Source organism: Microcaecilia unicolor, chromosome 12 (genome assembly GCF_901765095.1).
Source record: "Microcaecilia unicolor chromosome 12, aMicUni1.1, whole genome shotgun sequence".
NCBI lineage: Eukaryota > Metazoa > Chordata > Amphibia > Gymnophiona > Siphonopidae > Microcaecilia > Microcaecilia unicolor.
The window spans coordinates 24092646-24164399 of record NC_044042.1 but is presented as its reverse complement, the minus strand read 5'-3'; the positions used below and the strand labels follow the sequence as shown (position 1 = coordinate 24164399).

Below are 71754 nucleotides of genomic sequence, written 5' to 3'. Positions count from 1 at the left end.
CTACATATTTAAGACCTGCTGTTGGTCTCTTGTTGCTAAAAGATGCTGAAAGCAGGGTCCAGGTGCATCAAGCAGAGCGACTTCAAGGCACACCAGTGTGCCATGGCTTACTGACTGGGAAACTCTGTGCCAGAAAAACAGGTTGATGGAGGGGAAGGAAGGTTCCCTTTCTGCAAGGGAATATATGAAGACAGCCAGAGATGCCAAGTTACCCAGTTCCAGGTTGGAGATTTGGGGACAGTTCCTGGCTTTCTGACCACTCCATCTGTTGCAGCACTGATTTCAGTGGGCAGGATCAGGCACTACAAATCCCACACTGCTTTGGGATGCATGTTTAAAAGCAGGACTGTCCCAAAATCTCTAGCCTGGAACTGAGTAATATTAGTATCCCTGGACAGCATGAACCCCAGCTGCTTTTTAAAAGCTGTATTTCACATTACCTTTCTGCAGGGAATTCCTCCTTTGCTTTTTAATCTTGGGTTCAAGCCCCTAGTCCCATCCAATGTGAATGAGGTGAATTGGGTTGCTCAAGCAAGTTTCTAGAACAGAGCTGGCTAATGCCCTTCTTCAAGAGCCACAAATCATTCTGCATTTTCATGATCCTACACCTGTGTATTCATCAAGCATTGCTGGCATGAGTACCAGTTTAATTTGCATAGTTTACACCCCCCCCCCCCCCCCCCACTAAACCTGACTGGTTTGCAGCCTTTGAAGATCACATAGCCAACCCCTGGAGCACTTGTGTGATCTGGCCCAGGGTATAACTGTGGAATTCAAGGGCTCGGTGGCCTGATTTTCCTGATCCTAAAATGGCATAGATGCCTCTTAAGTGTGAAAGCATTACTAAATATGTTGAATTACTTTAGTTCAATGGGAAACAGAGAAATGTTCGGGTGCAAAGCTTGATGTTTATACAGAGAAAAGGAAGCTTGGCACTTTGATGCGAAATCAATGTGACCTATGCACAGGACATATTGGGAGCCAGACCCAGGAAAGAGTGATGTGGGTCTAGATTGCCCGACATTTTCAGAGTTCTGTAACAGCAGACTGTATGATGGGGAGTGATGTGAAGATAAGGAGGGGGGCAAGCAGCAGTACGTTTTAAAAGGAGAAAAGTTCTAGAGTAGGGGTTATTATAAATCCAAAGTTTTAAATTAGGGGTATACTATGAGGAAAGCCCACCCTACCCCAGATGGAGCAGATAATTAGTTCATTTACCATGAACTGTAAAGTCATGCTAAGGCCCAGATACACCAACCAATGTTTCCCATCAGATTGTAAATTTTAGCAAGGCACTAAGGAAACCTAGACTACAATAAGATTTCATCCAGAAAACCAGGCAGATTAAAACAAAATGACTCCTACTTGTACAATGTCTCTGCAAACACTAACATGTACAATAAACTCCATTTCCCCAAGACCCACAGTTGATGTACTCAAAAGACTCAGGCAGCAGTTGGCTTAAACAATTGGCAGACCAGGTGGCTGCCTAGGGCATCGCATCAGTTGTTTGGTGGGGGGGGGGGGGGGGGGCTCAGCAAATAGTGGCTGCAGTCAGAGGAAAATAATAGATCCTGGGGTGATCAATGTTATTGAGCTTAATTAGTCAAGGACTGGGGGTAGGGTTCCTAAGAACCTGAATGATAATTGAACACTTGAGAGAGACACAAAGCTGAAGCGGAAATGTCTAATACCCTGCACCAGCCTTAATGTAGACATTGTCCATTTCAACAGAAAATAGTAGAAGTGAGAAAAAAAATAGATGAACTTTTAGCACAAGAACCACCCAGACTATTCATTATCAAAAACTTAGAATGCACAGGTGGGAGAATAAAACAGGGAAACTGTTGGCCGGTTTGGTCAATGTAAAGCAGACAATTATAAATATCAAAGGTTTAATGGGAATCACCCAAAGAACATGCAAAGCAATAGCACAGCAAATTTTAGATTATTAGAAAGATCTGTATGCTAAGGGTCAATAGACGAGGAGTAATGGCAGGGACCTAAATCTACCAGAGGTTAGACAGCACCACTTACTCATAACCGATTGCATAATGCCTGCTGTACTGAGCATGTTTCTCCCCTGCTTATAGCAGAACACTGGCTTCTTGTGTGGGCAGGACTGAAATTCAAGGTGCTTCTCCTGGTCCTTAAAGGCCTGGCTCCACAGTCTCCTAGTTACCTGGCTGACCTTCTCGTCCTCTATATTCCTTCACGTACCATGTCCTATTCAGCCTTCCACCACCCTCTCGCCTTCATCTTGACATTTCCAAAGACACAATCTTCAGCAATCTGGGCCTGTAACTTTGGAACTCTCTCCCTTTAGGCATCCAGCTGGAATCATCCTTCCCTAGATTCAAAAAATGGGTCAAAACCTGGCCATGTCAGCTGATCTTTGAATAATTCCCCCCTCCTCACTCTAATCTATTTCAGCAACATTCTCTTCTCCCCCACCTTTCCCCCACTGTCTACTCCTTTGCCCTACCAACCCCTCTTTTTGCTTCACTTTTCCTTTGTCTCTCCTTCAGCAGTTCCTGTAATCTGTACCCTTTCTGATAGCTTACAGTTTGGATTGTAAATCACTCAGCAGCAAGCTTGTGCAATTGGTCATATAGTGAGCCTCCGTAAAACAAACAAAAAATCCTTATAATCAAGAGCTTTTGATAGGTGCATAGGACTGAAATCGGTGCTAAATGTCTAGCTTTCATCTTCCTCCCTAACTCTGCCCCCATCCCAGCCTATTTTGTAGGGGCTTAAATTTATAGCTCCTCACCCTAATCAGTTTTGAAGGAGAACAATTTATGCACCCAGTTCCCAAATGTAGGCACTTAAACTTGAAAACGAACTCCTCATTAGTCAACAGAGGGTAGACAATATGGGGATTTTGATGCACAGCTCTAGACTGGTATTTTCCATGGCACAGACTTAAACAAAATTACAGTCACCCCATCAGTTTACAACCCAAAAGAAATGAATTGTGGACAATCCAAAATAAAGCTGAACGTAGTCAGCTAAGACAGTGTCCAGATATATAGCTAAAGGTTGTAAAGTGTGACATTGGGTAAACTCTGGCTGGTGTGTCTGGGGATTTCAGGCTTCTATGAGGCTATTCATTACCAAATCCAGTTTATAAAATAAATATAGTGACTACATGAAAAATAAAACTGTATTGGGCATCCAATGGATAAGTAATATCCCTTTGCTTGGTTCCTGTTATAAATGCCAACTCCATGGGTGTTTAAGTATCAGTACCTTCAATATCGCATCTGCCTCCTGGGTCATCTCTGTGGTAGATGGAAGGAGAGGACAGACTGAAGAGGTGGTATGGAAGGCAGACATGCTATTAGGAATGTCTAAACGCCCACAGCATCCATGGAGTTGGCATCCATGGTACTGAAGTTTGGTTTCTACTGTACAGCTCTGGGGTCAGTGGACTCGTGGCTTGATTCCAAAATAGCCCTTATAGGTTTTTCTAGTTATTGTTCTGTCCTTTTTTTCATAGGGAGTTGGCGGAGCATTAATATATGAATTGGATTGGACATGGATGTCTGGGTTCTGTTCGGAGAGGAGGAGTAGCCCAGTGGTTAGTGCAGTGGACTTTGATCCTGGGGCAATGGGTTTAATTCCCACTGCAGCTCCTTGTGACTCTGGGCAAGTCACTTAACCCTCCATTGCCCCAGGTACAAATAAGTACCTGTATATACTATGTAAACCGCTTTGAATGTAGTTGCAAAAACCACAGAAAGGTGGTATATCAACTCCCATTTCCCTATTTGGACCCTGACTGAACAGATGTAAGCTGGTCTAAGAGTAACAGACCTAGGTGTGGCAGGCTGACGGAAGGAGGTGAAGGTTAATAAGAGAACCAGAAGTAGAAGAATACCCTGGGGAAGGGGAGGGGGAATTATTTAACCATGGGTTTGGACCTCTGGTTCCCAAATCCTTTTCACACAGCAGGATGGAGAGAGCTGAGCAGCTCAGGGCTGAGGAATACAGAAACTGGATACAGGAGCAGGGCATCTACAAGCATCTCCCAACAGAAACATTTTTTTTATAATGCGATGCTAAAATCTGCCCGGTCCTGCAAGGCAGGAAATAAGGGATCAATATTCAGAACGATTTAACCCAGAGGGAGAGGTTAAATCGTGGTGAGCAGGCCATCCCCAGATTTTCATTGGCAATGAACTGCACAGTGCCACTCAAAGTCTGGTGTGATTGGCACAACATTTGCCAGATAATGCTGGTACTGGAGGAGCCAGGAGTTATGTGGGCACCAGTGACATTAAGTGCCAGTGTTGCATAGATAACCAGGCATATTGGACTACACAAAAGGCAATCTTACCTTTGCCCAATTAGCTATGTAGTGTGGAGAGCTTCCTGGCATCACCAAAGACCTACCAGATAGGTCCCAGCCCTGAACATCCCTGTCTAAATTAGCCAGCAGCATTTAAAAGAAATGCTGACCGTTACTGGCTCAATATTACCTGTAAGTTTTGAAAGCTGCAGGTACGACCGAAGTTATTCAACAATACAGCTCCCTGATTAATAAAAGGGACACTGAAATGCATTTCCCCCCCACCACCACTGACTGAATATGGCAGAAGACCATTTTAGTACTGTAGCACAGAAAAGTGCAGAAGTTCTTCTGTTGGCCCTAGAAAGCAATGTAGAGATTCGATATCTGTCAGATTCCTCTGAAACTCAAAAACTAAAATGGTACAGTTGCCAGAATCCAAATTCATACTGTCAGGAAGTTGGTATCCTCGCTATGACAGCAGCAGTCCATTGCAGATATAAAGCTCGTGGGAATGGATGAACTCGGAGTTTCTAATAGGAATCTTCATTTTTTAAGACGCTCTTCTTTGGTTGTTCCTTGTGTCTTGGACATGATTTTCTTTTGGGCGCGTTGCTGGCTTTACCTCCTTTATCAACAAGGGCTTGAACAGAATAGACTTAACCGCTACTGTCGTCACCAACGGCGAGGTTGAAAAACTGGTATCCCAAAGTCAAGCATCACTCGTGGCTTAAAGTGAGGGCAGAATGTTGCATTTCTTCAGTTGCCATCCCACTGGGACAGCCAGTTTCCTCTGTATACACATCCCAGATAAAGACCTTGTACCTAGATCCTGGATCCTGACTCTGCCAGCAAAGCGAAGCTGGATCAGTTCAGTTAGTTGGTGTCCATGCCGAGAGCATATGAAAAAGCAACACTTTGTGAATAGTCACAGTAGGGTTCATAGGTTTTAACAAAAGCGTACTCCGTCACCTCCCCTCCCTCCAAAATCTTGCAGAAGTATTGACTGCGCCAAGGGTTGGTTTTCTCGGTTTAATCTGCAAACTGAATCAAGGCACCTTCAGGATGGTGACCGACATGTCGGAAGCATTAAAACAAACCCAGAGCCTTCGTATTGGACTGGTCTTGGTCTGGATGTATGGAACCAGGGTCTTTTCCAGTCACAACCGTCAGAGTTTGAGTCCTTTGTCCTGTTCAAAGCAACTATGGCAGGCCATTGTCAGCAGCGTTACGATAATCTGGTAAGGAAAGAAGCCGTTCATTAGTGAAGAGAGAAGCAAAGGAAGGGCTTAACTTAGGATGGACTGGGGAATGGTAATGTGTGTCAAAACGCAACAGAGTTATCATGCTGCAACCCAAACCACCAGCCTGCATCAAAAATGCGTAGTGTTACACCAGTATCTAGATTTTGACCAGGGTTGTTATGGAGGTGAAGAGCACAATGATGGACGGGACATGGATACAGAATCTGCCACCTTCAGCACTGAGTAGCAGGGCCGGTCAAACCCGGTAAGCGGGGTAAGTGCCGCAGGGGGGGGGCGCCTGCCTTCAAGGGCGCCGCTGCGGCACTGCGCCGCCATACTGTGCCGCCCTTGGTGCTTTAAATCTTTACATTTACCTCCGTTCCAGCAGCCGCGTCATTTGAAAGCCCTGCCCCGTCTCTAGCCTTCCCTCCCTTCGTGAGTTCGTTCCGCAGTCCCGCCTTCTGACGTCATTTCCTCACGGGCGGGACTGCAGAACGAACTCACGAAGGGAGGGAAGGCTAGAGACGGGGCAGGGCTTTCAAATGACGCGGCTGCTGGAACGGAGGTAAATTACAGAATCGCTGGACAGGGGCAGGGTGGGAGAAGAGAGAAAGGAGATGCAGGGGGGCACCAGAGACCCTAGGACCGGCCCTGCTGAGTAGACGAGTTTGTCCTATCTAGAACTGGAGGGCCTGATATTTTTTAATGATTCAGATGGCCAGGAGAGACCCCTAGCCTGTCCGGGGCTAATCAGGCATATTCAACAGCAATTAACCGTCCAGTTAGCGCCCAAGCTGAAACCGGCTATTTTGAGGGTGTTCCGAGGGGGTGGAGTCAGAACTTGGCTGGTTAAATGCCAATATTCAGAATTTAATCGGCTAAGACAACTGCATACATAGGACGGCATACAAGTCGGTCCTACCTTTACGTGGTTCTTCATAGCCAGTTAAGTGCTGAATATCGCAGCTATGCTTTCGCCGGCCCTGTATACCTGGAAATTCAATGCTGGTGCTCAGACGTGACCTGCCATTGAATTTCTAAGGGCGATGCCAGCAGCGGTCAGTAAAACGCTAATCACTGCTGGCTGAATACGGGGCCTGGACAGTTCAGGGGATAGCACAAGGATGCAGAGTGCATGACTTGTAGGCCTGGACATTGGATCAGAATGTTCCCCATGCCAGCAGTTTAAGTATTCTAAAAGAAAATTGTTCATGAGATTTACAGCCTAAATAAAGGCTTGGGCACTAGGGAGCACAGCTCTCTCCAACCAAGGTCGCTCAGACTCACTGATAAGCTCATTTGAAAAGAAGAAAAAGAAAAATCCCCAAAACATCATGTTTCTGATGCAAAAATCCCTGAAAAAAAACCACCACAGGGATTACATCAGCTAAAATAAATAAAGATGATGAATCAGTGAAGGAGTAGTTTCAGGCCATGGAAAGATTGATGCAAGCATGGGCTAAACAGACAGTTGAAAGAGTTACCCTTCCCAAGTCCTCTGCAATGCGTTAATGCTCATCACATATCAACAAGAATAACATTGGCCAGCCATTATTATTGAAATTCTTTATGTTCTCCTGTGACCCTAGGCTGCAGACATGATAGCAAGAGAGTTACAAGTTACCTCACGTATACTTGCACAAAGCAGCTGAAATTATGTTTTAAAAAAAAAAAAAAAGTCTCAGTGCTAGCCAGTACCTGGTTACTGCTGCTACTTTATGCTAAAGCTTTCATTGAAAAACTCCAGCATGCTGTCACCTTGTTTGAACTACAGGGTGAGAATGTGCAGCTCTGTAGAGTTTTCTTCTGTGGTTCTTGGGGAAAAGTCTGATGCAATACCACTGAAACCTGACAGAGATCCAGCAATTTGAAACTCCGGTCCCTCCCCAGAAAAATCCCCACTACAAATGGGCATCTGGTTCCCGCCACCTCGTTGTTCATTGTACCTTCACTGAATCTTTTCCTCAAAAGAAATTGTGTGAATTGATTTTGCAGATTTTTGACTAAAAACATTCTGTTTTGTGAGCCTCCTTTAAAAATAAGATTGCACTTCTCAGCACCAGGACACCTCCTCTCAGATTTTTGCAGGTAAGGATGGGAGAACAGAAAGCATTCAGCCTTGAGTTATCTATTCTTCCTGTCTCTGGTGGGGCGGGTGTGAGATTGCTTTTGTGAGCAAAAAGCATTGCTGTAAATCACACTATCTTTCATAGCTCCTCACCTGAACTTCCGAACGCTTATCTTTCATCTGTGCTAGACTGTTCAGTTTGTGAATGGTTGAAAGCATGGAAAGGTAGGTTTTCATTTATCTGTATTCTAAAATTTTCATCTTTTTATCTACAGAGAAGCCACGTTACCTAGTTCCAGGCTGGACATTTTGGGACAGTCCCAGATTTCTCACCCCATCCTGGTGCATTATTTATTATTAATAGGATTTATTTACGCCTTTTTGATGAAATCCACCCAAGATCAATCTGAACATAGGGAACAGCTAATATCAACATAAAAAATTGAACAACAGTATATATTATGGCACAGAAGAACAGAAACCCTCACAAACTCATAAATTGTCAGACACCGTGAAGGCAACCAAACAGTCAGAACAAATTATGTCCAAAATACAAACAGTTTATTAAAACATCCAATGACTCGACACGGGCCATGTTTTGGCTGCAAAGACCTCTCAGGAGTCTTCTGTCTGGCTGTTTCAAAAACTCACTAGCTCTTCAAATAAAACAACGAATAATAAAGCATCTTGTACGACTAAAGGTATCTCTAGACAACAAGCTGTCATGAACTTGCCCGTGTCGAGTCATTGGATGTTTTAATAAACTGTTTATAAGTCGAACATCATCTAGTTCTGACTCTTTGGTCACCTTCGTTGCGTCCGACGATTTGACAGTACACAATAAAACATCTTAGTGTCAAATCATTATTCGAACATAATGTCAAAATCTTTTGATTGGATTGAGTAAATCAAGCCTCCAACACTTGTAACTGGTGCAAAATAGTAACATAACATAGTAGATGACGGCAGAAAAAGACCTGCACAGTCCATCTAGTCTGCCCAACAAGATGAACTCATATGTGCTACTTCTTGTGTATACCTTATTTTGATTTGTATCTGCCATTTTCAGGACACAGACCGTAGAAGTCTTGCCCAGAACTAGCCCCACCAACCAAACACCAGCCCCGCCTCCCAATCTCGGCACAGTAACATAGTAGATGACGGCAGAAAAAAATACGGCCTGCATGTTTAATAACTTGGCCTAAAAGATAAGATCATAACACTCCTGTGCTTTTTCATTTACATTGGCTGCCTATAGCAACATGCATCCAGTTCAAGCTGTTGTGTTTGGTTTATAAATTGTTTCATTTTCAATAAGACCTGAAGCATTGATTCAATGAACAGGATCACGCACTACAAATCCCACCCTGCTTTGGGATGTAAAATCAGGATTGGCCAAAAAGTCTGCAACCTGAAACTGAGTAACTTGGCATCTCTGCATCTACTATTTATAATATAGCGTGCGCTCTGTGATTGAATAGCCGGTTTATTTTGGCCGCTAAAAAGTTAGCCAGCTATGCCGATATTCGGCGCTAACCGGTTAACAGTTTAGTGGTCGAAGATAGGCCTATTATTTAAGATGCCTATTTTGACCACTCAGCATAACCGGTTTGGCACTGAATATCCATGCCTAACAGGCTATGTCGCACGACATAGCCACAAACCAGGATATTCAGTGTTTGATAACCGATTATCTCCTGCTGCATATCTTAAATGCTACTTAACTGGCCAGGAGCTGTTCCTGGCTGGTTAAACAGTTTTGAATATCGGAGGGGATTAAGGTTATTTCCATCATCAGCATTCTACTTGGCCAAGGCGGAGGGAGGAGCCTGTGAAACAGGCTAGACTGATTGGCTGAACATCCCCAGGTGCTGAATGGCACATCACATGGGGCATTTCTCACAGACACAGTGCCTTTCAGTAGAATGCCACCAATTTCAAAATGGCAGGCTGAGCCATGAGATGTCTGAAGAGTGCTGCCAGAGATGCAATAAGTACATATTATTCAAGGCCCCTAGCCCTTACTCACCTTTTATTAGCCTCCCCCCTCCAGAGCAGAGGGGACAGGGAAGAAGACCTCCTTAAGTCACCAGGGCACCTGCTCTGAGGCTCTGCCTGGCTCGCACCTCCTGAATTGCCTTTTGGTTCTTAAACTTCACCAGGCCCAAAGTGATCTCAGCATTCCAGCCAGGGTCCTCTTGTGAACAGCGGAAGTCGATCTCGCCCTTGTCCTCGGTGACCACGGTGAAGTAGACGTAGCGTTCTTTCCACTCCACACACTCCACGGCCTTCATGTGGGAGAATCCCAGTTCCTTGCAGCGGGAGCCAGAGCCCTTCACATCAAACAACTTGAGTCCTTTCTCGGTCAGCTGGCAGCGCTTCTTCTTCCAGAGCTGCAGGAGGCCACCACTTCGTTTCTCCAGCAAGCCTTCCTTCAACACTTTCTCGGTAGTCATAGCCCTTCCTTGCTCTCTTATCTCCTCAGTCTGATTCTTCTCAGTCCTGGAGTCTCAGAGCTTCTCACTAGCAGACAAATATTATTCCTTCCATTAATGTCCTAATTTCACAATCACAGTCTACTCTCTCCTTCTTTGTATCTCAGCTTGTTATTCCTTGGTTTTCCAACCCTCTCCTTCTATAGTCTCTGCTCCTCTTCCTTCCTCCCAACTTCTCTGTATGTCCCTCTTTCTTTCTGTGTCTCTTCAGCTCTTTTTCTTTTCCTCTTGTGTTACTTTTTCTTTCAGCTTCTCTCCTTCATTTCTCAGCCCCCTCCCGGATCCTCATTTGTGGTTGTTATTCTGTCCACCGGAGGAGTCTTATTTCCACTGTCAGCTCCCTCCCTGCCGCTGACTGGATCCAGCTGTTCTCCAAGGCTGGGATCCCCTCCCTTTTTTTTCCTCAGCTCAACTTCTTTTGCAAGAGCTGAAACTCTTCCCTAGATAGCTTGCCTTGTTCCCCAGTGCGTGGGCTCTCTGACCTTTAATACTTAAGCAGAGAAGGATCATTGCAATGACTGTCTCTCTCTCTGCCTCTCTGACAGCAGGGTGTGTGTGCTTGCAATGTGTGCTCTCTCCTCCACTGCCGGGGATTTGTTCTTACATGCCTGACTTCGTTTGCTCAGCTTTCTGCTGTTTCCCAGTCCCACTTGCATTCCATGGCCAGGCTAAGTCCCAGTCCATTTAGCTGATGAGCAGCGGCAGCAGCCAATCAGAGCTGGCGCTGTAGCTCGGAGGCAGGACGGAGGCGGCAGCAGAGTTTAATAACCCAAATGGAAACCATTCACAAACTTGCCAAGGGTGTGGTAAATATTCAGCTTGTCTTATAGATATGTTAAGAGCAGTCGATTTTTCATTACTGCTAAGGACTGTATTTATTTATTGGCTTCTTTGGAAGATGAGCCGTCCAGCAGCCGTTTCCAGTTCTGTGGGGAAGCTGTGCCCTTGTGAGTGGGAGTTGAAAGATATTTCTAAAGTGGGCAGATGCTGTGAGTCACCACTGGGAAGTCTGCAGATGGTACCAGTACAGTACAGTGCCGGGCTGGATAGTCTGAAGTTGCCTCCCTAGCTCGGCTGTATAGTTATCCTAGAAATCTTAAAGGAATGGTGACCTGTGCCTGGTTTAAAAAACACCCAAACAATTTTTTAAAAAAGATTTCATTTTCTTCATATTTCTAGCTCATGGTTTGCTAGCCATACAATAACCTGGGAATTGCACCATGCCATGTAATATTTATTCAGACTTTTGGGGAGGCAGTATGGATGGTGTTACTGTTACCAGTTGAAGGGGTCCTTTCACTCAGGTGCGCTAATGATTAGCATGCCCTAAATAATAAGATGCCCATTATATGACTATGGGTGTCTTATCATTTAGTGCACCTGAGTAAAAGGACCTCTGTGATAGGGGCCCATTTACAAAGCAGCGGTAGAAAGTGGCCTGCAGTAGTGTAGGCGCGTGTACTGGGTGTGCGTCGGGCTAATTTTTACCACATCTACAAAAAGGGCTTTTTTTTTTAATGGGACGGGAAAAGGGCCCGCAGTAAAAATGAAACCAGCACGCTCCCAAAACCTGTCTGAGCCCTTAACGCCACCCATTGATCTAACGGTAAAGGCTCACGAGCTACATGCGGGGCGACCGGTCGGCCTGCGCCAAATGCCAATTACCACCAGAACCGGTGCATGTAGGAGGAAATAAATAATTCATGCATGCATTATGTGGGTGCACGCCAAATCTGAAATTACCACCAGGAGGGCGTGCTGGCCTGGTGGTAGTCTCATTTGGGCACACACTGCATGCGTGTAGAGCCTACCGCAGCTTAGTAAAAGGGCTCCATAGTGTTTTCTGCACCTAACTGATCTGGTGGGCATGAAACAGATCTGCATATACTCAGGGCCGCCGAGAGACTGGGCCAGGCCCGGGACAAGGCCGCTGCCGGGGCCCCCCTCCACCCGCCACCGGGCCCTCTCTCCACCCCCGGGCCCTCTGCACTGACCTTAAGCGCCTCACCTTCTAAAGCACAGCAAGCAGTGGCAAACCACTCCTTCCTTCTACCCTCGCGGAAGTTATGTCAGGCGAGGGCGGGACACGGAAGGAAGGAGTGGTCTGCCGCTGCTTGCTGTGCTTTTGAAGGTGAGGCACTTAAATTCAATGCCAGGGAGCGACAGCAGGCGGGCCAGACTGTGGTGGCGCTGGGCCCCCCTGGAGGCCCCCCCGGAGGCCCGGGCCAGGGGAATTTTGTCCCCCCTGTCCCCCCTCTTGGCGGCCATGCATATACTGAAGATTCATTTATGCAAATTTAATCCATGCACATGCATTTCAGATATGTTCATAACTGGACTGGTTTATGTGTGCCTCCAGTACAAGGTTGGGGTCCACTGGTCTAAGGGTTCTATTTATCAGTGGTCTCATTAATTTCATCGTTCTGTTTTGCATCTTTTCTCACGTCACTTTCCTCTTTTTTATTTCCTTTCTTGGCTTTCATTCTGCTATGTTTTGTATTTTCAGAGTGGATGGAGGTGAGAATGGAGAGGATCTTGCCCTCTGTGTTGATGAAGACAGCCAATGAGAAAGAGAAACAGAAAAAAAATTAGTCTGGGGATCCTGGCAGACCAGTAACACATCTAGAAATGTTCAGAACATCACATCAAAGATTAGTGGTGTTTGATAAGATTCTGCCCAGTACTTGGGAGCTAGTGTTTGGGAACTTAAGAATAGATGGTCTATCCTTAGTAATATCCAGACTTTTTGTTTACTGTCAACATGCAGAGAGCTAAGGACTACTGTCTGGAAACAGTTCTTGGGGGGATGCTGGTAATTATTTTATACAACCCAAGTCCTTTTTCCTGTGTGAATTGTTTTGCCTCACAGTTTCAGTTTTTAACAGCTTCCATTGACTCTTATGTACTAGTCTTGCCTTTTTGCTAGGCAGTGGTTGACCACTTAACATTTCTTTAGTCCAAACTACTACTACTACTACTACTTAGCATTTCTATAGCGCTGCCAGGGTTACGCAGCGCTGTACAAGTTTAAACATGGGGAAGGACAGTCCCTGCTCAAGAGAGCTTACAATCTAAAGGTGACAATGTCTGGCAATTCTCTCAAAAATAGTAATCCATGGGGCGGCACCCTTACTAATCGGGGGTAGTTGCTGGACGATGGTGTGAATGTCCGAATTGATCATTAAGTGGAGGAGGGGTGCCATATTTGTCTCTCATCATAGCTTAGTTCCACTGGTCAGTTCCAATCAACAATTTTTATATTTAATTCTGAATCTAGCAAAATCAATAATTGAGCACATCACTCTACAGGGAGATGGTAGAGGGGAGAGATAGGACGGGAGAAATAGATGAAGAGGACCCTAGCGAGGGAGAAGAAACCTGTTTGGGAGAACAGGGAACAGAAAGAAGCTTTTGAGGGCAGTTGGAGGTGAACTTAAGAGGAATGAAAGACATAGAGGTACCTAATGGAAAGGAAAAAGAGATAATCATCGTCATCATAATTTAGTTGTGTTCCACGTTATCTTAAAAATTATAAGCGGAGAACAAAATACATACACAACAGAATAAAAACTTACAAAAATGGACAACATATTAAAAAAATAAAATAATAGCATCACAATTAATAAAAGCATCATAACAAAACCACACACACCAGAAAAAGGGAAAATTCCCTACGAAACAGACAAAGGTTCAGCAAAAACAGTAGGGATGGGAAGTAGGCGAACCAATGAGGCAGAAGTCCAGAGGCTGACTGCAGCAAATTTATTAGGCAAATCACATGTACATAAGTACATAAGTACATAAGTAATGCCATACTGGGAAAAGACCAAGGGTCCATCAAGCCCAGCATCCTGTCCACGACAGCGGCCAATCCAGGCCAAGGGCACCTGGCAAGCTTCCCAAACGTACAAACATTCTATACATGTTATTCCTGGAATTTTGGAGTTTTCCAAGTCCGTTTAGTAGCGGTTTATGGACTTGTCCTTTAGGAAACCGTCCAACCCCTTTTTAAACTCTGCTAAGCTAACTGCCTTCACCACTTTCTCCGGCAACGAATTCCAGAGTTTAATTACGCGTTGGGTGAAGAAAAATTTTCTCTGATTTGTTTTAAATTTACTACACTGTAGTTTCATCGCATGCCCCCTAGTCCTAGTATTTTTGGAAAGCGTGAACAGACGCTTCACATCCACCTGTTCCACTCCACTCATTATTTTATATACCTCTATCATGTCTCCCCTCAGCCGTCTCTTCTCCAAGCTGAATAGCCCTAGCCTCCTTAGTCTTTCTTCATAGGGAAGTCGTCCCATCCCCGCTATCATTTTAGTCGCCCTTCGCTGCACCTTTTCCAATTCTATGTAGACTCGGTTAAAATACATGCAGGGTCAACATGGACCGTGTTTTGGCAAAGATTGCCTGCATCAGGAGTCACTGTCTCTTGTATTTCAAATCTCTGCATTTTGCAGTTGCTGTGAATAAGAAAAGTTTAAGAATGCTTTAATATAAATCAGCAACCAGTGCACGGGAACCCTGCTGTTTTTGCTGAACCTATTTATTTATTTATAGCATTTATATCCCACAATTTCCCACCCACGGGCAGGCTCAATGTGGCTTACAACAGTCTGTAAAACATCAAGTCAGCAAACAAACAATCAATTTCTTAGAAGCGTAAGCGAGAAAGGGTAGAAGCAAAGAAGGGAAAAAGAGAAAGAGTAGTGGTGATCAATATGACGCCTTGACAGAGACAGTTCAGAAGTAAGAGATGCTAGGCGGGATTTGAGCATAAGCTTTTCCAAATAAAAAGGTCTTGAGGCGTTTTTTGAAGGTCGGGTGATCAGGAGTAAGTTTCACCAATTTAGGTAGACCATTCCACAAATGAGCGCTAATATAGGAGAAGGTGGATGCATAGGTGGTCTTGTGCTTGACGCCACTATATACTGGGTAATGGAGATTTAGGTACGAACGAGCTGATCTGTGAGAGTTCCTAGGTGGCAAGTTGATTAGGGTGTCCATATATGCTGGGGCTTCACCGTAGATGGCTTTAATATAAATCAGCAACCAATGTACGGAAACCCTACTGTTTTTGCTGAACCTATGATAATCAAAACTTGAAACAGTAAACTAAAATAAAATCTTCATTATTCCATCGACCCATATGCTTGAAGAAAAAGATAGCTTTCCAAGAAATTGGGGCGCTAGGAAGTGAATTAGGGAGAAATACGTGTTCTCCTGCTAGTACACAAAATCCTTTTAGACTGTATTGTTCCTTCATATCCAGTTGAGGTTCATTAGAACCATAGAAGCCCAACTTACTATACGTGATGCCCTAACAGAATTCTGGAGGCCATTTCTCCAGAAGGATATGGAAAATGTGAAGACTGTAGAACTCGGTAACAGCTGTTACTACAGAGGCAATCTGGAAAAACCTACCAAACTAGTGCAGGGTCTGCTCAACAGCCATGAAATATGAGGCTTAATGACTGAAATGTGTGTACCCAAGAAGGCAGAACAGGAAAAGTGAATATGAGCGAGATACAAGTAATGCATAAGAGGCAAACCTTTCTCTAGAAGAGTAGGTCTCAACCCAGTCTTCGGGGTACACCCAGACAGTTTGGGTTTTTGGATATGCCCAATGGATCTGTATAAGACAGATTGCAGGTATTGCCTCCATTGTATGCAAATTGATCTCATGCATATTCAGTGTGGGTATTCTAAAAACAAGACTGAATGTGTGTGTCCCAAGGACTGGGTTCAGAAGCAAAAGGTCTTGTGATAAAGCTCAAAGAGGTAGACTAAGGAGCAACATTGAAAATTATACTGTAGACCCCATATAATCCCTCTGATTCTATATATCTTGCCTAGTGATCTGTGCTGAACTCTAAGTGTATTTTATAACAATGTGTGTAACTTGATTAACTTAGCAAACTAATCAACATTAATAACGGCACTTAACAAGCAATAATTTATTTATTTTATTTATTTGTTACATTTGTACCCCACATTTTCCCACCTATTTGCAGGCTCAATGTGGCTTGCATAGTACCGTAGAGGCTGTTGCCAATTCGGTTAATAACAGATACAGTGTGATATTGTGATCATATGAGGTAGGTTGGGTCAGGTAGCAGGGTCAAAAGAGGTGAAGATTATAAATTGTCCAGTACGATCATCGGTTCTGATATGTTGCTGGGTGCTGTGATTTTATGTTGGATCGTTGGGATATGCTTTTTTGAATAGGCGAGTCTTGAGTGATTTTCTAAAGTTGAAGTGGTATTGGTTTGTTCTCACTGTAGTTGGGAGTCCGTTCCATAGTTGTGCGCTTATGTAGGAGAAGTTGGATGCGTGGGTTGTTTTGTATAATGAGCATTAGTTGGCAATAATTTGAATTTATGCACCTAACTTGCTAACCTCCCTGTTTATGAAGCTGCGCTAACAGCTTCCGTGCACTAATACCGACACAGCCCATTCACTTTGAATGGGCTGTGTCGGCATTGTTGCGTGGCAGCTATTACTGTGACTTAGTAAACAGGAGGATACGCGTATTCTGTAACGCAGAGTGCCTAAATTCGAATGCGTGCAGCCAAAAAGGGGTGTGGTCATGGGCTGGGAAATGGGAGTTTCGTGGGCATTCCAAAATTTATGAGCACTGTTCTAGAATATGCCCCTCTGCCTAAATCTATGCACTGATATTTACGCCACATTTTCCTTGGCGTTAATGGATGCATATAGTTCTAGGCACTGGGATATCAACTAAGCGTAGTTCTAGGCACCCAGTATGGAATATACTTAGATGTAAATCTGTTCCGCGTGGATTTTTCAAGTGCCATATATAGAATCTGGCCCAATGTGGCTCGATATAACGCGGGATTGCTTATAATGTGGTCAAGGTTTAGACCCCCACTTTTGCTCTGTAGACCCAATATAACAAGGATTCACTTTTAATGTGGTCAAATGTTTTGGACCAGCATAAGCATTAGATGGGATCTTCAGTGGATGTTTGGTGGATGTTTTAGAGATGGATAGTAACATCTCTCTATATAAAAGGCAATCCCAACGTTCTGAAGCCTCCACGGAAGTAGAGGCGCCCGAGATATCCAGTGTGCCCTGGAGTGTCTGCACCGCCCTCGCGTCAAAACGTCATGACGTCGAGGGCGGAGCTATGACACTCGAGGCCCGAAACCGAAACGCCACAGCGAACTAACAAGGCAAGTAGCTCGGAGGGACGGAGGGAGGGGGCCCCTTGCTAGCGCCCGTTTCATTGCCCTCAGAAACGGCCGAACTAACAAGGCAAGTAGCTCGGAGGGACGGAGGGAGGGGGCCCCTTGCTAGCGCCCGTTTCATTGCCCTCAGAAACGGGCATTTTTTCCTAGTAATTCAATAAAGCTTGGGATAAACACAGTGGATTCCTAGTGGTGGAAAGTTGGGAGGGGTAAGCCAGAGACCAACTAGGCTATTATATTGCACGAGTAGGTAAATTGTTCAGAATGGATGGGCCTTTCTGTCCTTATCTGCCATTAAATTCCACATTTCCATGCACAAAGAAGTACAGAATTCTAGTAGGCACAATGATCCCAAACAGAGTCCACATCTGAAGGACGGACTGGAGTTGTCTCAGAAGCTCAGGTATAACATCTCTGGATAATTCTTATACTGGTTCAATAAATGACATCTCAGGCTGTAAAAATTCAGTGCTAACAATTCTAAACGAGACACCACAGTCTGAAGGCTTCCATCTTTACTTTGCTTCTGAAGGTGAAAAATGACAAGAACAATATACAACGTAAACATATACAGAACAATCATAAAATAAACTTAATAACCATCATAAAAATAAAAGGCATCTAAAAACAAGATGCAACTTGAGCATCAATAGAAATAGATTCCAAATCAAACATCCATAAAGAATAAAAATTAATTAATAATTAAAAAGAACACACAAAAATAACAATAGACTAGAATCTGTATATCTGGAGCATGAACATAAGTGTTGCTATACTGGAACAAACCAAAGGTCCATCAAGCCCAGCATCCTGTTTCCAACAGTGGCCAATCCAGGTCACAAGTACCTGGCAAGATCCCAAAACAGTACAATACATTTTATGCTGCTTATCCTAGAAATAAGCAGTAGATTTTCCCCAAGTCCATCTTAATAATGGCGTATGGACTTTTCTTTCAGGAAATTATCCAAACCTTTTTTTAAACCCTGCTAAGCTAATTGCTTTTACTACATTCTCTGGCAACGAATTCCAAAGTTTAATTACACATTGAGTGAAGAAATATTTTCTCCGATTTGTTTAAAATTTACTACTTTGTAGCTTCATTGCGTGCCCCCTAGTCCTAGTATTTTTGGACCCTTACTGTTTTCCACTTGACCTTTTCATAGAAGCTTCAAGGAAAAGAGGGGTTGGGGTACCAGGGCTTCCCAGACCTATCCTGGCACTTGGGTTTTCTGGATATCCCAAACTGATATGCATAAGATAAATTTACATTCACTGGAGACACAGTGTAAAAACAATTACCTCATGGATATCTTGAAAACTCAAATGGTCATAGAGTCCCCAGGACAGGTTTTGGAAACCCTAGGGTAGGGGGGTACAATATTTATGCAGCATGTCTGTAGGGTGTGTATCTTCCTTTCCCTTCACAAACATGTGAATCATAGCAAGTTGGGTAACTTTGGCCACATGTGCCACACTTAAGCAATCTTCTGTGGCATGAATAAAGCAACTGGACCCGTGGTGTCTTTCCTTGAGGTTTTCTACTAGTTATGTACTGTAATCATGGCGAGTTGTTCTTATGAGGACAGTCATCCACTTTCTAACTGCAGCTGCACATGGTACCACTGCCAGTCCTCAAAAATCAAAGGGGTTTTTTTTTATGTAATGCCTATGAAGTGGCCTTAACCCTTATCTCCACCTCCTCCCTCCCTCCCCCCAGTGAGATTTGGGTAGGAGGACATTAACCACAGTCTCAACCAAATGACCAAAAAGAGACCATCTTCAGGTCATGTACAGTAGGGCTGGTACAAAAGTATTAGACACCCATGGCAAAAGTTCAGGTTTGTGCTCGATGCTGTTGGGAAGAGAGGTCAGAGCAGGTTACATGCCCCTCCCTTCAGTTTCTTTCATGCCACTATCACCACCCCATCTTGAGATTTTCAAGATTATACTCAACCATCATGACTATCTTGGTGTCAGCAATCACAATTTTGAATACTTAAACTTTATTTTGTACTTACAAACTATTTTTGAATGAGGGCAATTTCCAAAACCCATTCAGCTGGGTAAATAGCTATTTATCCAGGTAAACCTGCTATTTGCAAATTACCCACCCTCCCTGTAGGCAAAAGCAGATGCTGATGGTCCATTGAGTTGTTTGGCAGTCAGGATCTACAGCTACTCTTTACTGCTCTCCAGAAGCCACCCTAGGCAACCACCTAGTTTGCCTAATTAATAAGCCAGCCCTGAGTTCGTGGCTCAGATCTTGCACTTGACTCAGCCAAAAGGCTAAACAGAGAACTGTCAAATCACATGCAATCAAAGCACTGTAGAAAGCCGCTTACACTGGGGGATAAAAGGATTTAGAGCTACTTAAAGTGCCAAATAACATCATTACAGGTTCTGGGAAGGAGGTTAACAGTGGGGCCATTGTTTCTTGTTTAATTACAAGAGGATTCTTTTCCAGCCACTACAACTGGGTCTTTGTTAAAACTATGTAGATGTGGCCCACTCAAAGCCTGAAGATCACATGTTCCTTCTTATGGTATTGGTGTGCACCCCTTGAAACGCCCTCTCTCTTCCCAACAGCTGGTGGGTACCATGTTATGGATACTGATAGACAGAATCCATGGTGACCGTACGGCTGGTTCCCGTCTGCAGCTTTGCTTGTTATTGTAAACCTGGACCCTTCTCATTTAGGAAAGAAGGTATATTTTTCTTCCAGTTTTAGCCAGGATGATGAAGCTAAGAGTAATGCAGCCTCACTCAGTGAGTACCAGTTTTCTTGCCAACTTCAGCACACAGTTTCGTGGTTCCGAGCCAAGCACTATTAAGTTGAATATGTGAGGTAGCTCCTCCTCAGTTGGTGGGGAGAGATGAAAGAGAAATGTTGACTTGGCAGAATATAGAGCAGCACATGGGGAGGAGAGAGGACTGAGATTGTGCAGTCTGCAGGATTTATGTTGAATTGGGAGTTACCAGTCTGGTGACCCCAATTTCCCTTCTCATTGTCTGTCAACCCATCTGTGTCTCAAACTCAGTTGCTGATTACTGCAAGTCCACTGGTTGTCCCCAGACAGCTACAATAAAAGGGAACTAGGAGCCAGGGTGCACCTTGCCGTAGCTACCACCTTTTCAAAATGTTGGAGGCCGCTAAACTGGGCACAAATGACCCCTTTCCTGAAAACATTGAAGGAAGTTGCTCAACATTACGAAAGCACTCACAGTACCTACAACCTATCAACCTTGTTCTCTGCCCATTATGTTTACATGTACATACTACACAGCAATGGCGTAGCCACAGGTGGGCCTGGGTGGGCCCACTTAGGGCTCAGGCCCACGCAACAGTAGCACACGTTTAGCGGTAGCTGGTGGGGATTCCAGGCTTGGCCAGCCAAAGAGTTCCCCCTGATGGTAATGAAAACGCTACTGTCCACCGTACCGGCATCTGCGCAAGCTCAGTTTTCAGCGCATGCCTGCTGCAGACTGCCAAGGTGGAAAGAAACGTTTTCCCGCCAGATGAGATATTTCTTGAGTGGTGCTTGGAGGGCGGGGGAGAAACCTTGGTGCCCACCCACTTCTTGCCTAGGCCCACCCGAAATCTGTTGTCTGGCTACACCCCTGGTACACAGCAGTGTGACTGCAACCTCTTCTGCCTTTTGGACGACACTGAAGATAACCCAGCCTCTCTGCTTGCAAGCCCTAAAGGATTGTCAAATCCTGAGGCAGGATTTTCCCAGCAACTATCTGAAATAGCTAGTTTGTGAATGAATGGAATTAAAACCAGCTTTTTTTTCCTGGACAGGGGACCAAGAGTAAACAGGTCAATGTAATGTGCTTGTTTTAGATTTAATGTGCTGGATCCAGATGGAAAGAGAGAGATGAAATTGCCCTGTAGAACAATATGCATGACTCTTTATTGTAAGTTATTTTCCCATCTCATTTGCACTCTGAATACATTTAGGGGTGAATATTCAGTGTTAGTTAACTGGGTATCCGTTTCCGTATTCAGTTCAAGCTTCTCTTATTGACCTATAAGTGTATTCACTCTGCCGCTCCCCAGTACCTCTCCACTCTTGTCTCTCCCTACGCCCCCCCCTCGGGTATTCCGTTCTGTAGATAAATCTCTCTTATCCGTCCCCTTCTCCTCTACTGCTAATTCTAGACTCCGTTCCTTTTGTCTTGCAGCACCTCACGCCTGGAATAGACTTCCTGAGCCTGTGCGTCTAGCCCCGTCTTTAGCCGTTTTCAAGTCCAAACTTAAAGCCCACCTCTTTACCACTGCTTTTGACTCCTAACCACTACTCACTTGCCTTGTCCTTTAACCTCACCTTTTATTCCCTTACCCTTAATTGTTCTGTCTGTTTACCTGTCTTATCTAGATTGTAAGCTCTTTGAGCAGGAACTGTCTTTTTTGTATATGATGTATAGCGCTGCGTATGCCTTGTATCGCTATAGAAATGATAAATAGTAGTAGTAGTAGTAGTAGGGTAGAATATGCTTCTATCTGATTAACTAATGCTGACCAGGTCCCCACAAGAAACTGTCTGACCACCATTTCACTATATTGTTAGTGCCAGGGACAAGGAGGTTTAATTGATAGGAGATGGCATCACATGACAAGGCTGAAGCCATAGCAGCCATCTTGATACACTCAAATCAAAGCAAATTACTGGTCCATGCCAAGCCACACATGGGCAGTCCTTATTTCTCATAAGTGTTTGCTATTGTTTTGGGTGACTCAATATGGTGGCAAGCTCTGCCTACTGACTTCAGGCCGGCTAATGGGCCAAGCATTCTCCTGCCATCGCCTGTCAGTCAAACCTCTTTGGCTAGGGGGATCTAGGAGGGGAGTCAAGGTAGAGTGGAAAGTTACCTGGGTACCACCAATATTCAGCAGCTGTACTCAGATACCTACCCAGTTAACTTAGGATAGCAAAAAGGCTACATTTAAAACAAATAGGAGAAAATTTTTCTTCACCCAACGCGTAATTAAACTCTGGAATTCGTTGCCGGAGAACGTGGTGAAGGCGGTTAGCTTGGCAGAGTTTAAAAAGGGTTTGGACGGTTTACTAAAGGACAAGTCCATAGACCGCTACTAAATGGACTTGGGAAAAATCCACAATTTCGGGAATAACATGTATAGAATGTTTGTACGTTTGGGACTCTGCCAGGTGCCCTTGACCTGGATTGGCCACTGTTGGGGACAGGATGCTGGGCTTGATGGGCCTTGGATAGGGATTAGTACTGACTATCTGGATCTAATTCAGTCAGGACCCCTTCTTCTAAGGCAAGCTCACATTTTGAGCGTGCGCTAAAAACATGAGCGCGCCTTAGTATAACGAGGCCTCAGTGATGTTCAAAGCTTTAAGCAACACTGACCTCTGCTGGCTGAATAGTGCCCTCTTAGAGGCTAATAATTAACTCCTCTCTCCACAAGAGGGTGCAGTCTAGCAGGGGACTGAGGTTTATTGCATTGAGAAACTGCACTTGGAGTTTCCCTTGGACAACCTGGCTGGCGTATGAAACAGGGTTACAAGGTACCATGTTCTTTGGTGCCTGTATAGAAGGAGGTGTAAAAGTATATCTCAGAAATGAAGAGCAGAGACTGCTTATACAGACTCTGCATGCAGTTCCCCTCCCCATGCCAACTGCCTACCGGCATAGGCATTGTTATGCCATTCCCCCCCCCCCCCCCCGGATTCTATATAGCATGACTGAAATTGTGTGCGCAAATCCAGGCGTATTCTGTATATATGCGTGCAATTTAATTAGCTAACAAGCCAATCAGCGCCGATAATTGCCACTTAATGGGCAATTATTGACACTAATTGGCTTTAATTAGAATTTACGCGCACAACTTGCAAGGCATATTCTATAAAGTGGTGCACGTAAATTCTAAGGCACGCAGTCAAAAAGGGGATGCGGCCATGGGCATGGAATGGGTGGATCATGGGTGTTACAAAAAATTACGCACGTGGTTATAGAATAGCCCTGCACCACTCCTAACTTAGGTGCCTGTATTTATACCGGGTTTTACTTGGCGTCAATTCCCGCAACTAGGTTTAGGCATTTGTAAGGGCTCTAGGCGTATTCTATCAACTGCACCTAAAGTGAAGCACGGTTTATAGAATACACCTGGGTGGAAATTTTTACGGCACCGTATATAGAATGTAGTATGTGTTATTTTATGTTAGTATGTGGTAAAATCAGTTCCCAGTAGACAAAACTGCATGTTGACATGAAATAGCACACAGGAATGCATCTTAGTGCATGTTACCGGTATCAGGCGAGTTCCCACCGGACAGTTCCCTCCCCCCCCCCCAAGGCGATTCCCACCTAGGACTAGTCCCCCTCCTTAGCCTATTTTTTTAAATACTGACCGTAGCTTCTTTCTTGTGTCGGGTCCCATAAATCCTGGTAATTTGTCAGTGTGTCATTTTGAGGGGCTGAATTAGGTTGAAACTTAGTTTGGGGGGTGGGGGCATGTCCCCCTCCCCCCACATGAACTGCAGTTTGTATTTATCTATTTATTTATTTATTTATTCACTTTTTTATGACATTCAGAACCCCAGATTAAACATGAATTAGGTTGAAATCTAGTTTTGGGGGTGGGGGGCATTGCCCCCTCCCCCATACAAACAGTATGTCTGGAAAGGGAAAGTAAAGATAATGTTGTGGGGGGGGGGGTGTGAGGGGGTACTGGCACCCTCAAAGGATCTGGAAGGGAGGGAGATTACTTATCCTAGTGTGTATTGCATTTTTTCGATTATGGGTGGGAATCGTCCTCCCTGGTGTGGTGGAATTGGTTCAGTGGGAATTGGTGGGTGGGAACTGTCCGGTGGGAACTGGCCTGCCATAATTCTACTCCCTGTGTGGTCCAATTGAAGCCCTTCCAACACAAGTTGCTGCTTAAATCCCGCTGAATCTCATATTCAATAGTATATAACTCCTTCGACTTTTAAATCACTCTCCTTACAATAATGCACACAGCACTCATGTTATGCAGGTTGGTGAGCTCTTAAACCCCGACAAGTCCCCGTTTCGTTTAACTTTATCAAGGGGGAGTATCACCAAATCAAATTCCTGCCTCAAGTGTCTGTATCTGAATCTGTATTTGGCTATAGGGCGGTGGGAGTCGAGTCGATGATTAATAAAGGAACACGAGTAAGTGATTCACCCTAGAGTGAAATTAATACGATCGTGTCAAGTGTATGAGACTCCATCTCACTTAGTTAACCTATATAGCTCTCGCACATAAGATACTCGTATTAACACACTCTGTTAATGTTTTTGTGATATTTATTGACTGGATGGCGTGAGGTCTGAAATTGTTTGACAGTATCCTAGAAATAAGCAGTGGATTTTCCCAAGACCATTTTAATAATGGCTTATGGACTTTTCTTTTAGGAAAGTATCCAAACCTTTTTAAACCCTGCTAAGCTAACTGCTTTTACCAAATTCTCTGGCAACGAATTGCAAAGTTTAATTACACGTTGAGTGAAGAAATATTTTCTCCAAGTCATTTTAAATTTACAACTTTATAGCTTCATTGCATTCCCCCCTAGTCCTAGCATTTTTGGAAAGAGTGAACAAGCAATTCACATCTACCTGTTCCATTCCACTCAGTATTTTATAGATCTTTATCATATCTCCCCTCAGCTGTCTCTTCTTCAAGCTGAAGAGCCCTAGCCGCTTTAGCCTTTCCTCATAGGGATGTCGTCCGTTTATCATTTTTGTCACCCTTCTCTGAACCTTTTCTAATTCTGCTATATCTTTTTTTAGATGCGGTGACCAGAATTGTACGCAGTATTCAAGGTGCGGGCTCTTCTATAGCTGAATGTTGTAATTTTGCTATGACAAGCATTATGTGTGATTTGTAATGTCTTTTATACCTCCCTCTCTGTAAACCATCTTGTTGTTTGTTCTGAAGGTGTAATACCATTAAATAAATCTAATCCTAAACCTAAGGATGGAAAAGTTGCCAGCATTGGGGTTCATTCAACTCAGCAGAAACTCAAACAACAAACTAGTTTACAAGCATATTTTCAAAGTACTGAGACTTACAGAGTTACTCGATTTGTGTTGCTAAAATTCAAACCCACAAGGTTCTAGCATGCTCTGGTTTTAGCAAAACACTAGTAAAAAAGCCCCGTTTCTGATGCAAATGAAACGGGGGGCTAGCAAGGTTTTCTTCAGAGTGTGCATGTGGGAGTGTGTGTCCCTGCCCTCTGCCCTCTCTCCCTCCCCCTCCCCCCTTGGTGTCCAGTCCTTCAGTGTTAAGTTTCCTGCTGTTCTGTGTTACAGAGAGAGTGAGGGCATCTCTCTCCCCTCCCCCTCTGAGTCCTTCACTTACAGAGAGAGGGATTTCGTGCTGTGCTGTTTTCCTTCACTCATGGGGAAAACGGATATCTCTGGCGCTTCACACTTCCGGCTGGAGGCTTCAGAACGTTGGTCTTGCCTTTTATATATATAGAAAATGTTCACTCTGCTTACATTTTACAAAAAGCAGAGCATTAGGTGTGTGTTAACACCTATATGATTTCAGTGCAGACCCAGAAGGTTTTTCTTTTTAGATTGGGGCCTTGGTGGTTCTTCACATCTAGTCAAGCTGCCACTTATTGTAGAAGACTGATGGACATATTTGCTTCTGCTGTTTTAGCTCCTTGTGCACCCAGAACATCAGGACACACAAATCTAAATCTGAACAGCAGAGGGCACCACTACATTAAACTTGGAAAACACAGATTAATTGTTTTTGCCTGAAATACCTCTGCACCCTCCAGCCCTAGTGGTGGTGAAAGGCTCTATGCCCATCCCCTGAGCCTTCCAGTCCTAGAGGTGACAGAACTGTATTTTTGTCTTGATCCCTAAACCTTTGGGAATAAAAATAAGAGGCTCTGTAGCCCTGTGTCAGTCTACTGAACCATCCAGTCCAAAGGATGACAGGCTCTGTATTTCATTCCTGGCAAGGAGGTAGGCTCAACCATGAGACAAGCCTAGGTAATTGGCTAGGATGGCATTTTTGGTTTTTTTTTTTTGGGGGGGGGAGCAAAAAAGCAGCTGCAGCCAAAGCAAAACAATAAGTCCTGACAGCCACACAAACTCAAAGAACCATCAATACCTCCTTTTATCAGTAAAGCAGTTTAATATTCAAAGCAAGATATTCCAATTAGAATTGTTGTACAGACCAGAAAATTAATTGAGGGGGCATACGGCTGACACGGTTGCCAGATGGGCGGTTTTCCGCAACCCGTCGCAGGAAACTTTTGCCCGCGGCGGGTTGCGGTTTTTTGGGCTCGTTTTGTTTTTTTTGTGCGGATTTTGGGGCGGTTTTTCGGCCGGTGGGGGTGGGGCTAATGGTGACAGAGGCGGGGTTTGTGATGTATTGGGCGGGGTTTAGTGATGTATTGGGCGGGGCGATGACGGTGGGGGCGGGGCTGATGATGGCGGGGGCGGGCTGATGACGGCGGGGGTGGGGTGTGTGCAGTTTTGGGCGGGTTTTGGGCTGTTTTGTGTGGGAATTTTTTTTTTTATTTGGCAACCCTGACGGCTGAAGGTTTGCTTAGGACACCCAAAACTCTTGCACCAGCTATAGTTCCTGAGCCTTCCTGTCCTAAGGGTGACGGGCCCGGTATTTCATTCGTGAGCCTTCCCGTCCTGAGGGTGACAGGCCTTGTATTTCATTCCTAAACCTTTCCAGCCCTAATGGCGATAGTTTTGCACTTCATTTCTGAGCCTTCCTGTCATAAGGGTGATGGGCCCAGTTTCATTCCTGAACCTTCCAATCCTAAGGGTGATGGACTCTGTATTTCATTTCTGAATTTTTCCAGTTCTAAGAGTGATGGGCTCTGTACGTCATTCCTGAGTTTCTCCAGTCCTAAGGGTGACAGACTGTATTTCATTCCTGAGTCTTTCCAGTCCCAGGGGTGACGGGCCCTGATTCCTTGGATCAGTCTCTGCTGCTGCTGAGTTTCCCAATTTCCTCTTACATTGTGTCATTTCTAAAGTTTTGACACCTACAGTGCTTTCCGTTTCTTTTCCACTTAATTTAAAGAGAATATTTAGTCAGTGACTGCTGCAGGCTTCCCAAACCTGTTCTGGTGACCCCGTAGCCCAGTGGTTCTCAATCCAGTCCTCAGGGCACACCTGGTCAGTCAGGTTTTAAGGATATCCACAATAAGTATGCATTAGATAGATTTGTATACCCAGGAGGCAGCGCACACAAATTTATTTTGTGCGTATTCATTGTGGATATCCTGAAAACCGGACTGGGTGAGTGCATCCAGAGGACCGGGTTGTAGAAACAGCATAGCCAGGGGAATTTCCAGGCTTTCCACCAGGAATAAACATGAGATGAACCTACACATTTTATTTCATGCATATTTACTGTGGAATCATGCATATTCATTGTGGATATCTTGAAAACCTGACTGGCAAGGGATTACTCTAGGACTGACCTGGAAAACACTGAGGTAGGCAATTCGGGGGGATCTTTTACAAAGGCATGGTAGCTTTTTTTATTACGCACTGATTAATGCAAGCTAAATGCTAGTGATGCCCATAGGAATATATGGGTGTCTGTAGCGTTTATTGCATGCTTATTTTTAGCGCAGTAAAATTGCTAGTGCATCTTTATAAAAGGGGCCCTCCCCCCCCCCCCGGCTGTAATTCTAGCCAATGCTCTTAAATCATTATTTCATCAGGTAGAACAAGAACTTCATTAAACCTCACTTTAAATAAGTACATAAGTAATGCCACACTGGGAAAAGACCAAGGGTCCATCGAGCCCAGCATCCTGTCCACGACAGCGGCCAATCCAGGCCAAGGGCACCTGGCAAGCTTCCCAAACGTACAAACATTCTATACATGTTATTCCTGGAATTGTGGATTTTTCCCAAGTCCATTTAGTAGCGGTTTACGGACTTGTCCTTTAGGAAACCGTCTAACCCCTTTTTAAACTCTGCCAAGCTAACCGCCTTCACCACGTTCTCCGGCAACGAATTCCAGAGTTTAATTACGCGTTGGGTGAAGAAAAATTTTCTCCGATTTGTTTTAAATTTACTACACTGTAGTTTCATCGCATGCCCCCTAGTCCTAGTATTTTTGGATTTATTTACTGATTAGGGTTTTTAAAACTTACCTTAATACACAATAGCCAACATGTGTCTCCCACTACTGGATTCATAACAATATACTGACAATTTTTGGACACATCCACCCTTCCCTTCTCTCCCCTGATTTCCCTGTTCCTTTCGTTTCTTCCCCATCCTCTCCTTCGTTTCTTATGTAGGTTTCATGATGTATTAGCTTAATTTACTGCATTGGCGTCCGCCTTTGCAGTGTGATGTAAGCCACATTAGGCCTGACACAGTTGGGAAAGTGTGGGGTATAAATGAGATAATAAATAAAATAAATAAATAAATCTTGTAACCCTTCCTACTGTTATGAATTTAAATAGGGCAGGTTGAGGGGTGCAGAGGAGATGTTGCTGCAGGGATCATGCCTGTAACATGAAAACATGTAAAACAAGGCTGAAAAGACAGTCCTGAAAGACCACCAACAGAATCTGTACAATGCATATGCAATGGGATGGGTTATAATTGTACGCAGGACGGGCTCTGGACAAACCGGCATCTGGCAAGAGTTGCTTTCTCCATTCCCCTTCCCTTTCCCACTCTCAGCATGGTGTCCTTCCCCACCCACCCCTCACTTTGGCTTGTGGTCCAGGGCACTCCCACCTCTTCCCCCTTTTTTGTGACAGTTCTGTGCATTAATTGCACTATATCCAAATATATCTCGGATGTATTCATGAGACCATGACATAGATGCGACCTTTAAGAACCAGACTTGGGGATCCCTCATCTAAATTATGCAGAAAATACAAACTGCTGTGACATTTGCCTTGTGAAAAAAGATTTATAAGTAGGGGTGGGAGGAGCAAAGTGTGTTGGGGGGGGGGGAGGGCGGTGACATGATGGAAAGCTGCACAATTTTCTTTAGTTTGAGAAAATGGATGAAAACGTAAGAAATAGAATATTTTGAGATAAAAGGAGAGGAGACCTGAGAGTAAGACCACAAGGACACAGTGAAGCCCCGAATAAGGCCATTTTGGTTACCAGAAGCTCAGGAGACCTGGAAACAGCAGTGAGCCATATGTGGTTCTGTTTATATCAGAGGTAAGCGATGAATTCTTCTCCTCTTGGGTCTTCCATACCCCTCTGGTGACTCTTTTTTCCTACCTCAGGGGGCAGTCTTACCAATTTTGGAGACATTTGCTTTTATTTGGGGGGAGGGGGGAGGAGCATATGAATTGCTGTATATATTACACAGAGATGAGGAGTTTCTCTTCAGTCATACTCAGGTTAAGGGGAGGGGGGGGGGGGTCTGCTTTGTGTCTTATTCACATGGTACCAGCCAGGGCAGTGTCATGTCATATTCCAGCGCATTAAAAAGTGCCACAGTGCAGCCAGTTCCAGAGAGCGAAGTGGCTATTTCTATATGCACCAGTACACTGCTTTATTCATGGTACTGGGGGACATAGGAGAGGAGGTTAAGTATTGCAGGAAGAGGTTAAATACTAGGGATGGCCAGCCAGAAAACGTTTGTTTCCTGTCGGTTTCAGGAATGTTCATTTTATTCATTTTCATTTGTCCATTTTGTTGTCATGGAAGCAAAGTCATTGAGTGCTCGCGCTTTCGAAAGACTGTGCACTATTTGCAGAGGGTGCACTTTCAGAACGAGCGCATGCTCTTCTCACGCACATGTGCAATGGTTTGAATGGGTGCGCTATTTTTTTTTTTGAAAGAGTAAGCACGATTATTGGCAAAGGAAAACATAAGAAACGTCATGTTTCTTTTTTCTGCTTATTTTCGTTCATTAGCAATAAGCAACGTCATGGGATATGTCATTGGCGTTTCTTATGTTATTGCAAAGGACAGCCCACCCCTTTTAAATACTTGCTCTAGTCTGCATTGCTCCAGGTACAAATAAGTAAGCTGTATACACAGGTAGAGGAGTGGCCTAATGCTTAATGTAGCAGACTTTGATCCTGGCAACCTGGGTTCAGTTCCCACTAAGTACATACATGTAAGTAATGCCACACTGGGAAAAGACCAAGGGTCCATCAAGCCCAGCATCCTGTCCACAACAGCAGCCAATCCAGGCCAAGGGCACCTGGCAAGCTTCCCAAATGTACAAACATTCTATACAATTCTATTCCTGGACTTGTGGATTTTTCCAAAGTCCATTTAGTAGTGGTTTATGGACTTGTCCTTTAGGAAACCGTCTAACCCTTTTTTAAAACTCTGCCAAGCTAACCGCCTTCACCACGTTCTCCGGCAACGAATTCCAGAGTTTAATTATGCGTTGGGTGAAGAAAACGTTTTTCCGGTTTGTTTTAAATTTACTACACTGTAGTTTGATCGCATGCCCCCTAGTCCTAGTATTTTTGGAAAGCGTGAACAGATGTTTCCCATCCACCTGTTCCACTCCACTCATTATTTTATACACCTCTATCATGTCTCCCCTCAGCCGTCTCTTCTCCAAGCTGAAAAGCCCTAGCCTCCTTAGTCTTTCTTCATAGGGAAGTCGTCTCATCCCCGCTATCATTTTAGTCGCCCTTTGCTGCACCTTTTCCAATTCTACTATATCTGTAGCTCATTGTGACCTTGGGCAAGTCACTTAACCCTCCATTGCCCCAGGTACCAAAACGTAGATTGTGAGCCCTCTAGGGACAGAGAAAGTGCCTGCATATAACGTGTACAGCGCTGTGTGTGTCTAGTAGTACTATAGAAATGATTAGTAGCAAACTGCTGTGAATGTAGTTCTTAAACCACAGAAAGGAAGTATAACAGGTCCCATTGCCTTTCCCCTTAAGGCGAGCTTCCAACTTACAGTATATATGTAGGTCTGGGCATGAGAAAATTTTAAAGGTTTGGATCACTGTTACAACCACGTCTCACCCCCCCCCCCCCCATTTCCTAGTGTGTAAAGGACTTCTCATTCATACTCCAACACTTCCAAGAGAAGGGCAAGTTACTTGTCTGATCTTCTGTATCCCAAGTCACTCTCTTCATTTCATTTCATACTGCCCTTTTCACGCTTCCTTCTCTGTCTCGTATCTGTTTGGATATCACAAAGGATTCTGGCTTCGGCTTCCGGCCCCTTTTTATAAAACTGTCTAACCCTGGATATTCATTTTCTACCTTCATGGTAGAAATTCAAGAAAGCTGTCAACATGGCTTTTCGAAAAGTCTTTGATCTGCCACTTCCCTAATGGTTCACTTCTGTCAGTCTTCTGAGCAGCATCTTCCCTTCCCTGTGTCACTGTTTTTCTCTTTCACTTCTCTATCCCAGACCCCTGTGCAGGAGACAGGAAAAGTAGGTCAAATCCAAACAGGAGATACACAATATCAGGCAGGAAATCTGTTGCAAAGGCCATGCATGAGAGGTCCATGGTTCCTTCTAAAGGCCTTCACTAATGTCACAACCGCTGCTGCCTTGGAATGAGGCTTGGAACACACCGAAGAACTCAGCAGGGACAGCAGAAAGATGCTAGAAGACTGGGACATCAGATTGAGGCTTGGATAGTTTCTGGAATGAGGCTTGAAAAACAGGTAGCAGCAGGGACGTAGCTAGGTGGGACCACGGGAGCCTGGGCCCCCACAAATTTTGTCTGGGCCCCTGGTTTTGCTGGCAGGGGTCCCCAACCCCCGCCAGCCAAAGCCTTTTTCAGCGCTGGTCTCCGGCACAGCCGCGTTCACTGCCCTGCTCTTTCTTCTTGCTGACATCCTGTGCTCGCTCCTTTACTTGAAACTGCTCAGTTTCACGTAAAGGAGCATGTACAAGACGTCAGCAAGAACAAAGAGCAGGGCAGCGAATGCGCCGGAGACTGGAACTGAAGAAGGCTTAGGCCGGCGGGGGTTGGGGTAGGGTTACCATTTTTTGTCCTTAAAAAAAGAGGACACTTGCCCCGCCCATGCCCCACCCCTTTCACACCCTCTCCCCGCCCATTGTCACACCTTGCCCTGCCCCCTGTTGCATTTTCCCCTCCCCCTGGTCACCCCCTCACCTCACCTCCCCTCAGCCCCATCACCACCTCTCCCCTTACTCACAATCTTCCCTGGTGGTCTAGTGACTTCGGGGCAGGAAAGCCCGGCGCGCTGCTCTGCATCCTGTATGCTGCCTGTGACGCTTCAATTCTCGGCGGCCATTTTGAATCTCACCGAGACCGTCACAGGCAGCATACAGGATGCAGAGCGGCACGCCGGGCAGGAAAGAGGGGGCTCTTTCCTGCCCCGAAGTCAGTAGACCACCAGGGAAGATCGTAAGGGGAGAGGAGGTCCGCCGCCCACACGCACGTACGTCAGCCCGCCCATTTATCCAGAAATCCGGACAAATGGGCAGGCTGGCCAAAACCCGTCCGGACATGTCCTCAAAAAGAGGACATGTCCGGCTAAATCCGGACATATGGTAACCCTAGGTTGGGGATCACCGCCAGCAAAGGTATTTGCTTTTGCGGGGCGAGCGATCAGGAACAGCACCAGTGTGTGCTTGCACTTCCAGCTTTGTCTGGACATACACACAAGAGCTGTGCCAGGCACGATTCCTCCCTTGCTTCTGGTTTATTAGCGCCAATTAACTGTGCATATTATTTGCATGTCATTTCCTTTGAGCATCGTTTAGCTATTTTTCTGCACGGTTGTTGCAGTATGGGGTTTTGTGTTGTGAGTTTAGTGCCTGGCAGTCAGCATCACTGTTCAGACCCAGTTTTTTTTTTTTGGGGGGGGGGGGTTACTGTTCCCATCTTAAAACTTGATCATCCTTGCTAGATCATCTCTGAGCCACAGTGCTGGGCAGTAGCAAAGGAATAAGGGGAAGAGGGCACCTTGCAGCTATTCCCAGATTTTATAAAGTGCCCCCCACCCCCAACAGGGCCCTTGTGTTGCATGGGAACTATCAATATAACGTAAATTCTGGAATCAAAACCAAGAGCAGACTTTAAAATATTAAGGGACGCCAAAGGAGTAGAGGATGACACACGACTCTTAAATCAGGAGTTGCAGACAGATCATCTTTATTAAGGCAAGAAAGGAAGGTCTTTCTTTGGTGCCTTAATAAAGATTTTCTGTCTGCAACTTCCCTCTTGAGAGTTGTGTGTTTTCCTCTACTCCTTTGGTGTTCCTTGGACTGTCGTGGAGGAGTTTCTTGTTTCTCTTTGGATATTAAAAATATTAAGAGCAGAGAGTGAAACGCCAGATCCCCAAACTCAACTCTCCTTTCAGATTCCAGCTCATGGCTTCTGTTTTTCATTAGGCTTAAGACAAATGTTATTTTAAATGTTCACATCCCATCATTTGTATAATGTATAAACACACAGTGGGACATGCATCACAGGGTCTCGGGCTCTCACTGCTCTTCTCCCAGCTGCTATTGGGATTTGGTTGGCCTGGATTTGAATCCTGTACATTTACTGTTGACATAATGGGATCACAGCAGGGATTAGAATAGTCTGATAAAAACATTAGTCTGGCCGATCTCACAGCTAAAATAATTATGTATTGTGCTATATTCCTCTGGTAATATTTTAGTTTATTCACACATGATACTCTTTAAGATAATACCAGACATCTGGTATGCAATGGTGCATTTTGCCCTAAAATGGAAAAATCTCTAGGACGTGTATCTTTAGGCGTATAATTATATCTGGAAGGGGAAAGAGAATGGGACTTGATATACCGCCTTTCTGTGGATTTTACAACTACATTCAAAGCAGTGGCATAGCCAAGAGTGGGCCCAGGCCCACCCACTTTGGGCTCCGGCCCACCCAGTAGCAGCACACTTATGATGTGGCTGGCAGGGATCCCCAAGCCCCACCAGCCGAGAACTCCCAACAACTGTCCCTCCTACATACCTTGTAAATACATGATCTTCGCCTGCTGCGAGCAGCAACTGATACATACTGCTCGCACTGGCCCCACAGCCTTCCCTCTGATGTATTCCCGCCTATACGGAAACAGGAAGTTGCATCAGAGGGAAGGCTGTGGGGCCAACATGAGCAGTGTGTATTAGCTGCTGCTTGCTGCGGTGAAAATCTGCTATTTAAAAGGTATGCGGGGGAGGGGGAATGGCTGACAGACCATATGGCATGCAGGCGAGACAGGGAGAGACCAAATTACCTATGGGACAGGGCGGAGTTCTTCCCACCCATCTTCGGTCCAGGCCCACCCAAAATTGGGTGTCTGGCTACGCCCCTGATTCAAAGCGGTTTACATATTACATACAGAGTCACAAGGAGCTGCAATGGAACCCAGTTCCCCAGGATCAAAGTCCTCTGCACTAACCACTAGGAACTCGTAACATAGGACCCTGCTATACAGAGATGACAAAGGAGACATAAAACAAGGCAGCCTGCTAGTCTCTTTCTTACATAATCATTTTTATTCAGGATAAAAGCTGGGTGAAATGATCAAGCAGGAATGTGTAGTGCACAGTCAGGCCACATCTAAGGCTTGATGTGAGTAAGACAGTCTTCCAAAGCACACAGAAAAGGTGAGGTACACTGCTGGTATCACTGTACAGTCTGCATCAGAGTCCCAAAAATGCACAGCAGATGACGCCCATGTCTATCAACTTGAAGTCCATGACAAGCATTTGCTAAATTGCATTAGCCATACCTTAGCATTCATGTAAGCTTTTTTTTGTCCCCTATTGCTAAAGAAAGGGAGAAAAACAGTGGTGAATCTGGGCCCTTAGTGCAGGGCTTCTCAATCATCTCGTGGAGACATCAAATTCACTGTGGTAATGGTGGGGAACCTGCCTCTAGGCCAATGCTTCCCAAACTTGGTCCTGGAGGCACTCCAGCCAGTCAGGATGTCCACAATGAATATTCATGTGATATTTGCATACACTTTCTCTACTGCATGCAAACCTCTCTCATGAATATTCATTGTGGATATCCTGAAAACCTGACTAGCTGGAGTGCCTTAGGGAACCACTGTGTAGGAAATGGCTCAGAAGCACCGTTTTAAGGAGCTCACTGGAGAGCTTTATCTATATAAAAGGGGCAGGTGCCTCTGGTCATAGGAACCAACTTTTCAAAATGATTAGGGGTACGGCTGCTAGACTCAAAATAAAATTGCCCCTTACTGGACAGAGTGCAGGATTTCTGCTCAATAATGGGGATGCTTAAGCACTCACAAACAGGGGCGTAGCTACGTGGGGCCACGGGGCCCTGGCCCCCACCGACCCTTTCGACCCCCCCCCCCTTCCCGCCGCCGCTAACCCTCCCCTGCCATCGGGTGCCTGTGCTGGCGGGGGTCCCCAACCCCCGCCAGCCGAAGTTCTCTTCAGCCGGTCTCCGGGCCGGCGCGTTGTTGCAGCTGATGTGGAATCCTAGGCTTCCACATCAGCTGCAGCAACACGCCGGCCCGGAGACCGGCTGAAGAGGACTTCGGCTGGCGGGGGTTAGGGACCCCCGCCAGCACAGGTACCTAACAGTGGCGGGGGACTCGGGGGAAGGGGGGGGTCAAAAGGGGAGGGGTGCCAGGGGTCAAAGGTGGCGGGAGTCCACAGCACCGGGAGGGAGGGGGCTAAAATGTGCCCCCTTACCTTGGGCTCTGGCCCCCCCGCCTGCCGAAAACTGGCTACACCCCTGCCCACAAAGCTGGCATTTATGCCTCCAGTACATTTTCATCCCTCCCCCCCCCAGTCCTGGCTTTCAGAGACAGAAGATGGGTGAGGGGTTTTTTCGCTACTTGTAAGCAACAGCTGTACAGTTTGCTCCAGCTTTTCTTATACGGAGATTAAATCAAAAAGTGATGCAGGATCATACATGTACTTAGAAGTGCACTCCTGCCTGTGAGGTTGGTAAACGGTACAGAACTTGACTGCATTGTAAGGCACTAGGCCAGCCCGGAGCACGTTTTTAGCACCCAGGAAACGAACCAAAGCCTTTTAAAGAAGACACAGTGCGGCCTGCTTTCTGTTCTGCCTTCTTCCACTGTCCCAGCTGAAATTGCAGCATGGACTAAGGGCCTAGACTGATGGCAGCTTTCACACTTTAAACTGCCCCAGTGCACTGAAGGTCATGGGATGATGCCCGAGCACAGATGTAGCCGAGTTTGTTTTCTTAGTAAAAAAAAAAAAGGAACTAAAATGCTTCCCTTCCCCTTCAAATACTGATGCAGGTTTAAGGAATCTTACACACAGACTGTTCTAGAAGGTGGATGAATGCTGGTGCGTCTTTTTAGCAGGTTGACATGGTGATGAAGGAGCAACATATACAAAAATGTATTTCCATCTAGTATATTACTAAACGTGTTAGAAAACTTAGAAAGGAGCCGTTGACAGTCCTGGCTTTGGAAGGCTGCCAGCTGACCGGAGGTCGGGGCTTCGGTTTTTCTCCCTCCTTATTCAGTGTGGGCAAGGGCACCAGCTCCCTGACCAAAGCCAAAGCCTTTGGGTCCAAAGTTCTTGGCGTAGCACGCTGGAAAGAGGTAGAAAATGAAAGTGTTAATAATAGTGGTGTTTCAGGGTTGCAGGCAGAGATAAATGCTTCCATCTAGTTTTCTTTCTGTTTTCTAGGTCTCTGATAAAGAAATCTAATTATCTACCATTGTGACTGACAGTGGCTTTAGCTATGTGGGGCCGCGGGGGCCTGGCTCCCCCAAATTTCCTGTGGGTCCCTGGTTTTGCTGGCAGGGGTCCCCAACCCCCAACAGCTGAAGTGTTGTCCAGTGCCGGTCTCCGATGCCACCGCGTTGCCTGCCCTGCTCTGTCTTCCCCTCACGTCCGGCACGCTTTTAGTGAAACTGAGCATGGAGGAGGCAATATTCTTGGAGATCATTTTGGGGTTGTAGCCTTTCTGTTTGAAGGATGCAGCCAGGCTTTCAAGGTGTCTGTCTCTATCCCCTGGGTCTGAACAGATACGGTGGTATCTTGTGGCTTGGCTGTAAATAATGGATCTTTTTGTAAGTGAAGGATGGAAGCTGGGGTCCTGGGAGCAGCCGCACGGCTGTCGGCTCCGCCAGTTCCCTGCTCTCTCTGCCCCGGAACAGGAAGTAACAGCAGAGGGAGAAGAGAGCCGGCAGAGCTGACAGCCGCGCAGCTGTTCTCTGCACCCCTCCTGCAGAGTTCACCCGGAGCGGACCACCCCCACCACCCCGCCCTCGGTACACTGCTGCTGTAGGAAAAATCAAAATGGCGCCAGGGTGCCTCTTCAAAGAGCTTTGTCTAAAATGTAAACACGTGCAAGTTAAGAAAACTTGCTTGAAGGCCATGTGGGGAATGGTTGAGATGGGTCTGGCACAGTCTTCAGGACCTGCTGTTTTTTAATTTAACCACAGGGCTGCAGCTTGGTCAACCTCATATGCCATAGTCAGCCTGATATAGCAACACTCTTTCATTGTACCATGTGTTTTCATACCAACCTTTACAGTAGATTTCACCGTCTTTATCTGCCAGAGTGGTGGACTCCAAGCTTTTTCCACACTTGGCACATCGGAAACAAGATTTGTGCCATGACTGGTAAGAAAGTGAGGAAAGGAAACAAAAGCAGGCAGTGAGCCGGGAACTGAAGAAATAAAGTTTCAGGGTGTTCATCTATCAATCAAGGGCAACTGGTTCCACGTGAATAGCCAGTCTTGGTTTTATCCCCATTGTATCTAAGGTAGGGTTTTCAACATAGTTCTCACGACACACGTAGCCAGTCAGGTTTGCAGGATACCCACCATGAATATGCAGGTGCTACTCCATGGTATTCGGATCTGTGTTCTGCATATTCATGGTGGATATCCTAAAAATCATCAAAGACGGGAAAGCTTTGCACGGGAAAACACCTCTGTAAGTCAGCGGACTGAATTCCTTTTGACTTTCACAGACTCGCTGAACTGTGAAAGTCAAAAGGAATCAAGTCCGCTTAACGTACGGAGGCATTGCCCTGCGCAAAGATTTGCCGTCTTTGATGAATCTTAAACCATCACGAATCTGGAAAGGAAACCCAAAGCCGTTTGGGAGTCTTCTTTTCAGATGATGTGCGATAGCGCATTTCATATATCATCCTAGAAGGAATACGACACAACTGGCATACAGGAATATATTGTGTAACCACTGTGGATGTGAATTGGAATTTATGAGGGAAGTGGGAGAAGCTCTATTATTTTTGAAGGATATCCTAAAACCCCAGTCCTTGGGACACACCTAGTTAGTCAGGTTTTCAGGATATCCACAATGAGTATGCAGAAGATATATCTATATACAAAGGAGATAGCACACATGCAAATGTATCACATGCCACATTGATCGTGGGGATCCTGGAAACTTGACGGGCTAGGTGGGTCCTGAGGACTGGGTTGAGAACCCCTAATCTAAGGGCTTGGGAACTACCTGGTTTTTGTTTCTTTTTTTAATCTCCATTAAATGCCTGACTACAGATTCATGAACGCAGAGGCGTACAAGGGGCCAAGTCAGAACTGACTGGGCCCATCCAAATGACATGGAACCAGATGGTAAGCAGGTATGGTAACAGTACACATCAAAGTCCAGTGAATGCAATACAAAAAAAAAAAAACCACAATACAATGAATATGCACAATAAATGGAAGACCAGGTAGAAATCTATTGGAATGGAGTGTTTTGAGCCGCATGTAGAAAGCTTTGGTAGATGCGAAGCCCCATTTTGCAGAGGGGTTCAATATGAGAAATAGGACAGGTCAAGATGTCCACATTTCCCTGGTATTTTACAAAAAGCTCTGTTGAACATGAAGCCTTTAGTAAAATATGTATAAGTAGTGGTGTGCTAGAACCGGCTTGCACCAGCTCGCGAGAGCTGATCATTAGTAGCAGAGTTCATTAATGGTGTTATTGGTCTTTTCATCAACTGCAGGAAGCCCTCTGTAAGCTACCCTTCCAGGAGGGGGGGTGGGAGGGGGCAGAAGAAAGAGGTCTGTGAGCTTTATTAAATTCTGAAATAAAAGATTCATAGAGAATATCACAGTTCATTTTTCATGTTGCTGGATAGACTGGATGTTTGGACACCAATTTGTTGGTAGGGACAAATGCCTCCTACTGCTTAATTGCAGTCAGTTCCTCAGGCCCCCCCCTCCAACCACTGCTTTTGACCTTTCCACAAAATTTGTGTTCCAATTGGCTGCAGTCAGTTGTGACATTTCTCTGCTGGTTTTACTGCCTTCCTGACCTTTTGGGAATGGCAAAAGCAGTGGGAAATGGAGATTACAGCAGCACATGGTGAACTTAAGCTTCATTATACACACAAATTAGGACATTTATTTCCAAGTTTATCAAGAAGGGGCTGGTATGAAGTCACAGCTCTGCAGTGCCTTCCTCCAACAGTATCTTATGCACCCAGTGAGAGTCTATCAAAAGAAATAGTTAAAGTAGCCATTGCAGGAACTCACATTTGAATAAAAAAAAAAAAAAAAAAAACATACCACGAGCCTTACTAATCTAGCAACTCTGTCATAACCGTTTCCTTGCATTAGAAGAAAAATACAGTCAAGATTTAACTTTCATGCAGTTTCAAATGCATTGGGAGGTTCCAGTTTCATATTTTGATTTGGAAAGCAAAATTTAGGAGGCCAAGCTCTTTAAGAATATGAAAGAGAAACAATAATGGAGAGGTCAGATCAGAACTGAAAGGGACAAAGATGGGCAGATGGAAGGGGAAAGCAGGAAAGAGACAGACAGACCATAACAGGAGAGCACAAGAAGAAACACACTGCAGGCTGACACCTCAGTGAACGTTCTGTGGAATCACTGGAGTTTCCAGTGACAAGAAGCTGAATTTCAAAGGGCTCATCAACTCTGGCCATATGTGCTGGAACCTGATGAGCCCAGACAGCAGAATGACCAGCCTTACCTGTCCTGCTCCGATCACCTTCTCTGCGGCGTACACCGATTTCCCACAACGAGGGCAGCAGTCTGCTCCTCCCACTTTCTGGGCCATCCTGGAGGCATTGGGGTTGTTGGTAGGCTGATGGCTTGGAGTTCTGTAGAGTTGCAGTTAGAAGGAGTGCATTAACAAGAGCTAGGGGAAAGCCAACTGTACACCAAATTGTAACTCGCCTTGAGCTTGGACTTGGAAAAGGCAAGAAATCAAATCTAAAAACACAGCAGCCTCCCTCGGTAGATGGTGCACGGAGCCAGCACCCACGTGGTAGACCTTACACCCGACAGCCTTTTGCACCTCCTCTGGGCTTGAGTGCTTGGTAGATTTTTAGTAACTGAACAAGTTTACGAAGCTGCACTAGAGAGGACAGTCACAATATATGCAGCTCTGGAAATCAATATTCACTGTAGCCACCTATTCTAAAAGAGAGCCAAAACTTGCAATCTCTGAATGCCGTGGTCAAAAACCAGCAAAGTACAGTCCTAATTATCCGACATAAACAACACTGGCAGGTTGTTGGATAATCAGGGATAAGAGAGAAGTATATTGAATGCATGTTTGAAAAGAGGAGGCAGTAAAAAATTTAAAATTTAATGTGCCCAAGAATCTTACCTAGCAGTAGAAAGAGAAACCTACGCGCATCTCAATGACAATGCTATGATGTCATCAAGGTACGTTAGGTAATCCAGAGCATCAGACAAGTGAAGGTTGGACAGGTGAGACTCTACTGTACGTTATTTTTTTTGGGATAGTCTTGAAATGACGCAATGACTCGCCTAGTATATACATATATGTACGCGTGTGTGTATGTGTCTATGTGTATGGGGAGATACTACAAAATGTAGGGAATATGTTAGGGTCAGAGGAAGGATGGGTTATCTCCTGTGACTGTGCAGCTCAACATGTGCCCCCCTCCCCCCACACACACTTTCTCAAATTAAAATCAGTTGTCAACAAGCATGGGCTCTCTCTGAACTAAAATGTTTGCTATACAGGAATTGGGGAAACGGCACCGCCCAGGTGGCTGGTACAGGATGCAGCGAAGGAGCAGTTCTTGTCCTGCCTTTCCAAGCTGTTGCCATTGTATGAAACCAAAACAAAATAAAAGCAAGAAGAATAACCCAGCTATTGCCAATTTACTTAACTGGAAGAAATATATTAACAAATCCCACTACTCCCGATCGATGACAGTATTCAGACTGTTAGCAGGAGGCTGAATGAAGACCTGGCCTTGTTTTGTTATTTCTGGTCTCTCTTGGTCTGGCTGTGTCTTCTGCTCTTCTGTCTGGGCCACAGGTATTAAACACTTTACCACTGCTTCTCTGTGAGAAAAATGCTTAGCATATTGGGTCTTTATTAGGAACCTGCACTCTATGAGTGCCTTTTTGTTCCAGCTTAACCATTAGGCAAACTACGTGGTTGCCTAAGGCAGCAACTTCTAGGGGGCACCAAAACATTAACTGCGGTCAAAACAGAACCACAGATCCTGAAACCACTTAAACTCAAAGAACTATTTGGCTGATATTCAAAACTATTTAACCAGTCAGGAATGGCTCCTGCAGGTTAAATAGGGTTTTAGTGCCTAACCATGGATATTCAGTAGGAGATAACCAGTTAGCTCTGCTGAATATCTGCGGTTAGCAACTAGCTGCTAACTGGCTATATTGTGCGACATAGCCAGTTAGGCGCAGATATTTAATGCCAAACCGGCTACGTTTTATGGATAAAATAGACCACATAATAGCAGGCTTATCTTTAACAGCTAAGCACTTAGCCGTTAGTGCTGAATATCAGCTTAACCGGTTAAGTTGCCAGGGTCAAAGCAAAACCAGATATTCTACACTGGTTGCCAGATACAGCCTGGCATTGAGCATCCAGTCTTACTGCTGGTGTCAGGCAGTCACCGCGATTGGGAGATAGGGGGGCAGAGTATCTGCATATTTCTATGCATGAGGATGGTGGGCAATTTTAATGTAGCCCATTAACCCAGGAAACTGCCCTCGTTATGTAAGTTCATACAGACAGAATTCAACAGTTAGAAATGTGATTCCATCTATGTGTTTTAATAGGATTGTTCTTCGATGGGTGATATTCAGGTAAGCATGATTGTTCAGAGATTAGCAAAATCTCAGGTGACACCCTTGGGACAATAAAAGATAATTGGTTGGGGGGCTAAAATGTGCCCCATCACCTCGGGCTCTGGACCCCCCTCCCGCCGAAGTCTGGCTATGCACCTGCTCTTGAACGTGCTGCATGAAACCACTTACTCTTCTGGTCTAATGCCCAGGCTCTCTCCTTTGTCCATACTCAGCGTCCCTGCTCCCTGCCCGTAACCGTAACCTTTTGGCCCATATTTCTTCCCGTAGCAGGATTTACAATAGATTTCTTCTCCATGTACGGCCACCGTTGTGCTGTCCAAGTTCTTTTTACAGACCACTGGGAGAAGGAAAGAAGACAAAAGCAACATCACTATGAAATTAGAGAAAAAAGGATCACGATGTGACATGAGGATATTGTTTCTTATGCGTTATGTATGTTTCATGGGAGAAACTCATAGCAGGTCTTCCTAGACTGTCGTAGGGACTCCACTGCCATTCAGTTTCTCAAGATATCCACTGTGAATATGTACGAGAAATTTGTTTATATTGAGCCTTTAGGATATGCAAATTTCTCATGCATGCACAATTTAAATATCCTGAAAAAAACTCAGCTGGTGTTGTGGTCCCAAGGACAGGTTTGGGGAGCCCTCTCATATATAGGCTTACACGTCCCACGATACATGTATTGTACAGAGTTGTGTCCTCATGTACAGTGTCCCGACTGCCATGTCTCAAAAGCAGGTTAATGAATGTGATGACTTCTTGAGGTCCCTTCCACCCCTCTCTTTCTCTCTATTACTGCAGCTGGGTTTTAAACAGGTTTGCACAAATTCCTGGAGGAAGAGTCTAAGGTGGAAGTGAGGATATCCACTGCTTATCCTTGGCATGGAGTCTATGTACCTTTTGGGATTCTGCCAGGTACTTGTGACCCAGATTATCCATTGTTGGAAACAGGATATTTGGCTTGATGGACCTTTGATCTGACCCAGCACAGCAAATCTTATGTTCTTCGAAGCTATGATGAGTTTGACCCATGACAGCTTTGAAGGTTTCTAGTCCTGCTTATTCCAAACCTTGAAATACGTGTGCCAAAAGATGATGTTTTCCTTTTAAAGATGATTGACATATGAACATGTATTAAAGATGCACAAATGGATAAAAGGCAGTGTTGAGAAACTTTGAGGACTACTCTCGAGTTTTAAACTTGTGCTAATTCAACTCCTTTTCGCAACTATTTTTGGAATTAAAGGGCTTGATGTGCATATGGTCTTTCCCTGGTGGCGTCTCCGAGTTGTCACCAAGGGTTCCGATTGACCGCCGCTGGGTCTATCCAGCGGTCAGCACCCTAAAAAAACCATGTAAAATTACTGGGAAAACAAGTTAGTTTTTCCCTAACGGCTATTTCAATCTGGGTGTTTTTGCATGAGAGCTAGGTCAAACAGCCACCATTTTCCCTTTCTTAAAATACATCTTTGTTGCCCTCTGCAAAGGGAGAAATTTAGCCACCTAAGTTCAGGCCACCTCTAACGTCCCTCTGGATGTCTCTGAAATACAGCCCAAATAAGGGGTTGCTGCCATTGCTGAATTCTGAGCTCCTGACGTACTTCTTGCCTCTTTCCTTTCCTGATCTGTACATTCAAGAAACTCCCACATGACATGGTTGGAATTTTTGTGGTCAAAAGCAGGGCAGGGGAAAAAAAAAAAATCTCCCAAATCAAATGATTCTGGCAAAGCGGTGTTAGCACATGTCTAAGACTGGAAAGAGGATAGAGAAATGACTGCCTTTCTGATCTTGGTTACAGGTCTTGTGTTTTACATAAAACCTATGCATGGAAGAGTCCAGTAATTTGTGGCTACGCTGAAAATTCTGAAGTGTTTGTTTGATGAATCTTGACCTAACCAATAAAATAGCTGTGCAAGAGTCCTGGCTCAGGTGTAAAGTACTCAAAAGCTCTTCTTGTTGCACATTGGGGCTTTTCTCATGGGTACATAGCATACAGCTGCCCTCTGACCCCTGCCTCAGTGGAACGGGCATCTGTGATTTAGCTCAGAAAGATGCTGAAGTGTCACAGCTGTGTCACAGCTCCCAATTACTACAAAAATAACTTCTTTAGTTATAACAATGTGTTCCATCTTTGCTTACGCCTTATGATGCCTATTCAAAATTTTTTTATTGCATATTGCACTGACAATTTAAGTAGCACGCTAGTCCATATTTGACTGCTGTAATTGTCTGTTGCCTATGTTTAACTTATTCTTGCTGTATGTATACAAATCCTAAACAATAGCTTTTGGGCTGGCCCAGTGACAAGAACTATGCATTGCCATTTAGAGGTTCTGAGTTCAGTTCCTGGGCTAAGCTGCTGGAAACACTAGGGAGAGAGTCCATCTCGGTCATTGTGCAACAGTGACACCTAGTGGCCATACATACAGTCTGTAAGCCAGATTCTGGAGGGGAAAAACATTTAGCAAAAGAAAGACCACATGGGTTCTCTAGTCTGCTATTTGTGGCACCTGCTTGCTGCAATGGCAAAGCTAAATTAGGAAGGGGAGACTAAAACAGGGTGAAATCCTGTACAGTTGTACATAAGTATTGCCATACTGGGACAGACTGAAGGTCCATCAAGCCCAGAATCCTGTTTCCAACAGTGGCCAATCCAGGCCACAAATACCTGGCAAGATCCCGAAAAAGTACAAAACATTTTATGCTGCTTATCCCAGAAATAAGCAGTGGATTTTCCCCAAGTCAATTTAATAATGGTCTGCTGTCCAGACCTTTTTTAAACCCCGCTAAGCGAACCGCCTTTACCACATTCTCTGGCAACAAATTCCAGAGTTTAATTACACTACTACTACTTGACATTTCTAAAGCGCTACTAGGGTTACGCAGCGCTGTACAATTTAACATAGAAGGACACGTTGAGTGAAGAAAGATTTTCTCCGTTTCGTTTTAAATTTACTACTTTGAACCTTCATCGCATGCCCCCTAGTCCTGGTATTTTTTGAACAGAAGATTATGGCGCCTTAGCCCAGAGACTACTTGTGAACTAGCTGTAAGCGTGGTGGGAGAGGAAGTGCACTGTTTGCCCCAGGCCCGGCTTTGTCTCTCAGCGACCCCTGCAACCTAGAAGCCAAGAAACAGAATATAACTAGCGACCTCAATGTCCTACAGCAATTCCATTAAGCCCAGTTATCTCCAGCTTTCCCTTCACATCTTATCTTATATACTCTGCTAGTCCCAGGTCTTCTTGCCACTCCCACACATCCACCCCTTTTGTGAAGAGAGATTTTCTGATGCTGATGCTGAGTTTACCCCCTTTGAGCTTCAGCTTATGACCACCGGTTTCAAATTTTCCTTCCCACCAAAAAGGTTTGTGGGGAAACCCAGGGTGAAGTAATCTGAATAATCAGAATTACATTGGTCTGAGGCAAGGGGCCTCAACCCAATCCTTAGGACATAACCCAGCCAATCAGATTTTCAGAATAACCTTCACTGATATCCTGAAAACCCTCACTGGCTGGGTGTGTCCCAAGATCTTAAGGTATTGATCAAGATGACAGAATACACAGAACATCATTGTTTTGAAAAGTCAGTCTGGCAAGAGGGGGGTGGGGAAACCATACCAGGCTCCATTCTAAAGAGTGCAATTAGCAAAATGTCAAGTTGTTAACAATCTAGTCCATTCAGGAATTTGACAGCCTGCCCAGAGCCAGCTGTTGCTATGGCTGTAGAAATAGTCTGTGCCAGGGCCAGGCCTGGGTAGGGTACTCACTGCACAAGAAGCAGGACTTATGGAAGCTGTTCCCCTCACACTGCACTTCCTCGGCAAAGTAGACCGTCTTCTGGCAAACGCCACACTTCTTCCCTCCGCCCCAGTTTGGCATCCTGGGGGGATTAAAAAAAACAAATGGGGGGGAGAGGAAGAAGGAAATGGAAAGTGTTAGAATGGAAGATGAAATGTAGCAGCATTAGAAGGCCAGAATGAAGATACAGGAAGGAAATGGTGAATGGAAGAAAGGAAAAAAAAACGAAGCAATGTGAAAGAAGTGTTTAGTTAATGCCTACCAAGGTCTTCCCTGCCTTAAGTAACAGGAGCTGTTATTTGAACATACAAAAATCAATGACATGACAGTAGAATACCAATGTTCGAAGTGTTCACTGCCATGAAATCACTGAACAGATAGTAAACCAGGCACAGCTGTTACCACTGTGCTACCTGTACGCTGGTGTATGCTAATTAATTAGTTTTTTCATGTTCTTATACAGAAACGTCCAGCAAGTCACGGTAAGTTCTGGATTCTGGGCACATTGTATGGAGATTAAACACCCTTCAGAAGCCACAAGAGTAACCCAGTCAACAGAGACTTTCACATATATTTTAACATATCCATAATTACTTGATGGTCTAAGGCACAGTCAAAATTGCCTAAAATTCTAAGGGGTCAATATTGAGCAGTAGTACATAAGTACATAAGTGAACTAGGGAGAAGCACCACTCGGTTAACCAGTGCTGACCAGATGCCAACAGGTTATTCAGCTGCAAGTAACCATCTAGTGCTGCTGAATATCCTGTTTGAGCACTACAGAACTAGCTGGTTAAGGCCGCGGTGGTCCAGGAGCGGAATCAGGGCACAGCCAAGAGTTACCTGGGCACCGTCAGTATTCAGAGACAAACACTCATAACAATTCGGTTAACTTAGAACAGCATAAAGAGCTGTCCTTAAGTCAGGGCTGCCACCCCCACCCTCCCAAAATCACCGCTGCTGCCCCCCCCCCCCCCCAAGCACTGCAAGTACCTTGGCTGGCGGGGATCCCAAGGCCCCGCCAGCAGACGAGATCTTCCTCCAGTGCTGGTCTTTCCTGTGCCGCTTTGCCTGCCCCTGTTTTTCTCTCACCTCGCGCATGCTCGGTTTCAAAACCGAGCATGCGCGGCCTGAGGGCCCAGCAGCCGTTGGGCAGGCAATGCAAGTGGGGCCTGGGACCGGAGTTCTCTCTCCTGCTGCTGTCAGGGCGTGATCACCCGGGTCCCATCAGGAGCAGGAGAGAGAGAGAGAGAGAGAGAGAGAGAGACCCCGGCACCAGGCCCCACCCCTTGGAGGCAAGGGCCCAGGGAATTCCCCCCCCCCCCCCCCAGGCAGCCCTGTCCTAAGTTAACTGAGTGCTATCTAGGTACCGCTGCTGAATATCTGTGGTACCTGGGTGGCCATCCCAGACTGAAATGTTCAGTGCCAGTACCCAGACAGGGGCTAGCACGGACTATCCACACTTAATTTAGCCAGCGGCAACCAGAATTAAGCCACGCCTAGTAAACAGATATAGTAAATGCACAACTAAATATTACTGTATTAGCCAGTTTGCATTTCAGCTCAAACCTGTGTCTGCTTCAGGGCGTGCAAATACGAAGTTCCAGTTTACATAGGACACAAAGATCCAGGGGTGTAGCTAGGTGGGGTCACGGGGGGCATGAGCCCCCACAGATTTAGCCCTGGCCCCCCTGCTTTCATCCCCCCCCCACCGCCGACCCTCCCCCGCCACATTCAACTCCCCCCCCCCCCCCGTCAGGTACCTTTGCTGGCGGGGGTCAGGAGTCACGTCAGAAACAGAATCCAGATCAGCCAACGCGCCGGACTCAGACTACCGCTGATGGGGACTTCGGCTGGCGGGGTTGGAGACCCCCGCCAGCAAAGGTACCTGGGGGTGGCGGGGGGAGGGAGTGCGGAATACACTAGAACATGCAGTGGAAACAGCTATTTCACAAATATGCACATTCACAAAATGAACAGTACAGGCCTGGCAGAAGTGGCGATTTTGCAGCCTCTATGCGTCGCTGCCCCTCTGGGTATAAGTGCCATCAATTAAGTAGTGAGGCTGCGATTTAAAGTTTTGGTTGTGGACATAAACTACATGGAATGGTAACAGGAAAAAAACTCTTAGGGACCCTTTTACAGAACGGAGGTAGTAAGCCCAATATGGGTTTACTGCTCGCTCTTTCAGGACTACTGCCAGCCCAACGTGGCCACCGGCGGTAGTCCTGCCACAAGCACGCACCATTTCTGGGGGAAAAAGAAAACCCCCGGAAAATGGCATGGTGGTAACCCGCCGGTAATCAGGCATCACCATGTGATGCCCGGTTAGTGCCGGAGCCCTTCTCACCACCTCAATGGGTGGCGGTAAGGGCTGCGGGAAAAAGGCTCCCCGATGCGAGTGCAGAGCCCTTTTTCTGGCAGCTTAGTAAAAAGGATCCCTTAATTCCTTGTTTAAACCTGTGGCCAAAAAGAGCACTTTTTAAACCTTTATGTGCTGTTGAACAGAAGCTAGTGTGGAACTTTTTTTCGCCATACACGTGAATTAGGAATGCGCATTCATTATAAACGATATAGGAAATGTCAACATATTCTATGTCATTTTGTGCCATTTCAAATTAAAATAAGCAGAAAGAACCAAAATTTCATGTTTTTATGTTTGCTAACAATAGTTTGCACTTTTTGAAAGAGCACGCCGTTTCCCGATAGCACGTGCGAACCATTGGAGAGAGAGAATGCACTCTTTCCAGCTGATATTGAAAGCGCCTTAGCCGACCGCTGACTGGTTAAAATCACTTGGTTGGGGCTAGCCACTAATTTTCAGGAGGTACTTAACTGGCTAAGTGCCAATGAAATTCGTAGTTGGCACCTAACTCAAAGCTGGCTATGTTGGGGGCATTCCGGGGGTGAAGTCAGCACTTAAGTTTTTAGCAGCTTTCCAAAATCTTTTTTTTTTTTTTTACACCTGCCAATATTTCCATTTGGAAATTGCAAATAAGGGCTTCTAAAATAAACTCCATAGTAACAAAGCAGATGACAGGAGATGAAGATTCAACTGGCCAGTTGGGCTTACCTATCCTGTCCTTTCACTCATACCTCTTATCCCATTTGTCCTATCACATACTTCCTTTGTTGATTTTGCTACTATAGATTGTATTCTCTTGTTACTATGTAAGCCGCATTGAGCCTGCGATGAGCGGGATAGCGCGGGGTACAAATGTAATAAATAAATAAATCTACCCCAGTCTACGCTACTTAAGAATTTAAACCAGCTGTGGAAACTTGAGGGCTTGTAGGACATTGCTATTCTGCTGGTTCCAACCAGGCTACTCTGTGACCTATAGTATCACTAGGTTGGGCTTCCGTTATTTGTCCTTATCACTTCTCCCTTACCTCTGCTCTAGAGGAAATGAAAAATACAAGACAGCCACCTCCTAGTCTGTTCCTTCCATTATCCTCTCTATCTGTCCCAAGAAAGCTTGAATTCTGTCACAATACTGACTCCAGCACCTCTGCCAGTAGGATTTTTTTTTTATTTCTACCTGAATACTTGGGTAACCTACCCCCACCTCTGCTTTTAAGATGTGTGTGTGTGTGTGTAAGTAAATCTAATATTAGGTTTACAGTTATGTGGGGACTTGGTACATGGATATCTGGACTGCCCAAATTGACTGCCCCCATCGTATCGTCTACTCACTTGTCCTTTAGATTGTAAGCTCTTTGAGCAGGGCCTGTCCTTTTATGTTAAATTGTACAGCGCTGCGTAACCCTAGCAGCGCTTTAGAAATGTTAAGTAGTAGTAGTAGTGGATGCTGCAGGGCCAGGACTGCAGAGCTTCCAAGTTATCCAGTTCCAGAGGGAGATTTTATTCCTGGATTTCTAAGGTCTGATTCTGTTGCATTATGGGACCAGCAGCACTGACTTCAATGGGTGGAATCAGGAACTAGAAATCCCCAAACTGCTTTGCATTGTAAGTTTAAAACCAGGACTGGAGGGAGCAGTCCAAGATGGCCACTGGAGTAGGACTCCAAGCTAGTAGATGCCTTAGATTTCCTTGACTGGTTTACCTTGGGAGGTGGCAGCGATGGTGAAAAGAAGAGGAAAGCTGAAGGGAGCTCCACCTGTACCTCTTCCAGCCCCCATCCATGGAGCGATAACCCATTATACTATTTATTCTACTAGCGATGTATGAGGCTTCTTTGCTGGTGCGGGAGTAGGATGTCCTTTGGGCCATGAGGAAGCGATCTTGTCGAGTCCACCAGCCCGTGGCAACAGGTTCACTGGTACAGGTCGAATGCTTTGAGCTGGGAGCTGCTGCCGATGACCTCAGTTCTGTCTAGGCTAGAACTCATGTTCTCAAATGTTAACACGCTGTGCAGGGGGAGGCGTTGGCTGTTGATCTGGTAATATATGCCCTGAAGGTGATATCACATAAATGGTTATAAGAGCTCTTTTGGGATATGTGCCTCTGTTTTCCTTCAAACATGACTTGAAAATATTTGTTCCTGTATTCCCCCGATGATGCAGGATGTGGCTGTCGCAGTTGGCTGCTCACTCTACTGCATGACACTGTGACACCTGCAGAGGTGGCATACAATGAGGCCCTTATAGCCACTCGCAGCTAGCGGCAACGACAGGTCAGAAGCCGCAGAGCGCCTCACTTGCAGAGCAGGAAGGAGGTCCATCGATTGTGGAAAGGCTCCCACCGTTTTTCCAGTGATCAGTATGGTGGAAGTCTTACCATCCGTTCCGGTAACTTGTTTGGAATCGATCTAGCAAGCAATTGCTCGTCTGAACATGAAAGCGAGTAGAGATAGGCTTATATTTAAATGCTAAGGCATCCAACCTGGAAACAGACGCTAGAAGCAGAGTGCAGAAGTTGGAAAGTTTGGAGAGAAATTTAAAATCTACGTAGGAAATGCAGAGTAAAATCATGCAGGATTGTGTGTAGTTACATCGTAAATATGAGCAATTATTTTATTTGTTACATTTGTATCCCACATTTCCCCCACCTATTTGTAGGCTCAATGTGGCTTACATAGTATCGGAGAGGCCTTTGCAGGCTCCGGTGTGAACAAATACAGGGTGATGTTGTGGTAAGGTCAAGTTCATTTGGCACAGCCACATTAGGGAATCGGAGAACGGAACGGAAGAGTTGTGTTATGTTAATCTTAGATTTATGAATTTCCCTAAGACATTGGCAATGTCATCTATGGATTTGATTAAGAAATATCTCACCAGGGTCCTCAAGATTCCCACCTATTAGTAAAGACTATTAAGTGCCAGTGAGGAAGAGGACTGTGAGGAGGTACAAGTGATAAATAGGGACTTGGCATCTGGATCACCAGATAGTTTGTGTGTCCAACCTACTGGAGACAACTATGGACTATGCAATGCTAGAGCTAGTCTACAAGTAACCTTTCCTTTTGAACTGGATCGAAATAAAGCTGAACTGTTTCTTGGTCAGAAAGGTTGGTGTTTCCCAGATGTTAGGGGAAGGGGAAGGGAAATGGGACTTGATATACTGCCTTTCTGAGGTTTTTGCAACTACATTCAAAGCGGTTTACATATATTCAGGTACTTATTTTGTACCAGGGGCAATGGAGGGTTAAGTGACTTGCCCAGAGTCACAAGGAGCTACAGTGGGAATTGAACTCAGTTCCCTAGGATCAAAGTCCACTGCACTAACGCTACTCCTCCACTAGCAACATTCCATGTAGAAGCCTGCCCTTGCAGATCAGCAATGTGGCCGCACAGGCTTCTGTTTCTGTGAGTCTGACGTCCGTCAGACTCACAGAAACAGAAGCCTGCGCGGCCACGTTGCTGATCTGTAGGGGCAGGCTTCTATATGGAATGTTGCTAGTGGAATAGCAACATTCCATGTACAATCTCAAATAGTAGCAACAGAATCTCAATAGTAGCAACATTCCATCTAGAACCTCCAATAGTAGCAACGTTCCATGTAGAATCTTCAAATAGTAGCAACATTCCAGAATCTCAAATAGTAACAACAGCAACATTCTATGTAGCATCTCAAATAGGGAGAGGGAAATGGGACTTGATATACCGCCTTTCTGAGGTTTTTGCAACTACATTCAAAGCATTTTACATATACTTATTTTGTACCAGGGGCAATGGAGGGTTAAGTGACTTGCCCAGAGACACAGGGAGCTGCAGTGGGAATTGAACTCAGTTCCTAGGCTACTCCTCCACTGCAAGGAAATACAGGAACGGCGAAGTGGCGAACTCGGTTGTTCAGAATGGGGGTACCTTTTTTTCTGCCATTTCTAGTTACATTTTTGGTTAGGTTTGGGACTACAAGATACATTTTCTATGATCCTAAACAGTTACAGTCATTATTGGATAATATGTTTCCTGCCCAATCTGTAGCGATGGACCAGGTCACAGAAGTTCACTGTACCAGAATGTGTAAGCTATAAATAGCTCTAGGGCTGTGATTTTTCTTTTGTAATTAGGATGCCTCCATGATCCTTCATTCCTTCCTCCCTTGATTTCATTCTTCTCTTTTGGGGGGGGGGGGGGGGGTTCTATGTACAGATTTCCGTCATTACTTAAAAAACAATTTTTTCTTCTGCCTGTTTTCTGTTATTCAAGTGATTGTTAAATTAACAAACCCAAAACTGGCCAAAAAGTGTCCCAGCTGGAAATGGGTAACTTGGCGGCTCTCAGACTGGTTGCATTTGCATCTCTGGCTGTGTGTGGAGCAGTGGGTGCTGTTGAATAGAACAAAATGTTCTATTCAAATTGTGAGATTTCTTGAACTACGTGGAATGCGGGACCCGAGGCAGCATGGCTTCACTAGTGGCAGGTCGTGTCAGACGAATCTGACTATCTTCTTCGACTGGGTGACCAAACAGTTGGATGTGGGAGAGGCGCTTGATGTGGTATACTTGGATTTCAGCAAAGCCTTTGACACGGCTCCGCACAGGCGACTGATAAATAAATTGAGTGCCCTCAGTATGGGACCTAGAGTAATGGATTGGGTTAAAAATTGGTTGAATGGTAGGAGGCAGAGGGTGGTGGTAAATGGAGCGTGCTCTGAAGAAAAGGAGGTCATCAGTGGAGTTCCGCAGGGATTGGTCCTAGGGCCAGCTCTTTTTAACGTCTTTGTGAGCGATATTGCGGGAAGGGCTGTCTGGTAAGGTTTGTCTCTTTGAAGATGATACTAAACTCTGCAACAGGGTGGACACCCTGGAGAGTGTGAATGACATGAGGAAGGATCTAGCGAAGCTAGAGGAATGAACCGATATTTGGCAACTAAGGTTTTAATCCCCCAAAAATGCAGGGTCATGCATTTGGGTCGCAAAAATCCAAGGCAACGGTACAGTATAGGGGGTGAAGTGCTTCAGTGTACGAAGGAAGAGCGGGACTTGGGGGTGATTGTGTCTGACGACCTTAAAGCTTCCAAACAGGTAGAAAAAGCGACGGACAAAGCCAGAAGGATGCTTGGGTGCATAAAGAGAGGCATGACCAGCAGGAAAAAGGAGGTGATAGTGCCATTGTATAAGTCTCTGGTGAGGCCTCATTTGGAGTACTGCATGCAGTTCTGGAGACCGCACCTACGGAAAGATATAAACAGGATGAAGTCGGTCCAGAGGGTGGCTACGAAATTAGTAAGTGGTCCTGAATACAAAAATTATAGGGACAGGCTTATGAACCTCAACATATACGCTGGAAGAGAGGAGGGAGAGAGGAGAGATGATACAAACGTTTAAATATCTCAAGGGCATTTATGTAGAAGAAGAGAGCCTTTTTCAAATGAAGGAGAGCTCTGGAATGAGGGGGCATAGGACAAAGTTAAGAGGGAATAGGCTTAGGAGTAACCTAAGGAAGTACTATTTCACAGAAAGGATGGTGGAGGCGTGGAATGGTCTCCCGGTGGAGGTTGTGGAGTCGAGGACTGTTCCAGAATTTAAAAAGGCATGGGATAAGCATGTGGGATCGCTTAGGAACAGGAAGAATTAGGGGTTACAGAGGATGGGCAGACTGGATGGGTCATGTGGCCTTTTTCTGCCGTCATGTTTCTATGTTTCTAGGATGAACTGGTTTTTAAGTTTTCATTGGTCCCAGAGTACAGACACGATTTCTCTTTGTTTCTTCAGCCTTTATAAATCTGATGGGTCCATGGTCTGTGGTCAGGTGGAAGGAATGAACGCAACATGCCCATAAAAGACCGACTACAGGAGCCCTGTCACTTCCTTACTGCTGGAATGCTGGCTGAGGCTCTATAAGGCCAGCTGGCCTTCCCTACCCAGCCTTTTTTTTTTTTTTTCTTTAATCTGTGTTTTCTGTTCTGGGTCTGTTCTAAGCCACTCCTTCTTTGCTAACTTGTTGCAATCTGTAGCAGCCTATTGCCTTAAAAGGCCACCCCTAGTCCCCTGCAGCCTGGGGGCTCAGGCAGAGCTGGGAGAGGCTTGCATTCCACACAAAAGAAGCAGACAGCTGTACAGACTGCACAATCCTGCATTTCACACACAGATCCACTTTTGCGAAGGAAGTCCTGCAACTGAGTCTCTGCATACAGCCCCGCATTCCTCTGGTTGTCCACAGGCTGCCCCTTGGCCAGCGAGTCCCAAACTGTGGGTGGGGATCCCATGGGGTCACATCACGAGTAGATGGGGGTCACAGAATCAGATACCCTCTGTAACCTATATTGCAATAGTTGAAGTAAGTATGGGGCCTGCGAGTCAGTTCACATGCTCTTCCCCCTTATCTCATGGAGGGGGCTTCCTGTTAGGCTGGAGTCTGGCACCTAGGGCCCTGTGCCCACTGCTGCCACTGTGGACATTGCTACTGCTTTTCGCTTTGGAAAGTGAGGGGGAGGGGGAAGAGAGGAAGTGAATGAGGGAAGGAAATAGATATCACTCTTATTTTTACTTTATCTTTGTTTTATTTACACATTGTTCAATGTTTTTATCTATAGACTCCTGATGCAGGCCGCCAGGCTGAAACACAACGTTGTGTCGAGTCATTTGTAAGGAAACATTAATAAACTGTGTTGATTTTATTATTAATTATTTGTTTGGTCCCAGTTCTTTGGATAAGCCTGGTTTATTTTTCCCACTTCTTTTATCTCTGTTTGCTGCCCCGTGGGATCTACTGAGTTCTCCACGTACGTGGATCCTCTTTAGCTTTATTTTTTACACCATCATATGAGGGCGGGGTCATGTAAATTTTTAAGTGTTAAAATGGGTAATGTTGGATAAAGGTTTGGGAAGTGCTGCCCTGGGACCTACCTCATGCTTCACTGCTTTTATTTATTTATTTTAATTTATTACATTTGTACCCCACACTTTCCCACACATGGCAGGCTCAATGCTGCTTACATAGTAACAATATAAAGAATTACAAAAAGTTGTAAGAAGAGTATAGCGTGGAGGAGTGGCCTAGTGGTTAGGGTGGTGGACTTTGGTCCTGGGGAACTGAGGAACTGAGTTTGATTCCCACTTCAGGCACAGGCAGCTCCTTGTGACTCTGGGCAAGTCACTTAACCCTCCATTGCCCCATGTAAGCCGCATTGAGCCTGCCATGAGTGGGAAAGCGCGGGGTACAAATGTAACAAAAATAGATACTATTGGAGGTTCTACATGGAATGTTGCTACTATTGGAGATTCTACATGGAATGTTGCTATTCCACTAGCAACATTCCAAGTAGAAGGCTGCGCAGGCTTCTGTTTCTGTGAGTCTGACGTCCTGCACGTACGTGCAGGACGTCAGACTCACAGAAGCAGAAGCCTGCGCGGCCACATTGGTGATCTACAAGGGCCGACCTCTACATGGAATGTTGCTAGTGGAATAGCAGCAACATTCCATGTAGAATCTCAAATAGTAGCAACAGTGGAGGAGTGGCCTAGTGAACTGAGTTTGATGCCCACTTCAGGCACAGGCAGCTCCTTGTGACTCTGGGCAAGTCACTTAACCCTCCATTGCCCCATGTAAGCCGCATTGAGCCTGCCATGAGTGGGAAAGCGCGGGGTACAAATGTAACAAAAATAAAATAGATACTATTGGAGATTCTACATGGAATGTTGCTACTATTGGAGATTCTACATGGAATGTTCCACTAGCAACATTCCATGTGCAGGCTTCTGTTTCTGTGAGTCTGACGTCCTGCCCCCCCCCCCCCCCTCAAACTGTGATGCCAAGGTGTATGTCTAGTCCACTTAGTGGTCGGACCAGCCCTGAATGTTAGAGTTTTTAGGAGGGCCCCTGGCTTTACTGCAACACGTTCAGAAACCAAGTACTCTATTCAGCAAAAAATTAACCATCTATGCCAGGTGTCTTACACATAAGTAATGGTAACCAAGTGCCCAGTTGAGGGCTGGTTAATACATTTCACCCAGCAAGAAGCAGTATTTCTTTTTGTAGGGGGTAATCACATGGCACCATGCGCAACAGAAACAGATACTCTTTGGGGCATTCAGGAGAGCGCGGTCTCAACTAAGGCTGTACCAAGTATTCATATTTGATTCAGCCCCAAATAATACCCTTAATACATTATTTGTATTCAGCTGAATAGCGATTTAAATTTGAATACGAATAATCTGGGGTTCTATTGTGCTAAATTTTAATGCAATAAACACTTGGTCTCTGATTTCATGTTGCTTCTTTTATTATGATACTAGCCGTTGAGCCTGTAAAAACGGGCTGGTATTGAGGTTTTCCTCCCCCCCGCGGTCACCACCGCTCCCCTCCCCCCCGCAAAGTCGCCACTGCTCCCCCCCCCCTCGAAGTCGCCGCCACCCCTCCACCTGGCCCGGGCCCTCTCTTCACTTCTGAACTTACACATCCATTCGCCGAATGCAGCAACGCACATCAGCTGAGCTGCCCTTCCTTCTCTGCCCGTGTGTCCCGCCCTCGCTGACGTTACGTCACAGGAGGGCGGGGCCACAGGCAAAGAAGGAAGGGCTCACTGCAGCTCAGCTGATGTGCGTTGCTGCGTTCGGCGAATGGATGTGTAAGTTCAGAAGGGAAGAGAGGGCCCGGGCCGGGTGGAGGGGTGGCGGCAGAGACTCCGATTGGGGGGGGGGGGAGCGGTAGCAACCTCGGCGGCGCAGTTTCCCTCTCTGTCCCGCCCCCCCCCCCATCATCACGTATTGACGCGGGGGCGGGACAGAGAGGGAAGTCTCTACTGCACATTTGCGAGTGAGTCGGTCACTCGCCATTTATATGTTTGACTAGGAATAAATGCCCGTTTCTGAGTGCAGGCGCTAGCAAGGGGCCCCCTCCCTCCGTCCCTCGGAGCTACTTGTGTTACTTGTTCGGGGTTCGCGTTGGCCTCGCGTTTCGGCCCTCGAGTGTTATAGCTCCGCCCTCGACGTCATGACGTTTTGACGCGAGGGCGGTGCAGACACTCCAGGGCACACCGGATATCTCGGGCGCCTCAACTTCCATGGAGGCTTCAGAACGTTGGGGTTGCCTTTTATATAGAGAGATGTTAATGCCCAATATTCGGTATTTGTATTCGGCCAAATAATCATTTTCTTCATTCATATTCCGCTGAATAGTAAGATATGCTATTCAGTACAGCTCTAGTCTCGACCTTTTCTCCCCCCACAGTCAATATTTAATGCTGCAAGGCTGTCGGGGAACTTTCCCTCTTACTCCCAGTCTCTTTAATATACCATAGAGGGGTCCGTAGCAGTTATATTCAGCAAGGACGTAGCCAAGTGCTTAATGCAATGAATGGGCTGAGAACCAAGGAATCCAGGGTTCAAATCCCACTGCTGCACCTTGTGACTTTGGGCAGGTCACTTCCGCTTCCACGGTCTCATACAAATGTTTGAGCAATCAGAAAAGCCTGCTGGCTCAGCAGTAGTCTGTGGGCTGCCATAAGAAAAACTTGGGTTCAATTGCCAGGCCATGGTTGGGGACAAAGAGCCTCGGTCATTGCTAGATTTAGGGTACATACACTAGGTTCTACGTGGTATGCAGATGGTAGCCCCTGACCAATGAATACTATTGAATGACGGGGCAGAGTGGGGAGGTTACAAAAAGAGGGGGAAATGCCAGGGAGTTGAAAACAAACACTCTTAGCAATGTAGTCAAAATACAGACTTGGTCTGACTAAGCAGGAAGCCACAGGAGCAGCAGGAAACTGAAGATCATAAACTGACAATTCCCTTCCAGGGCAACAGAGTGCAAAATAATAGTAACAAGCTGCCTAACTTGTGCCTCAATCAGGGCTTTAGCAAGCGATGTGCAGGCGGTGCAAGGGAAACTGGGGCATAAAAACTGTGCCCCTTCCATTGGCTTCCCTTGCAAAGTGAGCGGGGCGGAGACGTGTCAGCAGCCTTTGGGGGCGTGTCGCACAAGGCAGGACTTGCTAAACTCCTGGCCACAGTATGTACTTAAATTACTTTCTCCCCACTAAAGCTATGCACACACATTTACACCTCCTTTTCACTACACACAAAATTTGAGAAAAGAAAACACACGTATATATGTGTGAACATAAAATATTTACCCACATATACTCCAGCCAATTATCTTCCATTCATGCTTTATGCACATAAATAGATCATGAAATTAACTGCATACACCCGAGAGTAGCACGTCAGCTTAAGGTAAATAATTTGAAACTTAAAAAAATTGATTTGATTTCAAAGAAAGGAACTATGTTACTGTTAGAATGATTATAAGTACATAAGTAATGCCATACTGGGAAAAGACCAAGGGTCCATCGAGCCCAGCATCTTGTCCACGACAGCGGCCAATCCAGGCCAAGGGCACCTGGCAAGCTTCCCAAACGTACAAACATTCTATACATGTTATTCCTGGGATTTTGGATTTTTCCAAGTCCGTTTAGTAGCGGTTTATGGACTTGTCCTTTAGGAAACCGTCCAACCCCTTTTTAAACTCTGCTAAGCTAACCGCCTTCACCACATTTTCCGGCAATGAATTCCAGAGTTTAATTACACGTTGGGTGAAGAAAAATTTTCTCCGATTTGTTTTAAATTTACTACACTGTAGTTTAATCGCATGCCCCCTAGTCCTAGTATTTTTGGAAAGCGTGAACAGACGCTTCACATCCACCTGTTCCACTCCACTCATTATTTTGTGTCCCCTCAGCCGTCTCTTCTCCAAGCTGAAAAGCCCTAGCCTCCTTAGTCTTTCTTCATAGGGAAGTCGTCCCATCCCCGCTATCATTTTAGTCACCCTTCGCTGCACCTTTTCCAATTCTACTATATCTTTCTTGAGATGCGGTGGCCAGAATTGATTGAACATCTTCAGAAAAAAAGAAACAGATCATTCAAGGAGCATAACCAGGTGCATCCAGGCACCACAGCTCATTTCATTCTGGTTCTGTGCACTCCCACCTACCCCCCCCCCCCCCCCATTAGTTTTAGTGCACTCTGGGGTCCTTTTACTAAGCTGCAGGAATAAGGGCCCTGTGGTAGCGGTGGGGGCTGTTTTTCACACATACCAGGGCCCTTTCCACTGCAGTGGGTATAAAGCCCCTAAAAAAAAAAAAAAACCATGCAGTAAGATTATTCTTACCACATTGCCAAGCGAGGTGGGGGGGGGGGGGGGGGACACACTTACTGCCACCCATTGAGGTGGCAGTAAGAGCTCCCGTAGTAACACTGCTGTAACCGGGCAGTGCACGGCGATGGCCAATCACCACCGCTGGGTTAGCACCCTACTACAAAAAATTTTTGTTTCCGGTGTGCCAGAAATGGCGCATGCTCAAGCCAGATCTACCGCAGGCAGCCTCACCGGGCCAGCCGTAGTTCCGAGTTAGCATGCTGTAAGCCTGCGCTGGGCTTACCGACACTTTGTAAAAGGGTCCCTCTATGCATAGGCAACAGAACAGGGTGAGATACAGGGACCCTGGTCCCACCAACCTTTTGCCCACACAGTATTATTAACTAGAAAATAGGAGAGCAGAGATTGGTTGGTTAGTTTGCCACCTCTCTGCCCCCTCTCCCCCACATTGCATGTTAGCATACACTAAAACAAAACAAAAATGCACATCCCTAGAATCTATGCAAAGGATGTGATAATGAATCTTTTTCAGGAATGTTTTAAATTATGATAGGCAAAGAGGAGCATAAAACTGATCGGTAAAAGTCCTTCACTCTCTCTATGTAACCTTTAGGAACTTCTTTACTAATGGGTTCTTGGACCGCTTCTTTTCTCAATATACACTTCTTCCCTGGGCTCGCTGATCTCATCACATGGTTTCCAGTACCATCTCTATGCTGATGACACCCAGCTTTACCTCTCCTCTTCCCCCACTTTCCGTCTCTGTTGACAACGCCCTCATCCTCCCCGTCTCTTCAGCCCGCAATCTCGGAGTCATTTTCGAATCCTTCCTCTCCTTCTCTGCCCATATCCAGCAAACAGCTAAGACCTGTCGCTTCTTCCTCTTTAATATTAGCAAAATTCGCCCATTCCTCTCTGAACAGACCCCGAACCCTCGTCCACTCGCTCGTTACCTCTCGTCTTGACTATTGCAACCTTCTCCTCACTGGCCTCCCGCTTAGCCACCTATCCCCCCTTCAATCTGTCCAAAATTCTGCCGCACGTCTTATCTACCGCGTGAACCGTTACTCTCATATCACCCCTCTCCTCAAGTCGCTTCACTGGCTCCCGATCTGCTACCGTATACAGTTCAAGCTTCTCCTACTGACCTTCAAGTGCACTCAATCTGCAGCCCCCCATTACCTCTCTCCCCTCCTCTCCCCGTATGTTCCCACCCGTAACCTCCGCTCTCAGGACAAATCACTCCTATCTGTACCCTTCTCCACCACCGCTAACTCCAGACTCCGCCCCTTCTGCCTCGCATCACCTTACGCCTGGAACAGACTTCCTGAGCCCAAACGCCGTGCGCCCTCCCTGCCCATTTTCAAGTCCTTACTCAAAGCCCATCTCTTCTCCCTTGTTTTTGGCGCCTAACCACCTTCCCCATTCATGATACCTACACTGACTACATAGTTTGTTACCTTTAGATTGTAAGCTCTCTTGAGCAGGGACTGTCCTTCCCCATGTTTAAACTTGTACAGCGCTGCGTAACCCTGGCAGCGCTATAGAAATGCTAAGTAGTAGTAGTAGTAGTAGGGTTCTAAACAATTAGCATGTATTGACCATGCTGGCATGACAACATGTACTAACTGTATGCCGTGTTACGGGGTGGGAAATGGGCAGAGTAAGAGTGTGGAGTGCATTGCAATAGCTTCCAGTAGTACAGATGTTCTTACCACCTCCTCAAGAGGAGGTATTAAGTGCACCCATGCTACGGGAATATATTTAGTGTAAAAATCTGATCACCCCTACAGTGAGGGGGGAGCCTTAGTGGATAAGTCCGAGAAGGGAAGATAGCAGCAATCCCCAGACAATCCTACTCCATCACCAACCTGGGTTCAAAATGACTCCTAGTGGTAGTCTTGAAGTACTGCTGCTGGGGGGGGGGGGGTCAAGCTGCAAAATAACGTATGAACAATTATACATGTTTATAGGATTGCTCCAGGAGAAATAGTACAGTATTTGTGGTTAAGTTTAATTATTAAACCTGGGGAGGGGGGGGGGGGGACAATACTGATGAGTTGCCCAGACTGCCTAATAATTTTGCTCTAGCCCTGCAGAAAAGCTTGGAATGTAGCAGGGAACAAAGAAAATCTTGTTGGTATGTGCCAAGCCTCAATTAAAGAAAAAAAATAATTTCAAAACACAGTGGGTCTGTTCCTTACTAAAGGGTGAATGTATCTAATCAAAGTGTGAATACATTGTCTGGTATAAAGAGAGTGGTCCAGTGTCACACACTCCCTTTGGGACTGCAGGGGAAGATTTCTTCTAGTAGAGGGCATTTTCCCCAAGAGGGGTGTCCACACCCCATTTAGAAAACGTCTCTTGTCAAGGGTCGAAGCCAGTCTGAACTTCCTCTGGTAGGAGAAGGAAGGAAGGAAAGAGTGGAATTCTCCCAGTGACCACGAAGGACAGAACAACTGAGCCCTGCATCTGTAAATCTGAGGAAAAAGGATGCTGATCCATCCCACCCAGGACTTGTAAGCAAACTTCATTTGGGATGCCAAGTAAGTAAATAAGCAACCAGTAAAACTCATGATTGGGCGGAGTCTGTAACCTTCAGAGATTACGTTGTAGAGACAAACATTTACATAAGTATCATCTAACTCCAAGGAGCACAAAAAACTACAATCTATTGCAAACATTCAGGTATTGTCTCCATCACACAGAAGTAGAATTCTTTTGGGCAGAATCCAGTTTATTGCATTTCATTTTTGGTATCTGCTGGGTTCTCATCATCTGAGGGTCCTGAACATTACTGTCATCTTTCTAAAGACCCTGGGCCCATCTCATGCTAAACTGTAACTCCTGTTGTATTTTATTGTATGTCATTTGGGAGAATTTTCCTGCCCCAATCTCTTTGGGCTGGTGAAAGCTGAAGGGTCTTTTAAAAAAAACTTTGCTGTATTGCATTTACCCCATCACACACTAAGTCAAAATTCTGAGGTAACTGTATTGTGTCTGTACTAGTGGTGTAGCCAGACTGGACATTTTTTTTTGGGGGGGGGGGCGGGGGGGGCACTAGGCTATGTACGTAAGTACATAAGTATTGCCACACTGGGACAGACCAAAGGTCTATCAAGCCCAGCATCCTGTTTCCAATAGTGGCCAATCCAGGTCAGAAGTACCTGGCAAGATCCCGAAAAAGTTCAATACATTTTATGCTACACATCCCAGAAATAGCAGTGGATTTTCCCCAAGTCAATTTAATAATGGTCTATGGACTTTTCCTTTGAGACGCCAGCCAGACCTTTTTTAAGCCCCGCTAAGCTAACCGCCTTTACCACATTCTCATACATACATATTGGGAAACTGAACAAGCTGAATTATTACAGAAGCTTAAACAGAAACGCAATGTAAACAGACTGAACACAATAGACCCCCCTGCCAGGTACAAAATAAGTGACTACAAACTTAAAATATGGATATGTAGACAAAAAATTAAAAAGCCCAAGAAGCCATACTCTGCAAGCAGTGCAACACTAGAGAAAGAGAAATGGAAACAGCACCCTGCGCTCTTCAAACTATAAAGAAAGCAGTGTCAATTAAATTTACTGTGAAACTGATATTTTTCCATTCACTAAATTAAGAATAAAATTCTTCTTTCTACCTTTGTTGACTGGTCGTTTTGTTTTGTCCGATCATGTTTGTCCCAGTCTCTGCTTTTCTTAACTTTCTTTACAAAATCCCCAGTCCATCTCCTACTTCTTCTCCTCCTATTTCCATCTCCGACTCTGACCTTTTCCCTTCCGCTTTCCTTCATTTATTTTTCCGTCTCTCAATCCACTCAGACTTCACTCATTCTGAGTATTCAATCTTCCTTTTTTAAAAACCACATCTACCTACAGCTTTTCATCTCCCTCCCCCCAACCATCCCATTCTTTATCCAGTTATTCCCGTTTTTTTTTTTTTTTTGCTAATTCTCCCCTCTTCCAGCACCTTCTTTCTATTTCTCCCTTCAATATAGCACCCTCTCTATATATTTTCACTCTGACAGTATCTTCTCTCTCTTTCTCTCGCTCCCTTCTGTCCAGCATATCCTCCTTCCCTTACCTCAATCCAGCATCGCTCCCTGTAACCCTACTCCTCCTCATATCCAGCATCTCACCAAGTCCCTCTCCCTATATCCATATTCCTCCAATGTCCAGCATATTGTCTCTCTGTCCCCACCCCCCACCATTTTCTTACTCCCACCCCATTTCTAGCATCTCCCGTCTTTCTACTCACCCCACGTCCAGTATCCTCCAATATTCCTTTGTTCTCCCTACCTGATCTAGCATCATCTTCCTCCATCCTATTCCAGTACTTCCCTTCTCTCCCCCCCCCCCCCATCCCAATTCAGCATCTCCATTCTATCACCTTACTCCCCCCCCCCCCCCCCCCCCCACACACACACACACTATATCCCCTTCTCTCCCTGTTTGTTGTCTGGGCAATTTTTCTTTTCTAATTGGGCTGGTCTCAGTCTCTTTTCCATTTTCCTTGTGTCAGTCTTCTCCTAAATTTTTTCCGTGTTTGCCTTTCTATTTCTTCCTCTCTCCTTTTGTCTTGTCTATATCTGTCTGGCTCTAGTCGTTTTTTTTTAATCTGCTCATTTAATTTTACCTTCATTCTCCCTTTCTCTCACCCTCTAGTCATTTGACTCCTCCTTTCACATCTCATCTACCTACTGGTTTTTCCCATTTCTCTCTCATCCCCTCTCCAGCACTCCCACACCACATACTACCTAGTGAGAAAAAAGAACAAACAGGAATGCTACAGATCCTCTACACAGAAACCACAGACTAGCAAAGGACCACACCTTGGTCAAATGCACAAAACACAAACAGACCCTCAATAAATAGGAAAGAAAGGACCACAGATTAGTAATATAGAACTGAAAAGACTGATATGAACCCTCAAGAAGTCAGCAAACAAAAACTAAAATGCAAGACATCAGAGATGCATGTTTCCCAAAGCTGACAAATTCCAATTAATACATTAAAAATAAAATACTTTTTATACCTTTCTTCTCTGAGCATTTTATTTTCCCATTCCCTCTGGATTTAAGTGTCTGTTTTCTGCTTTTCTCAGATTTTTTTCCTGTCCATTTCACATTTCTTTTCTTTCCATTTTCACCATCTATCTTCCTTCTGCATCCCTAGAAAATATGGTCTAGCATTTCCCACCCATATCCCTATCCTTATCCTCCCCCATGTTCAGCATCTGTCCTCTCAGGAAACCCAGCTCCCTCTATTCCAGTATTGCCTTGCCTCCTTGGCCCCAATCTTTCCAGCACTGTCCTCCCCCTTTGCTCCCCCCCCCCCCCAAGCATCTTTTCAGCATTGCCACCCTCCCTTGGCCCCCATCTTTCCAGCACTGTCCTCTCCTCCTCAGCACTCATCTCCCTCTTTTCCAGCATTGCCCTCCCCCCCTTAGCCCCCATCTCCACCTTTTCAAGCATTGACACCCCCTCCCCAAGCCAATATCACTCCCTCTCTCTCCCCTTCCTTCCCCCATGGTCTGGCATTTTTCCTACAATCTCTCTACCTCCTTCTGCTCCTCCTTACGGGTCCTGAATCGCTCCCTCACCCTCTCCCTTCCTTCCCCCTCTCCATGGTCTTCCCTACGATGTGACCAGAACTGCACACAATATTTGAGGTGCAGTCACACCATGGAGCAAACGAACCTTTTCCGGAGATGGGAAGGCGGTAGAACTAGAGGACATGAAATGAGATTGAAAGGGGGGCAGACTCAAGAAAAATGTCGGGAAGTATTGTTTTCACGGAGAGAGTGGTGGATACTTGGAATGTCCTCCCGTGGGAGGTGGTGGAGATGAAAACTGTAACGGAATTCAAACATGCGTGGGATAAACATAAAGGAATCCTGTTCAGAAGGAATGGACCCTCAAAAGCTTAGCCGAGATTGGGTGGCAGAGCCGGTAGGGGGAGGCAGGGCTGGTGGTTGGGAGGCGGGGCTAGTGCTGGGCAAGACTTCTACAATCTGTGCCCTGAAAATGGCAGATACAAATCAAGGTAAGGTATACACAAAAAGTAGCACATATGAGTTTATCTTGTTGGGCAGACTGGATGGACCGTGCAGGTCTTTTTCTGCCGTCATCTACTATGTTACCTCTCTTCTATTACCGATAGAAGAAGTATTAGAGCAAGCTGAATCCAGTTGGCATCGGAGCTCTCTCTCTCCAAGGTCCTGCCTACTCTGATGCAACTTCCTGTTCCCTTTATCATTTCTGTGCACTTCAGAAAGCAGCCATGCTAGTTGCAGGCAACATCAAACTCCCTGTATCCAATTGGTCCATGGTGGCACCCAATACATTGAACCAATGAGAGGCCAGTGCGGGCAATGCCACTGAAAACTGTCCCAAACATATTATCTTGCGGGGGGGGGGGGGGGGGGGTGCAGTGGCTTTGCCTTGCTCCTCCTGTTGAGGTCTGGTCCTCCATCCTGAAGGACCTTCCTTCTGCTCCACAAGCAGGTCTGGAGAGCACTTGGTCTGAGCTCTGGAGGTCAGCATTGCTTTCTTCATCCTTCACCCAGCCTTCAGGAAATCCTGCAGGCTATAACACATCTGGCTCTCTCCTAATCTTTACTTAAAAGCTACAGAAAATGCTTCTAAGGAGGGGATAATTATATAGCAAGAGCAACCAGCCTAACATATTAGAGAATACTGACATGTAAGACGGTCAAATAAGGAGCTTTCATCTCAATTCTCAAGTGTCAGTATCCTACCACAAAATATTATTTATTTATTGCATTTGTACCCCACATTATCCCACCTTTTTGCAGGCTCAATGTGGCTTACAGGGTGTTAATATGAAAAGTTCATTACATAATCTTAGATACAGTCGGTAATAATCTGGAGGTAGAAGAGGAATAAGTTAGAAGGTGTTAGGTAAGGTCGTGTGAGGGGTGTTTTAAAGCATTTGGGTTGTGTACGGAGTGATTTGTTTCATTAAGGATTATTTTTGTAGGCCTCGTTGAAGAGATGCGTCTTCACAGATTTGCGAAAGCTGGTTAGGTTGTCCGTGGTTTTCAGGGCCATGGGTAGTGCGTTCCATATCTATGTGCTTTTGTACGCATTTGTATCCCACATTATCCCACCTATTTGCAGGCTCAATGTGGCTTACATAGTATGTAGACAGCCTGACCTTATTGAACAGGTCTAAAAAATCATTTTTAGATAATACTTCTCGAGTTTGGATCTGACCCTTTTCTTCCTATATACCATACAGAGCAGAAAGATAAGCAAAGCTTTTCCTTCTTTAGGACTACAAACACACTGCTCCAGCCGCACGTTTCCTGTTACCATTCCATTCCTAGCCTGGGGCTGGCACTCATTTTTTTTTTTTTTGTTACATTTGTACCCCGCGCTTTCCCACTCATGGCAGGCTCAATGTGGCTTACATGGGGCAATGGAGGATTAAGTGACTTGCCCAGAGTCACAGCCTGTGCCCGAAGTGGGAATCGAACTCAGTTCCTCAGGACCAAAGTCCACCACCCTAACCACTAGGCCACTCCTCCAATGTTGCTACTATTTGAGATTCTACATGGAATGTTGCTATTCCACTAGCAACATTCCATGTAGAAGTCGGCCCTTGCAGATCACCAATGTGGCCGCGCAGGCTTCTACATGGAATGTTGCTAGTGGAATAGCTAATAACCACAAACCAGGACTCAAAAGCCACCTACTGCGAGTAAGTGTAGTGATAAACAGTTATTTCACCCGTATGTGATCAATAATTTTTGTGTGTAGAGTACCCTCAGATATAAACCACCGTGACTGCAGTCAATAATGCTGCTACAACGTGGCATAGCACTTCTTTCATTGGGTAACTCTTACTATATTTTTTTGGGTAAAGAGCAAAAAAAAAAAAATATATATAGTAAGAGTTACCCAATGAAAGAAGTGCTATGCCACGTTGTAGCAGCATTATTGACTGCAGTCACGGTGGTTTATATCTGAGGGTACTCTACACACAAAAATTATTGATCACATACGGGTGAAATAACTGTTTATCACTACACTTACTCGCAGTAGGTGGCTTTTGAGTCCTGGTTTGTGGTTATTAGCAGTTGAATGTTACCAGAGACATTGATATTGTGAACTCGTTTTCTGCTAGTGGAATAGCAACATTCCACGTAGAATCTCAATAGTAGCGACATTCCATGTAGAATCTCCAATAGTATCTATTTTATTTTTGTTACATTTGTACCCTGCGCTTTCCCACTCATGGTAGGCTCAATGCAGCTTACATGGGGCAATGGAGGGTTAAGTGACTTGCCCAGAGTCACAAGGAGCTGCCTGGGCCGGGAATTGAACTCAGTTCCTCAGGACCAAAGTCCACCACCCTAACCACTAGGCCACTCCTGCACTCCACTCCTTCTAATCCAACTTGTTGCTGATGCTCACAGGGCCAGCTTTTGGGTTGTGTGTGCAGCTACAGAGTGGAAGGGGTATAAAGCTGGACTCCAGCTGCAGAACATGGGAGCTACGTGCACCCGGGAAGAGGAGTAATGCCAAAAGAAGGCGGATCCGGAGTGCTGCTATGCTTCTGCTTCTTTTCTGGTGATGGGTACAAGGTCAACCTGCAGAGAGGATGAAGGGGGAAGAGAGGCAGAATGCTGTTGGGTAGCAGGGAGAGAGAGGCTTGAAAATGTAGGAAAAATAGAGAGGTACTTGGGTGGGGGGGGGATGCTTATGAGCAGCAGAGAGAGAGAGGAGGAAACTGTGGGGGTTAATGGTGTTGGATACAATGTGGGGAGAAAGGCAGCACATGTTGCTGGCAAACAGGGAAAGAGAGAGGACGCACTGGGGGTTGGATAGAGTTTAATGGTGCTGAGCATAGTGGGGGGGGGGGGGGGGGGAAGAGAAAAGCACATGCTACTGGGCAGCAGGGAGAGAGGAGGCAGCCAGCTTTTGCCAGTGTAGGAAAGAGAGAGACAGTATGAGGTGGGGGTTAATGGTGCTGGGCACAGTGTGAATGGAAGAAGGGAAAGGGAAATGGGATTTGATATACCGCCTTTCTGTGGTTTTTGCAACTACATTCAAAGCAGTTTACGTATATTCAGATACTTATTTTGTACCAGGGGCAATGGAGGGTTAAGTGACTTGCCCAGAGTCACAAGGAGCTGCAGTGGGAATCAAACTCAGCTCCCCAGGATCAAAGTCCATTGCACTAACCACTAGGCTATTTCAGAAGACTGGCAGATTGGGATGGACAGCAGGAATAGAGAGAAAATCGGGTGCTGGGCTGAGTGTGATGTAGGGGGCTAGGCAGAGGAGTGTACTAATACCAGAACTGTTGCCAAAGGAGGGAGGGGGCGAGGAGTGCAGGGCCCAATTCAGTTTTTGCACTGTGTACACCAATGGTTTCCAAACCTGGTCCTCAAGGCACCGGTTTTCAGGATATCCACAATGAATATTCATGAGAGAGATTTGCACGTACTGCCTCCACTGCATGCAGATCTCTTTTATGAATATGCATTGTGGATGTCTTGCAAACTTGAGGGGTGCCTGAAGGATCAGGTTTGGGAACCACTGTAATCTATCAAGCTGCAACCCCGATGCTTAAGGTCAGAGCACAAACCACCTCTCCCTGCCCTATGCTTTACAGACTACAGCTCATTTCCCAAACCTGGTCCTGGAGGCACCCCCTCCAGTCAGGGTTTCAGAATTTCCACAATGAATATTCGTGAGAAACATTTCCATGCACTGCCTCCACTGCATGCAAACCTCTCTCATTGTGGATATCCTGAAAACCTGACTGGAGGGGGTGCCTCCAGGACCAGGTTTGGGAACTACCATTGCCCGACCCCCAAATCTATTTCTCTTTCATTTTCCCATGGCGTACTGCTCCTCTCAGACTACAGATCCCAGAATACCATGGCACAGATGTTAAGAGGTTGGGGGATTTCATCAGCCTGTCCTGCTGTGCTTACTGCTATGCTGTTTTCTCACTCTGCCACGCCAGCTCCACCCAAGCTACTCCCATTCTAAGCAGTGAACCGGATAATAAAACGGTAAGAGAGAAAAATGAAAAAAAATCTTTCTGATCTTGGATTCCATTCTCTGCTTATGTTTTTATCCCATAATCTAGAGCTGAGTGAGTGACTGATACTACAACACCTGGAGGATTGCCACCCCATTACAGTTCAACATCCGTGAAATCCGGGTAATCCTGCTTTTACCTTGCTCCAGCCCAGATCTGCAGCTGCACGCATGGGTTTCACTTAAAAAAAAAAAAAAAAAAACCCGGACTGGAATAGCTTACACGGGGGGGGGGGGGGGGGGGGGGCGCCAGCAGCCTTAATTCCGGAGGACCCTAGGGAAGATTCGAAATAACCCACCTTCTGGTTTCCCAGCCTGAGCTTCCGCTGCCAAGTTAAAATTTCGGCGACTTTCTTAGTGCCCTGACTTTGCCGAGGCCCCCCAACTGGCAGTGGGGGTTCTCTTACCTGCAACTTCTGGCCTCCGATTCTGCTACACCCGACCGATGGCTGCACTACAGTGAGATGGATCTAGTCGCGCAGATTTCTCGGGCAAGGCTCTTGGGTGGATTGTTTTTGTGCTCCTGGGGAGGGGGCGGATCCTGTACAGAAACCACTATTGTGATTGAAAGGAGTTTTTAAAAAAAATGGCTGGGAGGGTTGCACACAGCGCTCCGGCAGCGGTTTGCAAAAAGCTGATGTCATGCTTCCCACTTGCAGATGTTTCACCCGGGGACTGAACTGTGTGCATGCTTTAAATGGGGGCAGAAGAAGCCCCAGAAATATACTTTACAAAGGTTTTTGGAGCCTTTACACGACTATATATTTCTATACTGCTGGAACACCCGGGGGGGGGGGGGGGGGGGGGAATTAGACTTTGGATTTCTGACATCCCATAGGGACCCGCACAGCAGATTTCAGTGGGTAGAGTCAGGGTCTGCAAATACCATGCTGCTTTCTTTGGGATGTAGGTTTACAACCAGGACTGGCCACCATAACCTCCCTCCGGGAATTGGGTAACTAGGCAGCTCTCTGTAGGTCTATAATGCTCAAGTTAACTAATTAGATAAGTGCAAAAAGCCTCAATTCCGTGGAGAACTTTCTAAGAAAAGCAGGAAGTGGGGTGGAGAAACAGAAAGATAAATGCACTTCTAAAAGCTAATTTCACAAACCTCTGAGGACAAAGAGACTGGACTAGAAGGTCAGAAAAATGATAATACAACAGCTAAACCAGTCTGATTGTACTCCACTGTAGAAAGGTTGTATATCAAATCCATAACCCTCTAGCGAAAAAACAAAACCATTATCCTGAAAATCTTGCTAGCTTTTGGGTCACCAGATTTGGGAATCTGTGTTCTAGTTCAAATAATGCACTCAAATATTCAAGAAAAGGGGGGGGAAAAAATAAAAAGACAATAAAGGGGAGAGGAGGAAAGCCACAAACTAGCTTATATGCAAGACTATAACTGTGCAAGAGCCATAGTTCCCTCTAATGACTGGGTTGATGAAATCAAAATTTTTCTGTTATATTACTCAGGACTGGTCTAATGGTTAGAGCAGATGTCTGAGAACCAGGTAAGCCCCTTTCAAAGTTACTGCAGCTTGTTGTAACATTAAGCAAGTCACACATCCCTCCATTGCCTCAAGTACAAGCTTACACTGTAAGCCCTTCAGGGATGGGGAAATCCCTACTGTATCTGAATGTAACTCAACTACAACTGAAAAAGTGGAGGAGGAGCCTAATGGTTAGTGCTGTAGGCTGAGAACCTGGGGACTGGGCTCTATTCCTGCTGTGACTCTGGGCAAGTTACCTAGCCTTCCATTACCCAGGTACAAAACAGAAGGTACCTGCATAACATAAATGTAAACTGCTTGATTGTACAGTATATGACATCCACAGCCCTTTACCCTTTGAAAAAGGCATTAGCTAAATATAGTACTACTTTTTGTCTATTAGATTGTAAGCTCTTTGAACAGGGACTGTCTTTCTTCTATGTTTGTGCAGCGCTGCGTACGCCTTGTAGCGCTATAGAAATGCTAAATAGTAGTACTAGTAGTGCTATCAAATCAAACATATAAATGGCAAGTGACCGAC

At 45.5% G+C, this 71754-nt stretch overlaps 2 protein-coding genes and 1 long non-coding RNA gene across 3 annotated transcripts; 1 reads left to right on the top strand and 2 right to left on the bottom strand.

Moving 5' to 3' along the window:
* Positions 1 to 3717: 3717 nt before the first annotated feature.
* PHLDA3 (pleckstrin homology like domain family A member 3) lies at positions 3718 to 10635 on the bottom strand. Its single transcript, XM_030220988.1, has 2 exons — positions 9636 to 10635; positions 3718 to 5532 (listed from the first exon to the last, which is right to left on the bottom strand). The coding sequence occupies exon 1, from the start codon at positions 10060 to 10062 to the stop codon at positions 9688 to 9690; it is 375 nt and encodes a 124-aa protein (XP_030076848.1). The 5' UTR covers positions 10063 to 10635; the 3' UTR covers positions 3718 to 5532; positions 9636 to 9687.
* A 25336-nt stretch (positions 10636 to 35971) lies between these two features.
* Positions 35972 to 70262, bottom strand: CSRP1 (cysteine and glycine rich protein 1). The gene is made up of 6 exons (XM_030220982.1): positions 70128 to 70262; positions 46094 to 46206; positions 42489 to 42657; positions 40192 to 40321; positions 37745 to 37838; positions 35972 to 36801 (listed from the first exon to the last, which is right to left on the bottom strand). Exons 2-6 carry the CDS (start codon positions 46203 to 46205, stop codon positions 36725 to 36727), a joined length of 582 nt encoding a protein of 193 aa, XP_030076842.1. The 5' UTR covers position 46206; positions 70128 to 70262; the 3' UTR covers positions 35972 to 36724.
* Positions 40337 to 49722, top strand: LOC115481661. The gene is made up of 3 exons (XR_003943987.1): positions 40337 to 41032; positions 46355 to 46358; positions 49707 to 49722. It is a non-coding gene; the product is annotated as an uncharacterized LOC115481661 (long non-coding RNA).
* Positions 70263 to 71754: the final 1492 nt, after the last annotated feature.

Coding starts and splice junctions, on each gene's coding strand:
- PHLDA3 (XM_030220988.1), bottom strand. CDS start 10,062: ATGACTACCGAGAAAGTGTTGAAGGAAGGCTTGCTGGAGAAACGAAGT.
- CSRP1 (XM_030220982.1), bottom strand. CDS start 46,205: ATGCCAAACTGGGGCGGAGGGAAGAAGTGTGGCGTTTGCCAGAAGACG. Junction 37,839..40,191: donor AGGTGATCGGAGCAGGACAG/GTAAGGCTGGTC, acceptor CTTTCTTACCAG/TCATGGCACAAATCTTGTTT. Junction 36,802..37,744: donor CGGTGAAATCTACTGTAAAG/GTTGGTATGAAA, acceptor ACCTCTTTCCAG/CGTGCTACGCCAAGAACTTT.